Source organism: Lutra lutra, chromosome 4 (assembly GCF_902655055.1).
Source record: "Lutra lutra chromosome 4, mLutLut1.2, whole genome shotgun sequence".
Classification (NCBI taxonomy): domain Eukaryota; kingdom Metazoa; phylum Chordata; class Mammalia; order Carnivora; family Mustelidae; genus Lutra; species Lutra lutra.
In genome coordinates this window covers 53,928,717-53,993,802 of record NC_062281.1, presented here as the reverse complement: position 1 = coordinate 53,993,802, position 65,086 = coordinate 53,928,717, and the positions used below count along the sequence as shown (strand labels likewise).

At 39.1% G+C, this 65,086-nt stretch overlaps 1 non-coding gene across 1 annotated transcript; it reads right to left on the bottom strand.

The window, feature by feature from the left end:
* Positions 1-18,993: 18,993 nt before the first annotated feature.
* LOC125099492 (U6 spliceosomal RNA) lies at positions 18,994-19,096 on the bottom strand. Its single transcript, XR_007127217.1, has one exon. It is a non-coding gene; the product is annotated as a U6 spliceosomal RNA (small nuclear RNA).
* Between the last annotated feature and the right edge of the window lie 45,990 nt (positions 19,097-65,086).

Sequence of the window (65,086 nt, the reverse complement as noted above, 5' to 3'; positions counted from 1 at the left end):
AGATAACAACAGAAAAGCTAATGGATATCTAATAGAATATAAAATAACAATCAATAATTAAGTGGCTACTGGGTATTTACACAAAGAATACCAAAACACTAATTCAAAAAGATATATGTGTCCCTATGTTTACTGCAACATTAGTTACAATAGCCAAGATATGGAAGCAACCTAAGTGTCCACTGATAGATGAATGGATAAAGAAGATGTGGTATATACAGTGGAATACTACTCAGCCATAATAAAGGATGAGATCTTACCATTTGGGACAACATGGATGGACCAAGAGCATTATGCTAAGTGAAATAAGTCAGATAGAGAAAGACAAATACCAGATGATTTCATTCATATGTGGACTCTAAACAAAAAAAAAAACCACAGACAAATGAATAAGCAAACAAAAAAGTGGAATCAGACCTATACACACAGAGAGCAAGAGGGCTTGGGAATGGACAATATAGACTCAGAGGACTAAGAGCTACAGGCTTCCAGTTACGGAATGAGTAAGTCATGGAAATAGAAGGTACCACCACATAGGGAATACAGTCAATTATGGTGACAGATGGGAGCTATACTTGTCCTGAGCATAGCGTAACATATAGAGATGTTGAATCTCTCTGTCGTACACTTGAAACTAATGTAACATTGTGTGCCAACTATATATACTCAAAAAAATTTAAAAATGAACAAAACACATCACAAGAAATTAATGCAGTGGCTGGGGTGCCTGGGTGACTCAGTCAGTTAAGTGTCTGCCTTTGATTCAGGTCATGATCTCAGGGTCCTGGGATCAAGCCCCATTTCAGGTTCCCTGCTCAGTGGGGAGTCTGCTACTCCCTCTCCCTCTGCCTCTCTCTCCACTCATGCTCTCTCTCTCCCTCAAAAAAATAAATAAAATCTTTAAAAAAAAAGAAATTAATGCAGTGGCTACCAGAGAGGTCAAGGCTGCTGCAGTATAGCAGTTAACCATGGTTCAGGAAAACAACTGGAATTTTAAAAGTGTGTATTTGTTTGTTTGTATTTAGGGCTGGGAATTTGTGAGACTTCAACATAATGTTTAATATGATCAAAATAGTTTTTAGTATAATCATGGTTGAGATCATCATGTCTATTGTTTTGTTAGGGCTGCCGTGACAAAGGACTTAAACAATGGAAATGTATACGCTCACAGTTCAGGAGACCAGATGTCCAGGATCAAGGTGTTGTCAGTGTTGGTTCCTTTCCAGGGCTCCAAGGAAGAATGCCTTCCTTGCATCTCTGCTAGCTTTCCTGGCCATCTTTGGCATTCCGTGGCTTGTAGGTATATCACTGGATCTCTGTCTTCGTGTTCATATGGAGTTCTCTATGTATGCATGTCTGTCTCCGTCCAAATTGCCCCTGTATGTAAGTACAAAAGTCAGGTACATGGATGGAAACCCTAATGACCTTATTATAATTTATCTTTATAAAGACCCTATTTCCAGGTCCATCCTGATGTACTGGGGGTTAGGGTTTAATCGTATCTTTTAGGGGGATGTTGTTCAACCCTAAACATGGAGGATGCTTGTTATCAATCAAGAGCAATACTTCATCATTTACAGTATCTTTTACTGGAGACCAAAAAGCATGTTCAGCACTGTTTCATATTTAGGAATAGCTTGGTTTGTGAGAAGGTCAATGATTTTCCTAGGCTCAAATGACAATGCTAAGGCTACAGATAATATGTCCTGAGGTCTGACCGTGGTTGATTCTGCTAAGTTCCTAGTTTCATGTTTACTGGAAAATATAAAGTCCTCCCATAGAAAAATACTGGCTTTGTCACATGCTATTTAACACCTTTATCTTTGTGTCTATGTGTGGCACAAAGAAACCCAACTCATTTTAAAAATTTTTTTAATTTAAATTAATTCACATATATTGTATTATTAGCTTAGGAGGTGGAGGTCAGTTGTTCATCATTCTTATATAACCCCCAGTGCTCATTACATCACATACCCTCCTTAACGTCCGTCACCCAGGTACTCCACACCCCCACGCCCCTTCCCTCCAGCAACGCTCAGTTTGTTCCCCATGATTAAGTGTCTCTTATGGTTTGTCTCCCTCTCTGATTTCGTCTTTTTTTTTTTTTTCCCTTTCTTCCTTTGTAATTCTGTGTTTTGTTTCTTAAATTCCACATATGCATGAGATCATACTTGCTTTTCTCTAATTGATTTAGCTTAGCATAATACCCTCTACTTCCATCAATGTTGCTGCAAATGGCAAGACTTCATTTTTTGATGGCTGAGTAGTATTCCATTGTCTATATATACCACATCTTCTTTATCCATTCATTTGTCAATAGACATCTGGGTACTTTCCATAGTTTTAACACCTTTACCTTATTTAGAGACTACATTTCTTCAGTATTTTTAAATATTTTACACAGAGAGAGAGAGGAGTGAGCACAAGTAGGCAGAGCGGCAGGCAAAGGCAGAGAGAGAGGGAGTAGCAGGCTCCTGGCTGAGCAGGGAGCCAGATACAGGGCTCAATCTCAAGACCTGGGATCATGACCTGAGCGAAAGGCAGACACTTAACCAACTGAGCCACCCAGGCTTCCCCATTTGTTCAATTTTAATCTCAGTTTTCCAAGACTTCTTGAGTATTTTGCTCTTATTAATAATTTTTTGGTTCTTAAATATGATATTATTGGTAGGAAGGATTCATAGGTTTGGATTTTAGCAATGACAACTAGCATGTATTAAACCATTATTATGTGACAGGAACAGAATAAGATGTTTATACAGATTATCTCATTTAATTATTGACTTTTTCTTAGTTTACATATGAAGAAGCTGAGGCTGTGGAAGGTTCCATGAAAGTCAAGATCTGTAGCTACTAATAGTGAGAGAGAATGTGGACTCAGGCTGATTCTAAAGTCCAGCTGTCATCGTGCTACAGGACTGCTAATTAAACAGTTTAAGTAAATTGAGATTAGCCCCAAATTAGTCTTTCAGTTCCTTGCTCACAAAGGAGCAAGTTTTATTTATAGCCAGAAATTATCTGAAATGCTTGCTGGGCAGTAACAGCAGTATTGCAATCAACCGTTGTGCGTATCTTCTGGAAAAGAGCTAGAGGAAAGGGAAGAAGGATGGGGAATGGAAGGATGGAGCCTTCCTAGCCTGTCACTGGGAAGTTTTTCAGCATACAAGGGACAGCATGAGAGTGCTCCTTTCCTCTTCTTCCCAGAAACTCAGGCGGGATGGGAGGACTCTTCTTCTCAGAGAGGGATCAGAGTTCCAAGCCCAGTGGCTAAAGCTGACCGGCTGACAGCTGGCTAGAGGAAGTCAGAACAAATAAACCTCCGGGTAGAGTCTAACTATTATGTCAGAAGAACATTCTTGGTGTGCCTGGGTGGCTCAGTGGGTTAAGCCTCTGCCTTTGGCTCAGGTCCTGGTCTCAGGGTCCTGGGATCGAGCCCCGCATTGAGCTCTCTACTCAGCAGGAAGCCCGCTTCCCCCTTTCTCTCTGCCTGCCTCTCTGCCTACTTGTGATCTCTCTCTGTCAAATAAATAAATAAAATCTAAAAAAAGAAGAAGAAGAAGAAGAACAACAACAACAACAACAACAACATTCTTTAGGTGCAGTCACTTTACTGTAAAATGGATTTTTTTTTTTCCTTTGGACCCAGATTAGCACTTCTCTGGGCTATTTCCTAGATGTTCAGTGCTGAGAGATGAAGCTGTCTCTGCCCTACCCCTGCATCTCTCTAAGCTTCTGTTGATTTAAAGGGGGAAGATATGACTGCCTCAAATAAACTGTTACCTTCTATAGCTGGTAATGGACAGGAGAGGAAAAAAAAAAAAGAAAAGAAACTGAATCCTTTTCTTTCCAAAGGCTGGAGAGGATGGGGGAGGGAAGGCAGGCTATCATGAAGTATTAGGTGAGCTTCAGCTGTGGAGTCAGCCCCAGGAAATGTGACACATCAAGAATGCAAGGGAATGCGAGAACTTCATCTCGCCATCAGGAGCACTTGGCGTTTGGAAATTCTCTATTTCAAAAAGCATCAGCTTAGGAGAGGTCTGGCTGCTTTCTTCATTATCTTTGCAACACAGCACATAATTTCCCTCCTGTCCTTAAGGGAAGGTGACTTGCTCTTTCTCTCTCTTTCTCCCTGTCTGCCAATACTCTGTCCTTCAGTAGATGGGCTTAAGAGCTATACAAAAAAATCCCTAACAAACTTTCAGACTTGTTCTTTTTCTCCTGGAATGTGCTGAGGTGTCCACGGCTGCGTGCCATGTCAGATAGTAGAAGTGGTGTGATGATGACCAAGTTGGATAGTGAATGGAGGATTCTCCACACTAGGTACTGGCCAGCCAACAGGACAGCAGACTTGTCCTAGGGCAGCAGCAAGTTGCTCTGTAGGCCAATGGCAAGGCTGCGAAGTGGCCTGATGGGAACTGGAGCCAGTCCCAACCGCACCCCAGAGCTGCCAGGCCTGCCGGGCCAGGGAGGAAGAACCCGCCCTCATTGCTGACACTGCAGGGCGGTCCTCACAAAGCCCTGCCTGTTGGCTCTGGCTCCAGGCATAGACCTCCCACACCTACAGATACAACAGAGGGACATGAACGTGCGTTAAAGAAACTAAGCAAATAACTTAGGGGACTTTTTTTTTAACCCTTGTTGATCTAGACCCCGACCTTCTTTTATTCGACTTCAAGGTATGCAAATAGGACATATACCTTGCGATACTTTTCGGTCCTGGGCAATGTGTGCCAAAATAGCTCCCGGAGTCTGTGGCTTTTGTGGTCTGAATCTTATTCAACTGTCAGTCAGTGAGCAGGAAGTACGCAAAATAACTCTTATGTGGAGTCGGGGGGTGTGGCTTCCACTGCCAGGAAGGGCATTATGGATGAGTGCTTGCAGACTGAAGCCTGGGCTTCTCCCTTGCTTGCCTCCTGGCACCCTTGACCTTATGCAAGCCTGAAGCCAGAAGTATCCTCATAACAACCGCCAAACGGATACAGTGTGGCCCAACAGGGTTTCTTATGAATTGTCATTTTTACATCTTTAATTTGGCAGTGCCTCTTTAATTTGTTAGGCTAACTGAAAAGCCATGACATTCACGTCATGATATCTAAAGCAAGTACTTCGCGATTGGATGCCAAGTGCTGAGTACTTAAAGCGCCTCATTGGTGTTCAGTAAGCGCTGTTGAATTTTCCAGCAGGTCCTTTTCTTACCCTCACATTCTGACTTTACATTTATTCCCCCCCTCCAAAAAGAAAGAAAGAAAGAAAGAAAAAGAAAAAGAAAAAAACAAAAACAAAACCAGGACTGAATGTTTGAGTTACTATCATGTCATACTTCCGAACCTAAACTATTGGAATGGCTTTGCTGTGAGTGTTAAGAGGTAAGCAAAGGTAACGTCCACGTTCCTGTGTTCTCCCTCGGGGAATTGGTATTTAACATCTCATATTAACCAGCTGGTTCCAATCTACTTTGGAAGCCAATTCTGTAGAAATAACCTCCACGAGTATTCATATATTCAGAAAACAAGTTTCTTTACCTGGGAAAATGAGAGCAGCCAAAAAAGAGTGGTTTTGGACTGCTTCTTTCTCCTCTGTGACAATGTTTCGATTGAGGAACCACATGACTCTCCAGAAGTTGGTGCAGAAACAGCACAAGCAAGTGTTGGGACAGGGAAGCATGCAGCGAAGTATGGCTGGGAAAATGTTGGTCACCGACTGCTGTTCTTTGTCCCAGCTCCTGACTCCCTGATCCCTGGTGGAAAGGCACTCTCTCTCTCTAACTCCTTCTTTTTTGTTTGTTTGTTTGTTTGTTTGTTTGTTTGTTTTTTTGGTTTAAATCACAGGAAAGGGCTTTTCCCATCATGGTTTGCATGTGGCATCTCAAAAACACCCTGTCTGGGTTCTCAGTGTTCTGAAAGAGTAAGCATTCCGATCCCTTCATTCTCTAAACAGACGTTCCCAATAGTGTCTCCAGTCTCCAGACTCACTTCGTGGAGGTCCTAGATGTTGGACAATCTCTTGTATAGTGTTTAGGTTGAGGGACCACATTACTCTGAGAGGCGTGTCATGATCACAGCCTTTGGTACACATTGCCCAACACAGTTCGCCTTTGGCATGGCGGGGCCTGAGGCACTGTAGCTGTTGCACTGGCAGACAGTCCCACACATGCCATGTGGACCAAGGAGCTTTCCCAAGAAGTCCTTGTTTCTAGGTTAGAGATCATAACTGAGTACTGAAACCAAAGGCTGGAAAGACACAAGGGAAAGAAACTTCTAGGAAATTTTTTAGAGAATAGTTCTTGACAAACTCCTATCAGAGTAGCTATCAAATTCATAATGGTTTCATCACAAATCTCGTCTCTGGCTCCAAATGTTTCAGAAATGCAACTCCTTGAGCAGCATCGGGGGCTCGGGCACTTGGTAGTGATTTGTTTATTTTTTAATGTGCTCCCCACCATAAGAATTTGCCATTGCTAATAATTATAAACCATAAGATATCAGTCACAGAGCAATTATAAGAAATAACCCAGGGGCACCTGGGTGGCTCAGTGGGTTAAAGCCTCTACCTTCAGCTCAGGTCATGGTCCCAGGGTCCTGGGATCGAGCCCCGCATCGGGCTTCCTGCTCAGCGGGGAGCCTGCTTCCTCCTCTCTCTCTCTCTGCCTGACTCTCTGCCTACTTGTAATCTGTCAAACAAATAAATAAAATTAAAAAAAAAAAAAAAAGAAAAAGAAAAAAAAAAAAAAAAAAGAAATAACCCAGAAACGAGTTTTTATGTTGTCAGAAGAAGGAAATGTTAAAGCTTAATCTATCTGTGCGTAAGTCAGTCAGTGGCAGAACACACAAGTGCAAATGACTCAGGTAAAGCAGCAAACCACAAGCGCTCAATCACGTACAATGTGTATAACTCAACCCTAGTGTTTCACTTCTTAGTCTGAGATCAAGTTTCTTAAAGGAAATGTTCAGATACATGAAGGGTAAGAAAGAAAGTTATCCCAGGCAGGAGGGCGGTTTTTATAGGCAAGAGGGTTGCTACCAGTATTATTAAGCAGCTGCTACTTAACAAGTCTTGTTCCTAGCACTTTGCATATCTGATTTGGCACACTCATCTCAGTAACTCTATAAAGTTGGTATAATTATCTCTGGATTTCAGATGCCTACCATGGGGGAAGTTAGGTAAATTTTGCCAAGTTTCACGTGCAGTAAATGCCTTTGGAGAGGCCCAGACCATTCTGATTCCAGATCCCAGAGTGCATGCTTCTGTGGCCCCTCTTCTAGGTGAAGGTCAAAGGCACTCAATAAAGGGGAAATGAGATCCATGTAGGACTGCCGGGCAGCTTCTTGAATGAATGGAGGGAAAATCTCACTGCTGGGCTACAGAAAACACATGAATTCTACTCACCTTTAAGCCAAGCCCAATCCCCTGCAAAAACAAAAACAAAAACTCTACTGCTTACTATTTGTACACCCAGTCCGGAAGTTCATGCAAACTCCAGTTTCATCTTGTTTCACTGACCTTGCTTAACTTCCCGTCACTGTCTTTCACTTCCTTCCATTCCCGGGCTCCTGTCACACCTTTCCAGTTTCTCCAACCACGCCTTCCCTTACTAGGAGTTCTGTGATTCTGATTTTTGTGTTTCAGCTTCTGCCTTTCATTCTTAGATGTGTGGAATCCGTAGGACAGTCCTGCTTACCACACAGTTCTCTGTCATGGGAAGGACACTGCACTATGTTCAGAAAAGTATATTTAAGTCATTAGTAACTATCTATACATTTTCCTAAAAGTTATTAAGCCATTGCTTTTAAACTTAGTAAAATCAAGGGTGCCTTGGAGCTCAGATGGTTAAGCAATCTGCCCTGGGCTCAGGTCATGATCTCTGGGGCTCTGGCCCCACCTGGAGCCCCATATCAAGTTCCAAGTGGAGTCCCACTTGGGGTGCTGGCTCAACGGGGAGCCTGCTTCTCCCTCTGCCTCTCCCCTCTGCTCATACTCTCTCTCTCTCTCTCCCAGATGAATAAATAAAATCTTTTAAAATATTAAAAAATAAATGTGGTAAAATCATCGTATTTAATTTTATTGATTTTATTATTATTTTTTTTTTTTGTAAATCAGTAAATTTGGTTCCTTGTCAGTTTGATCACTTGGCAACTCAATTCTTTCCTCATTTCCCAGCTAGCAACTGAGAAGTGATGGCTAAACCAGACTCAGCCCCAGTGGCTTCCTTCTAAATGTTAGAATGATTTCCAGGAGGTGGAAGAGGAATTCCAGAGGATTCCTGCCTCTGGGGACAACGTCGCAGAGGCAAGGGACACAAAGAGGCATTCCATCAGGTACCTGGGAAGAGTGGGTCTAATTTTCTACAGGTCAGCAGGCTCTGAATAGTCTTGTTATTTTAGGAGAGCCCTCAGGATGTTTTCATTCAGAAAGAGGCAGAATTTAGAGGCATTTAAATCACTGATTTTCCTTTCCTTACAGGGGTCCTAGATGAATATGCTGGAAAGTAACAGTTTTAAAAGGAATGGTTTAACAACTTTTTTTTTTTTTTTTTTTTTTTTTTAGAGGGATAGAGAAAGAAAGAGAGAGCACAAGCATGGGGAAAGAAAGGCAGAGGGAGAGGAAGAGGGTATCTCAAGCCAACTCTGCCTTGATCTCATGACCCTGAGATCATGATCTGGACTGAAATCAAGAATCAAACACTCAACCAACTGAGCCATCCAGGAGCCCCAGGAATGGCTTAACAACTTTTTGAAAAATGTCCAAACATAGTTATGATGATTAAATCTATTTTTCTGAACACAGTTAATATTTTGCATTCCAAATGGAAAATTTTCAGTGTATACTGATTTTTGTTTCAAAATTTTATTTTAAAAAATTTTTTTAAAGATCTTATTTATTTGACAGAGAGATAGAGAACACAAGTAAGCAGAGTAGCAGGCAGAGAGAGAGGGAGAAGCAGCTCCCTGCTGAGCAGAGAGCCTGATGTGGGGCTCAATCCTAGGACAGAAATCATGACCTTAGCAGAAGGTAGACGCTTAACTGACTGAGCCACCCAGGCGCCCCTCAAAATTTTAAATATCTTGTTGGATTACTATATCGTACACCTGAAACAAATGTAACACTGTATGTTAATGATACTGGAATTAAAATGTTTAAAAATTAAAAATATTTTCAGTTTGTTAACATTTCAGCACCTAAATTTTAATATTCTTCAGATTTTTAACTTGTTTTCTTATCTTTCCTTTATAATTTTACACCATGATTAAATATCAAATTAATTTAAACACAAATTAATGACAAATCATCTAATCCATTAAAGTATTCCCTTCTAAATATCCTTGCTTCCTTCCTGTTGATTCAAGAAGTTTCACATTTTTAAATTGAAACTTTCTGCAACTTGCTACCCAAATTTCTGTTTTCTGAAATTCTTGTTAGAAACCAATATGTCAGCATTTTATCTCTGATAGGACTCGTGGCAAATTCTGAGTTATTTCACATGATCTTTAAATTAAATTTAAAATTTTAATTTAATGAAAATTCAACTTAATTCTATTTGGGAAATCAATTTTAGTTAAACTCAGAATTTTCTGTGTTTTTCTTTTTTTTTAAGATTTTATTTATTTATTTGACAGAGAGAGATCACAAGTGGGCAGAGAGTCAGGCAGAGAGACGGAGGGAAGCAGGCTCCCCGCTGAGCAGAGAGTCCGATGCGGGGCTTGATCTCAGGACCCTGAGATCATGACCTGAGCCGAAAGCAGAGGCTCAACCCACTGAGCCACTCAGGTGCCCCAGAATTTCCTGTGTTTTTTTTTTTTTTAAGATTTTATTTATTTATTTGACAGAGGGAGAGAGATCACAAGTAGGCAGAGAGGGAGGAAGAGAGGGAGGAAGAAGCAGGCTCCCTGCCAAGCAGAGAGCCCAACGCAGGGCTCGATCCCAGGACCCTGGGATCATGACCCGAGCTGAAGGCAGAGGCTTAACCCACTGAGCCACCCAGGCGCCCCTCTGTGTTTTAAAATTTGAACTAGTCAAACTAAAAATCACTTGCTAGAAATGTAAAGGTTGCCATGTCATTTGAGGAATTGGCAAAAAATAATACTAAATGTGCTTAAATTTTCAAAAAATAGTTATATACTGAATGCCAAAATTGTTGATGGAAAAAGTGGTTCATATTGATACTTCCAGTGAATTCAGGATTTGCCACCCTTTAGCATTCAATTAGGATTACTTTATCAGGTGGCCAGTCAACTTTAGTTTAACCAATACACAAAAGAATATATTTGATGATAGGCAATCAAAATAAAATATTTTTATTAAAACTGGTAAAAACTGCAGTTTCCAAATTTTGGTCATTCTATAAATTGATTCTTTCAAGAACAGGTTTCTAGTGGGTTTGCATGCCTTCATCTTCAAGATCCTGTAGTTAAAAATACAAACCAGAACCTCAATAATAATGGCAATATTCATTGTAAATAAACAGTGAGCCAGCGTTGTGCCAGAAACTCCACAGTACTTGTCTTCCTTTGACCCAAACCACTTTTTGAATTAGGTATTATCATTATTATTTTCATTTTACACAGAAGGGATCTGAGGATTGAAGAGATTAGTCACATAAATTGCCCAATGGAGGCAGGATTCGGACTACTTGTCTCAGAGGCCAGGTTGTGAAGCTGTGAAATGCAGGATGGAAACCATCCACCTCTGCCCTCGATCTGCAAGGTGGAGAGGAGGAAAGAGGCTGCTCCCACATCACTGCCTAAGTAGAAAGAGCTCAGCATCTGTGCAGATGTGACATTGGGGGCAGCTAGCAGTGGGGCTGGGAAGATTTCCAGCCACCTGTTGAGGGATGGGGAATGGCTATAGAAGTGACACAGGTAATGGGTGAGGCCCAGGCATCCAGCTGGCGTGGGTGCAGCTAGGCCCTGAACACAGTCACCTGACTGCTGACCTCTGCCTCTGTTTCCCTTGTGAGGCCAGTATGTCTACCGAACACACAGGAATGGGCTATCACTCCTGAGGGCAGCCTGGAACTGGTTGCTCTCTAGAATCATGCCTGTCAGCCCTGCATGGCTGTCAGGAAAGTAAGAAGTTTTCTTGTCCTATAACCTAAGAGCATAAGACCAAAGGGCATGTGCAGGTCTAGCTCAGGGGATGCAGCTCTAGGGGTCATCAGAACAAGAGGGATATACATGGAATGGTTTTGACTGTCATCTAGCGAGCATTTGTTTGGGTAGAGCAGGATGAGATGTGTATGGGTTAACCTGTTGTGTGAGCGTTAGCACGTTATTTATACAAGCCAACAATTACCAGTCCTTCTCCTCTTCTTGGCACCTTCTATAACTTTCCCTAACCAGCCTAGAGTGAATATCCTGAATTTTTCTACTCTAGTGACAGACCTGGGTGTAACCAGGGGGTTGTCACCTACTCTCTCATACTTGCCACACACATACTACTTCCTCTTTCCAACTGCAGCTTCCGGAAGAACAGGGCTGGAGAAGGAAGAGAAAGGGGACTAGGAAGATTTCCTTTTCTTTCTCTTTGGGATGACATGATACCATATCTATCAGATTATTTTTCTTTTCCAGTCTTTCATCTCATATCCTTCTCAGATTGAATGTCTCTAGTTAATGAGATGGCAAGTTTATATAGTTTATTTTTTAAAGTTTACAATTCAGGAGTTTTTAATACATTTACAAAGTTGTATAACCATCCCACTATCTAAAAACAGAATATTATCACAACCCTAAAAAGAAATTCCGTTTCTAGAAGTTCACGTTCTCCTCCCCTCCCGAGCCCCAAGCAATGACTAATCTATTTTCTGTTGCTATAGATTTGCCTATTCTGGACAATTCATAAAAATAGAATCATAACATGTGACCCTTTGTATCTGGCTTCTTTTACTTGGCATGATGTTTTCTATGTTCATCTATGTTGTAGCCTGTGTCAGTATTTCATTCCTTTGTATGGCTAAATGATATTCCACTGTATGAATACACAGTGTACAATGTTTAATCCATTTATCAGTTGATGGAAATTTCAGTTGTTTCCACTTTTTGGCTACCATGAAGGCTGCTGCTATAATCCTTCATTTATGGGATTGTGTGGACGTGATTTCATCTCTCTTGGGTAGCACCTAGGAGTGGGATCATTGGGTCATATGGCACTCCATGTTTAAGTTTCGGAGGAACTACAAAATTATTTTCCCAAGGAGCTACACCATCTTGCATTCCCACTAACAATGGTACATAGTGCAACCAAACAATAGATTAATGCCAAGTAAAGGCAAGTAAGTTATTGAAATTAGAAATGGACATCATTACTGTGTTATGTAAAAATGAAAAGAAACTCTGTTAGTGACTACAAGACCAGAAATGAGATGGTGTTGCTTAAAAGGTGTTGTAAGAAAGCATTTCGATTAATTGCATGTAAGTGTACAAAGTGTGATTTATACAGGCAACACTGAGTTAGGACATGCAAGAACAAAAAACTAAAAGAAAGGATATCCTGAAATATTCAAGGAAGCTTCCTATCAACCTGAGAGATGACAATAGGGGGTTGCAAGGAAGAGAGAATTTAAATGCTTGTAAACTACTTTTGTTTTGTCAAAGTTCCTTGGGTTAATAAAGGAAATCTATGTAAATGATGGAGATCTCTGATCCATTTAGGAAATGGAAAACAATGTCCAATGGTAAGAGTTGTGCAGATCCAAATTGACACAGAAGTGTTGGAAAATTCCATCACCATCTGAATTTTTACCCTCTCTAAGACTGTGGCAGAACATCTACTGCTAACATTTAGTCAGTGGAACACTGAATTGGAATGATGTAATCAAATACCATTACTCAAATTTTTACCCCCATACCCAGGAGGAACACTCTTTCAGAGGTATTTTATTCATAGATAGAATCACCTGGAAAAGAAATAGTTTCTGAGATAACTACGAAGAGGCTTATTTTGATTAGAATTACTTATTTGGGCAGTTCTGGGGCATTAATCTTGCTCTCAGGATATTCGGCATAAAGTCCCCAGAAGTGTGTAAGGATTAAGTCAGACATATGATCACCCAGAACAGAATTAGGCCCCCAGTTAAGACCACAGGGATGGTCTATAGGATGGCAGTTGGGTTTCTGGCTCTCAACCATGAAGATGAGGAACAACTTAGAAGTCTTTCTAGTTATTTTCTGAGCCGGTTTTAGATCTGTCACACCAGCTTTATATAAGACTTTTATAAAAGTCCATTATATTTTGACTCACTACCCACATTTGTTGAGATTGGATTTCACTACATGTTAGGGTCCTGGAATACCAATGGCTTAAACAAGATAGAACTTTCTTTCACGTAAAGTTCAGAGGTGTGCAATGCAGGGTTCATAAGGCAGCACTGATCCATGGTGAGCCCACTGATCAGGGACTCAGCCTTATCCTAGCTCACCAGGTTACCTTCATGTGTGTGTGCCCTTCTCGTTAGGTGCTGATGTCACATCTGTGTTCCAGGAAACAGTAAGGAGGAAGGGATGAAAGACAGCAGCAGGTGTGCTCATTCATAAGGAGTATGAGAGAAGCTGTCAGAGGAAACGTCCACTTACATATCATTGGCCAAAACACCATCGTAAGCATATGACCACCCCAAACCACAGCGGAGTCTGGGAAATGCAGTTTTTTTTTTTTTTTTAAGATTTTATTTATTTGACACAGAGAGAGAAATCACAAGTAGGCAGAGAGGCAGGCAGAGAGAGAGGGGGAGGAAGCAGGCTCCCTGCGGGGCAGAGAGCCCGACTCGGGGCTTGAACACAGGACCCTGCTGGGATCATGACCTGAGCTGAAGGCAGAGGTTTTAAAACACTGAGCCACCCAGGCACCCCTGGGAAATGCAGTTTTGATGTCCTAAACCATTTGCCCAGCAAAGAAATGGACATTTCCATTTTTGGTAATTTATCTCAATTACCATGAAGTAAAGGGAGAACACATATTGGAGGCAGACTACAGTAACTATCATGCCACATTTTGGAAGTAAAGTGTTAGTCTGGGTTGTGTAATGTAATTCTTCCTCATGTCCCTACATTTGAGCTCCAGTGTTGCCTCCTGCTTCCATTGTAACTGGCTTCATATTGGTTAAGGAGTAACTTGAAGATCCTGAAGGCTCTGGCTGTGGAGACGGGAACTAGAGAGGGGTGCACTAAATGGAATGATCTCCATGTAATGAGGTTCCCGCTCGGTATCCTACTACTAGTTTTGAATGGTTGTGCTCACTACCTGTGTACTCTTCCTGTGATTATGGGCTTTAGTTATTGAACCTTAAACAAATTACAAATCTAACTACTCACAAATCATCTTTCCACATAGATTCCTAACTTTGTTGTTTGTGTTAACGTGACAGTCATCTCTACATCACTGTTAATACTTGGGCTACTCTGCTCTGGACCTTTTGAAGCAGAGATGGTTCTTTTTTGGTAGATGTTAGAACTGAGTGAATAAGCCTTCCTCAGTGGAGAGAGGGAGAGAAACTTTGGATCATTAAAATTCACCAAAGGTTTAATGGATCATTAAAAGGAAATCTCCTCTGTGGCCAAAGAGTTGGAAATAGATAATGTCATTTAAAATATGGGACTATAGGGGTGCCTGGGTGGCTCGGTGGGTTAAAGCCTCTGCCTTTGGCTCGGGTCATGATCCCAGGGTCCTGGGATCGAGCCCCTAGTCGGGCTGGGAGTCTGCTTCCTCCTCTCTCTCTGCCTGCCTCTCTGCCTACTTGTGATCTCTGTCAAATAGATAAATAAAATCTTTAAAAAAATAAAATACGGGACTATAGCTAAAAATACTGTATGGTATATTTTAGAATTGTTAAAAAATAGATCTTAAAAGTTCTCATCACAAGAAAAAAAAAGTATGTATGGCAATGGATGTTAATGATGTATTATGGTGGTCATTTTGCAATACATGTACATACCAAATGACTATGTTGTACATCTAAGACTAATGGAGTGTTATATGCCAATTATATCTAAATCAAAAATAAATGAAATGTGGGAACATAACTACAGGAAATATGATAGTGAAACATCATAAATGTTGAAAGGAAATCTTGCTTCAGGTGCAGATTAAAGTAGGCCACCAAGCTAAAGAGAAGAAAAATAGTCCATTTAAACTATATAAATGTAAGAAAGATATTTTAGGAGCAGAATTATCCTTAAAAGTTATCCATCCAAATCTTTCTATTTTTCGATGAGGTCACTGAGATGCAGGGAAGTGAGCTGGAAACACTCATGAAATTAATTACAAGCCTCTTGAGAAAAAGATTTCAATTTTTTTTAAGTTTTTATTTATTTATTTGACAGAGAGAGAGATCACAAGTAGGCAGAGAGGCAGGCAGAGAGAGGGAAACAGGCTCCCCGCGGAGCAGAGAGCCGGATCCGGGACTCGATCTCAGGACCCTGAGATCATGACCTGAGCCGAAGGCAGCGGCTTAACCCACTGAGCCACCCAGGCACCCAAAGATTTCAATTTTTGCCACTATTGAATAAGAGTCACCTATAAAGGTAAGATTTTGGTCAGATTCTCACAAGGAGATACAAATAATTTAAAATAATGTAAATTATTGATAAATGGGCAAAGTTATGAATGTAAATCTTGGAGCAAATCCTTAAACTCCTAAAAAGGAGGGGAAAGAATTATTCATCAAAATGACATAGTTCAGAGGATGAAATTAACATTTAAATATAATATTATCTTATTTATGTATTCAAAAGAGCTAGTCAGTATTCAAGTATGGCTACCTGACTACTTAAATTTAAATACAAAACAAAACAAAAACAGATTTTACCTTCATCATTTATTTCCTACACTTTCAGTTTTCCATGTTTTGATGGGAAAGATATCAATTTTGGGGTTAAAATCTAATGAGGAAACACCAACCTGGCCACCAGGACATCTATATTTAACAATTATAGGTTGTATTTAGTTCCATTTTCTTTCCATTAGCTTCTTCTTTTCAATATATTTTCCCAAAAGAGCACTTTAAAAATATTTCCTCTGCTTCTAGCTTTGATTGGGCGAGAGAAGAAAGCAATCACTGTGATCTACTTAAACAGACCATAGAAAATTTAACCATGAAAGTAAAATAATCGCTGACTTTTTATCATTTCTGCATCTTCCACAAAACGTGGAGAAAGTCAATACTGATTCCTGTCATTGCTTTTTATCCCTGATCACTATGCTCAGAAAACTTAAGCCAGAGCACCGAAGAGGTAGTTCCCGGTTCTTTTGAAAGGCGCCTCTGTCATTTTGCTGCTGTGGATATTGATCTGACCTTTAAATTTCTAAGTTGAAATGGAAGCCTTTATCAAGAGTTATTACTATAAGGTGATATTAAGACATAATAGCCTTTAAAATGCATTACCACTTTCTTAACAAATGTTACCAGGATGGGAAAATAAAAGAAGAAACAAACACATTAAAAAAAAAAAAAAAAAAGAACAGAGGGCATTCTCTAGGATTTGTGGCTGGTTCATTCATTCTTTTCCCCTTTTTCTTCCTTCCTTCCTTCTTTCCTTCCTTCCTTGTAATAAATTACTGAAAATCTGTTACTTAATGATTTTATAATATCAGTACATGCTCTGGCAACATCTCAAATGCTTGAAAGGATTAACATGAAGAACGGGCTGGCAACTTGCTCAACTCATTTTAAAAGACAGCAAGTGCTATGGGGGAAAAAACCACAAAAATGAATGTTAACTGGTTTTTAAAGTTAAATTTCTGGTATCAGTTGAGCTAATTCTTCAATAGAGAAGGGCCATCCATCTTCATGTGGCTAAGTTCAGAGAGAAAAGTTGAGTTATATTGATTTTTGCAATAGTTGTGTGTAGAGGAGGCTTATTTTACTTTGTCTTGAGATCCTTTTCCACAGAATCATCATGAGAACTCAGAATTAAAATCCAGTCTATCCATTACACATAGATGAAAAAAAATTACAAAATCTCTGCTATCAATTAGATTTGGGGTACATAGGTTTCATTGTAAGCATCCTGGACCCAGAACCTTTCTAGACACTTTGGGTAAAACCTTCTCAGCTGGCTTACTCATTGACTTTATATACAAAAATGCAAGAAATGCGACATTCTTGGCGGATGGGTTCAATTATCTCCTTTAAACTTGTTCTTTCCCACTGACTCTGTTCTAACAGGTGTTTTTGTCTTTATTATTTATGAATGAGGTTATATGGCATCATGGATATTGAGTCTCTCTCTCCCCCTCTCTCTGGAGCCTGAATTATTGCCTAATAGGGAATTATGAAACCATATGGATTGTTTCAGGTCTTGGAGATGTTTCTCCCTGAGCTCTTTCTTCCTCCATCTGTGCCTTACACAAAAGAAGAAACAGCCCAGAGGATTTCAGACTTAAACTGTCTCTCTGAAACCTTCCTATGGCAGTCTCTTCAAGTTGGAAAAAATATGAATCTTTTAACTGGAATTTGCCCTCACTGGTAAACACAGGATTCTTCCTTTTTCCTTTGTGGGGGTTGCTGCTCAGATAAATCTTTCTTTGTTGCATTGGTTTTAATGACTAATTTTTTTAAAAGATTTTATTTATTTATTTGACAGAGAGAGACCACAAGTAGACAGAGAGGCAGGCAGAGAGAGAGAGAGAGAGGGAAGCAGGCTCCCTGCTGAGCAGAGAGCCCAACTCGGGACTCGATCCCAGGACCCCGAGATCATGACCTGAGCCGAAGGCAGCAGCCTAACCCACTGAGTCACCCAGGTGCCCTTAATGACTAATTTTTGTTTGAATCTTTTTCTCTCTAAAAAGTAATAAATGCACAGGATAAAAACTTCAAGCACTATAAAGTTTGTTCCCTTCTACTTCCTGAGATTCAGTCCTTTAGCTCATTCCCTGAGAGGGATGTGTCTAAAGCTTCCTATTACATGGAGAAAAAATTCCATTTCTCTGGAGTGCCTATGTGGCTCAGCTGGCTAAGCATCGGACTCTTGATATCAGCTCAAGTATTGACCTCAGTGTCCTGAGTTCAAGCCCTGCGTTGGGCTCCATGCTGGGCACGGAGCCTACTTAAAAAAACAACTCTCATGATCTCTGCCCCATCTCTTTTATTTGTTTTTTCTTCCTGCTCCAGGCATGTAACCTCTTCTCCAGCCATACCTACTATCTAATTTCTTTCTTTTTAAAAATTTACCAGGTATCTTTGACATACAAAAATTAAAAATAATTCAGGTGTACAACTTGATTTTTTTTTTAAGGAAGCTCTACATTCAACATGAGGCTTGAACTCACAACCCTAAGCAAGAGTCCCATGATCTACCAGCTGAGCCAGCCAGATGTCCCTCAGTGCCTTGATACCAAGTATGCATTGTGAAAAGATCACCACAATCAAGCTAAATAACTTATCCATCACCTCTACATAGTAACCATTTTGTGTGCAGGGGGAGGGGGTGTGATTTAATTCAAGATCTACTTTCTTAGCAAATTTCAAGTGTATAATATAGTATTGTTAACTATGGTCACTATGCTGTTGTATCTCCAGCACTCTTTCATCTTGCATAACTGAAACTTTGAACCCTCTGACCAATATCACCTCATTTCTTTCACTCCTGGCAACAGCCATTCTACTGTCTGCTTCCCTGAATTTGACTATGTTAGACTGCACATAGAAGTGAGATCATGCAGTGCTTGTGTTTTTGTGCTGGCTTATTTTATTTAGCACAATGCTCTCCAACTTCTGGATTGAGTCCTGGGTCATTGCTTCTGGGTACTCTGCCCCTTTGGTCTTTGCTCTGGTGGTAGCCTCTGGTGGGAAGCCCTTCATTCTCCTGCAAAGTTTGCTTAGCCTTCCAGGCCCTGTTCAGGTTTTCATGACCACTTCCTTGTATTTGCCTCATCCATCTGTCTCCACTACTAAACTGTAAGATCTAAGAAGGAGGAAGTTGAGAAACCCGGACTCTAGACTCAGCTCAGCCATCAATAGCTGTGTGTAGCAGGGAAAAACGATAAGCCTCTCAGTGCCTCCATTTTCTCAACTGCTACATTTTTGGGGGAGTCATCCTTGTGCAGGGGCCATGCTAATCTTCTCTGTATCATCCCAGCGTTAGTATGTGCTGCTGAATAGAGCAATGATCGAACTACATTTTTATTTTTATTTTTTTTTAAAGATTTTTATTTATTTATTTGACAGAGATCACAAGTAGGCAGAGAAGCAGGCAGAGAGAGAGAGGAGGAAGAAGGCTCCCCACCAAGCATAGAGTCTGATGTGGGGCTCGATCCCAGGACCCCGGGATCATGATCCGAGCTGAAGGCAGAGGCTTTAACCCACTGAGCCACGCAGGCGCCCCTAGACTACTTTTTTTAAAAAATTTTTTATTTCTTTTCAGTGTAACAGTATTCATTGTTCAGACAATTCATTCATTGTTTTTGCACCACACCCAGTGCTCCATGCAATACGTGCCCTCTCTAATACCCACCACCTGGTTCCCCCAACCTCCCACCCCCCCATCCCTTCAAAATCCTCAGATTGTTTTTCAGAGTCCATAGTCTCTCATGGTTCACCTCCCCTTCCAATTTCCCTCAACTTCCTTCTCCTCTCCATCTCCCCTTGTCCTCCATGTTATTTGTTATGCTCCACAAATAAGTGAAACCATATGATAATTGACTCTCTCTGCTTGACTTATTTCACTCAGCATAATCTCTTCCAGTCCCGTCCATGTTGCTACAAAAGTTGGGTATTCATCCTTTCTGATGGAGGCATAATACTCCATAGTGTATATGGACCACATCTTCCTTATCCATTCGTCCGTTGAAGGGCATCTTGGTTCTTTCCACAGTTTGACGACCGTGGCCATTGCTGCTATAAACATTGGGGTACAGATGGCCCTTCTTTTCACTACATCTGTATCTTTGGGGTAAATACCCAGTAGTGCAATTGCAGGGTCATAGGGAAGCTCTATTTTTAATTTCTTGAGGAATCTCCACACTGTTTTCCAAAGTGGCTGCACCAACTTGCATTCCCATGCAGACAACTTGTAAGTTGGTTGAATTCATGAACTTTTATTGGTAGTCTTTCAAGTTCAGTAAAATCCTTTAAAATTTCTTAAATAAAATCCTTAAAAATATTGTTTATAACATGAGCTATGTTTTATGCACTCTTAAGGAGAGATTATGAGGAGCTTGTGACCTTATTTGAACAGTTAAAATACTCCGTACATAATCACCAAGATGCCTTTCTAGGAAAGAATTTCATTTAAATCCAGTTAAAGTAGACTTTAATATTCATAAGAGGATAGAATTATTATCTGGATAAATCTATCATGCAGAGTATGGTGGCAAGAATTAAATAAAGCACAGGAGAATAATATTTTAATGGAAAATTTCCCTTCAAGAACTGGAAATAAAAATAGGAATAATTTAACCTTTCAGGTCATGGAAGTGAGTTTATAAAATTCTCAGGCCACAAATGTTAAGGTAATTCACAGAGCAAGAAGAAATTAGAAGAATCATTAAAGTTTTTATACAAATAATTTTGAAACCCTGAATAAAATATATTTTGAAAAATATAATATACCACAATTCATCAAAAAGATTAAAAAAAAAAACCTTAGCAGACAGATTTCCAATGAAGAAATGGAAAACATACAAGTTACTTTTGTTCCTTCAAATGTTTTCCCAGGAGAATTCCACAAAACCTTTAGAGAGCATGTAACTCAATGTTATTTAAATGGTTTTAGATCATAGGGGGAAAAAGTCCCTAAGTACATTTTATGAAACAAATATAACATTCAATATTATAAACTGTTAAGTCATCATTTGATAGATTCAAGGGGAAACAGCATATGATCATCATTAATAATTCCCCCCAAAAAACACTGAGCTGGCAGCATGTTTTATGGGAAAACTCAAGAAGCATTCCATTGACATCAGGAAAAATTAAATAATGTTCACTGTCACATCACAGTGAGCTAAAACATCAACCACTGAGCTTTTAAGAAACTAAAAAGAAATTAGAGGTTTTGACATTAAAAGGAGTTGAAAGGCAGAGAGAAAGAATGAGCGGGAGCAGCGGTAGGGGCAGAGGGAGAAGCAGACTCCTTGCTGAGCAGTGAGACAGACTCAGGGCTTCACCAGGACCCTGGGATCATGACCTGAGCTGAAGGCAGATGCTTAACTGGCTGAGCAACCCAGGTGCCCCTATCCAGTTCATTTTGAAAAATGAACATACCTCAAGCATATATTAAGACAAATGATTCCAAATGAATAGTGTTTAAATGTAAAAAATAAAACAATAAAAATACAATATAAAAACTTGAGTAAACTCCTATAAAGAAGGGAGATCTAATTACAGACTCAAATCCATAAACCATAAAACAAGAATATAAAATCCAGCCACATTAAAAAATAACTTCTGCATGAGGTAAAATATTATAAACAAATATAAAAGACAAGTGATAAACTGGGAAAAATTAGTTGTAACTCACATTACAAAGGAAAGGATCACCTTCCTTTTACATAAAAACATCCTTGAAATAAATAAGAAAAAATATGAAAAATAAAAAAATAGACCAGGGAGGGGATGAACAGACAGTTCAAAATAGACAATATAAACAACCTTTAGATTTGTGAAAAGATACTCGTCAGCACTAATAATAAGAAAAATGCTAATTTAAACATTGCCACATTTGTAGTTTCAAAACATGGCCCCAGAATTATCTAGCATTCCTCCCATGAACAGGTGCACATTCCGTTGAATCTGATGTCTGTAATTTTCTGACCAACAGACTCTAGCCCATATGAGAAATAGAGCAGACTGTGTAACAGAAGTGTTGCTGTGATAATATGGTGGTTTGTACTACCTCTTTCTCAGAGAACCCAACCACCATATTATGAGGAAGGACAAGCCTCCCAGCAGACAGGAAGCAACAGGTAGCACCAAACTGCCAGTCAGTGAGTATGCCAACGTGGAGAGAGACTCTTCAGCTTTAGGTGAGCTGTCCTAGCTAACACTGCATGGAGAAGACACGAGTTGTCTTTATTAAATTCTGCCGAGATTAAAGATTTGTGAGCAGATTAAATGATTGTTTCATTTTAAGCCATTAAGGACTAATTCAGGATGGTCTTTTGAAATTGGTAAGGAAGAAGTAAAACTTTCACTATTTGAAGATAACATGATACTATATATAGTAAACCCTAAAGGCTCCACCAAAAAACTACTAGAACTGAATTTAGAACTTACTAGAACTTACTGAATGAATTCAGTAAGGTCACAGGATACAAAATCAATATACAGAAATATATTGCACTTTATATATGAATAATGGAGTAGCACAAAGATAAATTAAGAAAACAATACCATTTATAATTTTGCCAAAAATAATAAAATGCTTAGGAATAAACTTAACCGAGGAGATGAAAGACTTGTACTATGAAACACCAAATCTCTAAAATTATATTGGTGAAATTGAAGATGACACAAACAAATGGAAAGATATCCCCTGTTCACGGATTGTAGGAACAAATATTGTTAAATGTCCATACTACCCAAGGCAATCTACAAATTCAACACAATCCCTATCAAAATACCAGCAGCATTTTTCACAGAACTAGAACAAATAATGCTATAATTTGTGTGGAAACACAAAAGACCCCAAATAGCCACAGCAATCTTGAAAAAGAAGAACGAAACTGGAAATATTGAAATCCCAGATTCCAAGATATACTATAAAGCTAGAGTAATCAAAAGAGTATGCTACTGGGGAGGAGTCAAGATGGCGGAGAAGTAGCAGGCTGAGACTATATCAGATAGCAGGAGATCAGCTAGATAGCTTATCAAACCATTGAAAACACCTATAAATCCAATGGGAGATCGAAGAGAAGAAGAACAGCTATTCTAGAAACAGAAAATCAACCACTTTATGAAAGGTAGGACCAGCGGAGAAGTGAATCCAAAGCGACGGGAATATAGACTGCGGGGGGAGGAGCCAGCTCCCGGCAAACGGCGGAGCAACGGGCACAAAATCAGGACTTTTAAAAGTCTGCTCCACTGAGGGACATCGCTCCAGAGGCTAAACCGGGGTGAAGCCCACACGGGGTCAGCATCGCCCCAGGTCTCGCAGGGTCACAGAAGAATCGGGGGTGTCTGAGTGTCACAGAGCTTGCAGGTATTAGAGCGGGGAAGCCGGCTACAGAGACAGAGCTGAGGAGTGTGCTCTCAGCTCAGGGTTACCTTGAACCGGTCACAGGCTCGGTGAGCTCGGACTGTGGCCAGAGGCCAGGGAGACGGGAGTGATTGGGCTCTTTTCTTTGAGGGCGCACTGAGGAGTGGGGCCCCGAGCTCTCAACTCCTTCGGGCTGGAGACTGGGAGGCCACCGTCTTCATTCCCGTCCTCCGGAACTCTACGGGAAGCGTTCAGAGGACAAAAGCTCCCAAAAGAGAACCTGAGAGGATTACTTAGCCCGGCCCCTGGTTAGGGCTATGCAATTCCGCTTGGGGCTAAAACACTTGAGAATCACTACAACAGGCCCCTCCCCCAGAAGATCAACAAGAAATCCAGCCAAGACAAAGTTCATCTACCAAGGAGAGCAGCAGAATTCCAGTGGAGGAGAAAGCAAAGCACAGAACTCATGGTTTTCTCCCCATGATTCTTTAGTCTTGTGGTTAATTTAATTTTTCTTTATTTTTATTTTTTTCTTCTAATTTTTTTAACTTTTACCCTATTCTTTTTTAACTTTTATAACTAGTTTATTATATATATATATATTTTTTCTTTTTTATATTTTTTCTTTGTTTTCTTTTTTAAATTTTTTTTCCTGAATTTCTTTCTATCCCCTTTCTCCCTCCCACGATTTGGGGTCTCTTCTGATTTGGTTAAAGTGCATTTTCCTGGGGTCTTTGCCACCCTTTCAGTATGCTTTTTGCTCCTTCATATACTCTTATCTGGGCAAAATGACAAGGCGGAAAAACTCACCACAGAAAAAGGAACAAGAGCCAGTACCAAAGGCTAGGGACCTAATCGATACAGACATTGGTAATATGTCAGATCTAGAATTCAGAATGACGATTCTCAAGGCTCTCGCAGGGCTCAAAAAAGGCATGGAAGATATTAGAGAAACCCTCTCTGGAGAGATAAAAGCCCTTTCTGGAGAAATAAAAGAACTAAAATCGAACCAAGTTGAAATAATAAAAGCTATTAATGAGGTGCAATAAAAAATGGAGGCTCTCACTACTAGGATAAATGAAGCAGAAGAAAGAATTAGTGATATAGAAGACCAAATGACAGAGAATAAAGAAGCTGAGCAAAAGAGGGACAAACAGCTACTGGACCATGAAGGGAGAATTCGAGAGATAAGTGACACCATAAGATGAAACAACATTAGAATAATTGGGATTCCAGAAGAAGAAGAAAGAGAGGGGAGCAGAAGGTATATTGGAGAGAATTATTGGAGAGAATTTCCCTAATATGGCAAAGGGAACAAGCATCAAAATCCAGCAGGTGCAGAGAACCCCCCTCAAAATCAACAAGAATAGGTCCACACCCTGTCACCTAATAGTAAAATTTACAAATCTTAGTGACAAAGAGAAAATCCTGAAAGCAGCCCGGGAAAAGAAGTCTGTAACATACAATGGTAAAAATATTAGATTGGCAGCAGACTTATCCACAGAGACCTGGCAGGCCAGAAAGAGCTGGCATGATATATTCAGAGCACTAAACGAGAAAAACATGCAGCCAAGAATACTATATCCAGCTAGGCTATTATTGAAAGTAGAAGGAGAGATAAAAAGCTTCCAGGACAAACAAAAACTGAAAGAATTTGCAAACACCAAACCAGCTCTACAGGAAATATTGAAAGGGATCCTCTAAGCAAAGAGAGAGCCTAAAAGTAGTAGATCAGAAAGGAACAGAGACAATATACAGTAACAGTCACCTTACAGGCAATACAATGGCACTAAATTCATATCTCTCAATAGTTACCCTGAATGTTAATGGGCTAAATGCCCCAATCAAAAGACACAGGGTATCAGAATGGATAAAAAAACAAAACCCATCTATATGCTGCCTACAAGAAACTCATTTTAGACCCGAAGACACCTCCAGATTTAAAGTGAGGGGGTAGAAAACAATTTACCATGCTAATGGACATCAGAAGAAAGGGGTGGCAATCCTTATATCAGATCAATTAGATTTTAAGCCAAAGACTATAATAGAGATGAGGAAGGACACTATATCATACTCAAAGGGTCTGTCCAACAAGAAGACCTAACAATTTTAAATATCTATGCCCCTAATGTGGGAGCAGCCAACTATATAAACCAATTAATAACAAAATCAAAGAAACACATCGACAATAATACAATAATAGTAGGGGATTTTAACACTCCCCTCACTGAAATGGACAGATCTCCAAGCAAAAGATCAACAGGGAAATAAAGGCCTTAAATGACACACTGGACCAGATGGACATCACAGATATATTCAGAACACTTCATCCCAAAGCAACAGAATACACATTCTTCTCTAGTGTACATAGAACATTCTCCAGACTAGATCACATTCTGGATCCTAAATCAGGTCTCAACTGGTATCAAAAGATTGGGATCATTCCCTGCATATTTTCAGACCACAATGCTTTGAAGGTAGAACTCAATCACAAGAGGAAATTTGGAAAGAACCCAAATACATGGAGACTAAACAGCAGCCTTCTAAAGAATGAATGGGTCAACCAGGAAATTAAAGAAGAATTGAAAAAATTCATGGAAACAAATGATAATGAAAACACAACGGTTCAAAATCTGTGGGACACAGCAAAGGCAGTCCTGAGAGGAAAATATATAGTGGTACAAGCCTTTCTCAAGAAACAAGAAAGGTCTCAAATACACAACCTAACCCTACATCTAAAGGAGTTGGAGAAAGAACAAGAAAGAAACCCTAAACCCAGCAGAAGAGAAATCATAAAGATCAGAGCAGAAATCAATGAAATAGAAACCAAAGAAACAATAGAACAAATCAACGAAACTAGGATTTGAAAGAATTAATTTGAAATTAATTTGATTAATTAATTAATTAGATTAATTAATTAATTCAAAAGAATTAATAAGATTGATAAACCCCTGGCCAGACTTATCAAAAAGAAAAGAGAAAGGACCCAAATAAATAAAATCATGAATGAAAGAGGAGAGATCACAACGAACACCAAAGAAATACAAACAATTATAAGAACATACTATGAGCAACTCTATGCAAACAAATTTGACAATCTGGAAGAAATGGAGGCTTTCCTACAAACAGATAAACTACCACAACTGAACCAGGAAGAAATAAAAAACCTGAACAGACCCATAACCAGTAAGGAGATTGAAACAGTCATCAAAATCTCCAAACAAACAAAAGCCCAGGGCCAGACAGCTTCCCAGGGGAATTCTACCAAACATTTAAAGAAGAACTAATTCCTATTCTCCTGAAACTGTTCCAAAAAATAGAAATGGAAGGAAAACTTCCAAACTCATTTTATGAGGCCAGCATCACCTTGATCCCAAAACCAGACAAGGATCCCATCAAAAAAGAGAATTACAGGGGCGCCTGGGTGGCTCAGTGGGTTAAGCCGCTGCCTTCGGCTCAGGTCATGATCTCGGAGTCCTGGGATCGAGCCCCGCATCGGGCTCTCTGCTCAGCGGGGAGCCTGCTTCCTCCTCTCTCTCTGCCTGCCTCTCTGCCTGCTTGTGATCTCTCTGTCAAATAAATAAATAAAATCTTAAAAAAAAAAAAGAATTACAAACCAATATCCTTCATGAACACAGATGCGAAAATTCTCACCAAAATACTAGCCAATAGGATTCAACAGTACATTAAAAGGATTATTCACCACGACCAAGTGGGATCTATTCCAGGGCTGCAAGTTTGGTTCAACATCCGCAAGTCAATCAATGTGATACGACACATTAATAAAAGAAAGAACAAGAACCATATGATACTCTCCATAGATGCTGAAAAAGCCTTTGACAAAGTACAGCATCCTTTCCTGATCAAAACTCTTCAAATTGTAGGGATAGAGGGCACATACCTCAATATTATCAAAGCCATCTATGAAAAACCCACCGCAAATATCATTCTCAATGGAGAAAAACTGAAAGCTTTTCCGCTAAGGTCAGTAACACGGCAGGGATGTCCATTATCACCACTGCTATTCAACATAGTACTAGAAGTCCTAGCCTCAGCAATCAGACAACAAAAGGAAATTAAAGGCATCCAAATCTGCAAAGAAGAAGTCAAACTATCACTCTTCGCAGATGATATGATACTATATGTGGAAAACCCAAAAGACTCCACTCCAAAATTGCTAGAACTTGTACAGGAGTTTAATAAAGTGTCAGGATATAAAATCAATGCACAGAAATCAGTTGCATTTCTCTACACCAACAACAAGACAGAAGAAAGAGAAATTAAGGAGTCCATCCCTTTTACAATTGCACCCAAAACTATAAGATACCTAGGAATAAACCTAACCAAAGAGGCTAAGAATCTATACTCAGAAAACTATAAAGTACTCATGAAAGAAATTGAGGAAGACACAAAAAAAATGGAAAAATGTTCCATGCTCCTGGATTGGAAGAATAAATATTGTGAAAATGTCCATGCTACCTAAAGCAATCTACACATTTAATGCAATCCCTTTCAAAATCCCATCCATTTTTTTTTCAAAGAAATGGAACAAATAATCCTAAAATTTATATGGAACCAGAAAAGACCTCGAATAGCCAAAGGAATATTGAAAAAGAAAGCCAAAGTTGGTGGCATCACAATTCCGGACTTCAAGCTCTATTACAAACCTGTAATCATCAAGACAGCATGGTACTGGCACAAAAACAGACACATAGATTGATGGAACAGAATAGAGAGCCCAGAAATAGACCCTCAACTCTATGGTCAACTAATCTTCGACAAAGCAGGAAGGAATGTCCAATGGTAAAAAGACAGCCTCTTCAACAAACAGGAAAATAATTAAAGGATGATTGTCTGTGGAGACAGGAGAGAGGACAGAGGACAGAAAAGATTAGTGAAGGATCCTCTGTTTTAGATTTCAGTATTTAGGTAGCTTAGTTGATAAAAGGGTCACAATCAGGAAGGAACCTCTCCCGATTTCACTTTAGGAGGCTGAAAGTCTTTCTTGAGGCTTAACGTGAGAATTACTGCCTCCACCCTGATCAGCAGCTGGGTACTTCCAATCACCTGGTGCAATCAGTCCTCTCTGTGCAGCTGTGAAATACAGTCTGTTCGAGGAACGCTGTGTGTGCTGGTTTCCTGGGTCGTAAACTGCTGAGTAACTTCCTTCACTGTTAAATTTTTTAATTCTTCTCTCTTTCTTTCCCCGATATCCCTCTCTCCAGGTTCTTGTTCTGTTATCTCTTTATAACTCCCAATTATAAACTTGAAACTCACCAGTGATTTTTCTTGTGAAACAGTTTTATGTGTTTCTGAAGAAAAACACTGGAGCAATTTGGATTGAATTCTTGGAATTCTCGGAATCTGGTATTGATTCTTGGAATCTCTTGCCCTAGTGTGTACTGGAATATTTGGGGAAGTCCAGGGGTATCTCCAGAACAGCAACGTTCTTCAGAGTGGGTTTTGTCTTCTGAAAGGAGACACTAAGTGATGTCTCTACACAATGGACATTCTGGAATGATGATAGTGGACCAGAGACATCTGAGACTCATATGTTCTATCCACCTATGTGGGTCCACTGTTTGGACCTACGAGTGTCAGCCATCAAGCTGACATATCATGCTGTTCAAGGGGGGAAAGACATAAACTTATTTTGCAGAACATTGTGGCAGTTTTAGTGTGACCAGTCATCTTGGTGTTCCTGGGACCATCACAGTTTTAATGCTGAGAACCCTACATTCCAGGAGGCCTCTCAGTCCCCCAAACACTGGGGTAGTTGATCACGTTGTGGTTAAGGGGTCTAGGGTAAAGCCAACTGCCTTGAATAAGATCCCAGCTCCATCACTTACTAGCTGTGTGACTTTGTCAAAATCAATTACTCCCACTTTTTCTTAATTGCCTTATATGAAAATGGGGATAACATTAGTACCTAATTGCTGGGATTGTAATAGTAAATAACTTAAGACCTGTAAAGAACTCAAAATGGTGCCTAGCCTGCGGCAAGCATTCAGTAAATATCACCTAGTAGCATGCAATAGATATTTTTTATTTTTTAATTTTTTTAACTCTTTATAAAAGATTTTATTTATTTATTTATCAGAGAGAGAGAAGAGAGCACAAGCAGGGGGAGCAGCCGGCAGAGGAGGGGGAGAAGCAGACTCCCCACTGAGCAAGGAGCCCAATGCAAGACTCAATCCCAGGACCCTGAGATCATGACCTGAGCCCAAGGCAGATCCTTAACCAACCGAGCCACTCAGGTGTCCCTAAATATTTTTTAATAATAAAACCAGTAATAATGTTACTATTTTTCAAGTAGAAAGATGCTTTATTATAAGACAAAGTGAAAAGAGTTGTGTAAATAATATTTTTTTTTTGGAGGCTGATAAGGCCAAATGGGACCAATGGGTGTTTTGAAGTATCTGCTCAGTCAAAGTCAAGTATTTTCATGATTACTCTTACAACTTTCGCAGAAAGAGCTGGCAGGAAAAGCAGTACCCTTTACTCATTCGAACTGTAGACAAAACTTTCATCAATAGTTGATATTAAAACTGCAAAAATAAAAACGACTTTCATATCTGATCTTAAGCTCTGAGGGCATTTTCCTGTTGATGAAATTGAAGTGGACATCAGGCATTTGCTGTTGTCAGGAGAAGTAATAAAATATGGAATGCGGTGACATTGGGCTGGGTATCTTTGAGTTTGAATTTTCTCCTATTTATCTTTTGGATATCAGGTACATCCACAGCCTTCCTGAAATTGAGGATTTTTTAAAAATATATTGTATTTATTTATTTGATAGAGATCACAAGTAGGCAGAGAGGCAGGCAGAGAGAGGGGGGAAGCAGGCTCCCGCTGAGCAGATAGCCCAATGTGGGGCTCGATCCCAGGACCCTGAGATCATGACTTGAACCGAAGGCAGAGGCTTTAACCCACTGAGCCACCCAGGCGCCCCTAAAATTGAGGATTGTTAAAAAAAAAAAAGGTACTATAGGCACATAATTCTTTTTGTTGGATTCGTTTCTTTAATATTCAATATCTGAACATCCTTCCTTTCTTTTGTGTGTTCTCTATTCAACATCTGGACATCCTTCTCCTCTTTTGCTAACCCCCAGCATGCGGGCTTTGGTCCCACTCTTGATGTGAAGAAGTCAAACACTGTTTCCTCCTGCCCCATTGTAGTGACGACGGCAGTTATCAAACCTTAGCCTACATGCATCAGGATCACAGAGAAGGTTTTTTTCCACATGGAAATAGATTGCCAGGCCCCACTTCTTGGGGGTTTAAGAACTTACATTTCTAGCAAGTTCCATGTGTTGTTGATATTTTTCAGGTAGGGATCAAAGAAGATCACACTTAAAGAACCAGTGAGCTAGAATGTGAGCACACGACTTAAGTCAAACAAAGAGATGCATCTGGTTGGGACTTGAGACAATAATATAAGCACAAGGTCAGCTACGAAATTTTCTGTGAGCAGAGCAGGCATATCAGGAATCCAACTCTGGCAACACCATGTGTTCAACAGCAGATATCAGAGTGGGTAAGAAGATAGTTCCCGTGAGTGACCGTGGCTGTCCAGCCTTCCTAGATTGTTGCCTGTTTCCTAATTCTCTCACCTTTCTGTCAGTTCTGTGAGCTATCCTGTCCTTTCAGTGAATCATCCCTCTGGTAAGTTCACTGGTGCCAGTTTCTGTTGGATGCATCTAGAAACACAGACAGAAATAGCACGACTATCAATGAGCAACAGGGATTTGAACTCTTGTCCGTCAGGGCAAGTGATAATTGACTCTAACTGAATCAGTGTAGTGACCCAAGAATGTTCTGAGCACAACACGAGCACAGAGGAGAGAACTGGACTTAGCACTAAGTGCTGGGTAATTGTGGGATGGAAAGTGAGAGAATAGCATGTTTAGAGAGGGTGTTTAAGACAGGAAAGAGCAGGACAACACTGAAGACTAAGTAGGAATGAGGTATTGGAGAATTCTGCATGCCCTACAAGGTGCATTTAGGCATTATTTGGCAATATTTAATTATGAACATTTTCCCAGACTTCTATGAATCACTCTGGAGATTCTAAAGTTGGGACACATAATCTAAATGTTTTATGATTCTTATGATCAAGCATGCTCAAGAAATGTTGCCACAGATTATGAGAATCATTCAAGAATTTTCATATGGAAGTAACGTGGCTTTCTAGACTATATTCTAACAGCATGAAGAGATAGCCTTGAGGAGTAGAAGATGGGAAACAGGCAGACCAATTAAGATGTGGCCCCAGTTATTGGGACAAGAAATGATTTGGGTCTCCACAAATGCAGTCCTAAGAAGGAAAGGGATTCAAAACCTCTCAGAAAAAAAACAGGCCTCGTTGATGGGATAATACTCAGTTGATGATGGGATTCAGGGTGAGAGTGGGGAAGGAGTCTACCCAGACCACTCCCAGGACTTGGATTTAGGTCATGGATTGACATGTAAGTGTTGCCTTTTTTTTTTTTTTTTTAACGTTCAGTTAGTCAATATGTAGTACATCATTAGTTTTTGAGGTAGTGTTCAAAGATTATAAATGTTGCTTTTTAAAATGTTGGAGGCAAAACTAAGGTGCAGGGCAGAGCAGGGGAGAAAGACAGGGTCCAAGAAAGGCACTGGTTTCTTTCTGGTAATAATAATGGTTTGTAGAAGGAGTGAGTGCTGGGATCCTAGAAACGTACAAATACTGTTGCATAGACTTGTGCCAGTGTGTGTGTGTGTGTGTGTGTGTACGCGCGCACGCGTGCACGTGCATGTGCATGCTGGGGCAGACATTTCCTAATATGAGTTCACAACACAATCCAAAGTTTCTATATGTGTCCTTTATAGTAACACTGGAGTCAGGAAAAAGGAGCCAGATGTGGTCGCAGTGGAAAGTTTAGATGTGGGAGAAGACACTGCTGTGTGTGCAGCCCAGAAGGGTGATGACGATGTTGCTAAAGTCCCCATGGAAAGACTGTGGCCCGAGTGCTTGACCCCACCACAAGCTCTGTTGGCACTGTGGGGCTCCTATGTGATACAGTGTGACTCATCTGACTTTCAGTTCCTTGATCTGTTAAGAGGAATAATAAAGGAGGTAGTGATTCTGTTGTAACATATAATAAATTAGAATAAAAGAATTTACATGCACAATAAAGTAGAATATTCTGGTCAGAGGGCCACGGGGTTGGCATATATAACATAAAAAAATAGTGCTCATCAGTATTGCCCCAGGTATTTAAGATCTATTTTCTAAACTTTGTTCTTCATTTCATGTTGTTTTATTCAAGCACTGATTTGGTACTGATGCATGTTAATTATTATTCCTTAAAAGTTCTAATTCAAGAGAATCAAACTTCCTTCTAAAATCCACACCAGAAAAGTGAATAATTGGATGCTAGTAACTTAGTCTTCCTATACCTTTTGCTATAAATAAGTAAATATTGAGGAAATAGCAAAAACAGTACAAGCATACTTGTATGGGGCTATGTCTCCTTTGACCTTCATAATCTTTCACAGAAGATTTTATCCTTCAACACACAATAACAGGCACCCATGCAGCTAAAATGTGATAAATGATAAAATATGAACACTGACTGTACATGGATTGTACTTATTTAATGCTGACAAGATCCCTTTCATGCTATTATGATGATGATTCCAGTTTCACAAATGAAGAAACCATGACTCGGTGAATTTAAGTCACTGGGACAAGGCTACACAGTTAACTACAATTTACAACCAGCTTTTAAATCCTCATCTGATTTCTACCAAGAGAAAGAAAAAAATAATAACCTGAGAAGATTTGCATGCATATCTTCCTGGTAACCAGCTCACCGCATAGCTAAGTATGTGCCGGTAAGGCATGCTCTTCATTCCAGATATTACCTAAAACATTAGAAAGAATTTTTTTTTTTCTTAGAGCTAGAAAGGACTTGAAAAAAATGTTTTCTAAATCAGCTGTTATATATTTGCTACAAAGAGGAGTGCTGATACACACCCATTTCATATTACCATTAAATCTTAAGTCCTCTACTTGGAATTGGAAAGAATTGCTCTGTTCTGACATTTCTGATCATGAGAAAGAGTGAGCGCATGTAGCATCCTCCACCTGCCTCCCTGGTCCAGATGCTTCTGTTCTCCCATACATTTCCACCATCTTCCCTCACTCGACACACACCCGGCCTCCTGTGCTTCCAATACCCTTGCCGTCACCTCAACACACTGAAAGAAGGTTCACTCCTTTCAATCCATTCTACCTATTTCTGCCAATGTCTCCCCTTCCCCTGCTCCCAAATGTTAACTTGGTCATGTTGTACTTCTTCTTGGAAGAAGCAATTTATTTCTGAGAATATAAACTCTTTAACATGACTTGATATTGATAGATTAACCTATCAACCGAGAAATATCTATGATTTTTCCGTATCTTAGTTTCTCTTAAAACATTCCTATAAGGAAGATAGATGTCAGATGTTCCCCCTAGTTGTAAATTGGAGAACAGAGGTGAATTGCTTTCTAAATGTGATGGAACCAAAGGCAAATTATATTTCTTAGTCTCTTGTTTTGCCTCAAAAAAGCCAGATGTTTTAATAAATAACTCTCACATGTGCCACATACCCCCACATGCATACTTGTAACATGTCTAATTGGTGGCTTTTTATGAAGTGTCCCTTTTCTCTCCCATTCATGAAATTCTCTCAGAGCATGCATTGAGTGAGAGGTAGTGTCCAGGAAAAGAGGGCAAACTTTACAGATACATAGGTAGATATCTGTCTAGGTTTTGACACCTATAGTTGTAAGACTCTGAGGCAAATTCTTTAGCCTCCTCAAGGCTTAATTTTCTTATCTTTAAAATGAGGACAATAAAACATAGGTCTTAGGGATTTAATGAGAATGCAACAAAATGTTTGTAAAGTTCTTAGCACATTTGACACATAATAAGTGGTCAATAAATGGTAGTCTTAAAATGGTGTTGTTCTAGTTTATTTAGAAATTTCTTGTCAGGGGCTTTGAACTCTACTGGAGGAATAATTTCCTCACAACACAACCTCCTCATAGACCATGACGTAGCCATGTGTGATGGTATCACTTTCTACACAATACATCATTAAAAGACTTAAGTGGTTGGGGGTACCATCTGAGTCATATCATATAGACTGGCCTCCTCCAGACTCAGGCGAGCCCAGAAAAGAGGTGCAGAGTGCAGCAAAGATGTGGTGAGCCCCTCTGCTGTAGAGCACCCCCCCAAACTGCTAAAAACAGAAATGTGACATCAACCTGGATGGTGAATCACTACAGTGAGAGGTTCCTTTCAATAAAGCTTTTGATAAGAACATTCTCTTATATTAAGACTTCATTCTGGGGCTCATAGATATTATACAAGCATCTAAGAAATCCTTGTACACTTCCTGAAATGTCACAGATTCTGGAATTAGTAAAAACAATACTCAAAACTGTGAACCAACATTTGGCATCATCTAGAGGCAGATTCAAGTCTCCACTGCTTCACTTACTAGCCATGTATCCTCGAGTGAATTACTTGACTTCTCTGAATCTCTTTTTCATAGCTGTATAGTGAGAATAATAATAGTACCGACTTCAAAGGCAGGGAGTTTGAGAATTCCATGAGGCAATAGATATAAAATGTTTAGTGCAGTACCTGGCATATTCAACAAACTCAAATAATATAAACTCTCATCTTTTTCCCATTTGAACTCACTTTTCTTATTTCCTATATGATCTCACTTGGAAACATTCTTATTTTTGTATCTACACTTATCCTCCATTTCGTCTCCATACCACACTCACTTTTTCTGATTGCTTGTGTTCAGAGAAGCTGTATCTACAGCAAAGAAAATTCAGCTGTGGGATGAAATGGAGTCAGAAGGATGACAGAGGACCTAGTGTTTGGATTTCTTGGATGAGCCTTAACTGGGAGGTTAGTTGGGAAATGTAACCAACACAGTTCGTTATGCTAGGAAGAGATCTGACCAAATGGAAGGGACCACAGGGACCAGGACAGGGGAGAAAAAGCCATTCTGGCTGGTTCTCAATTCAGAGTTCTCACAATGATCATCAGGAGCAAACACTGTGTTCTGAGAACCTTCTAGTATGTATGAGAGAAAGATTCTCTGAGTGGTGCTGCTTGAGCCTTCCTTCCATGCCTGGGAATGTCAGCATGCTATTTGGTATGACCTAAACCTGATTAGAATTTGGCATGTATAAACCACCATATTTATCTTAGACTTCGCAATGGTATGGATTTAATAATAACATTGGGATGTTTCTAGGTGAGACAAGAGGTAAGAGTAAATGACTTGTTTAAATTAAAGAACATACGTTATGAAGATTAGGAGTACCAAGCAGTTTATAATGTATCTGGTATAGACAGGAAAATCCTATGGAAATTTTAATCCTCAATTACAGTGAATTCAGTATACCACTAAAAAGGCCTCACTCCTCCCTTTTTCTAAATTAATTAATGCTGTCCTCGTTTTCAATAGAAATGAGTGGCTGTCTTTTGTTCAGCTTGCCTAACAAAGCAATTGCAGACCTAACCAGTGCCTAGAAGAATCCAGCCAGCTGCTAGAAAACTCTGTGATGTTGCAGGATATTGGACACAAAACCTGTGATTTCTGGGACCATCAGGAGAGTTGCCAAAAGATGTAACAGCAGATTGTGGCCAAAACGACTACTCAGCACCATGCCTTTCTAGCCTCTCCTAACATATTCATCTTTTCCCTTCCACTGACATCCTTCCAACTGCCTCAGGAAAACACACTCGCACACATACATTCACCTTAATATTTACACACTTACTATGTTTCTCTACCCCTTCTTCAGTCTCCTCTTTTGCTTTAAAAAAAAAAAAAAGTAAGCTTTAGGTACCAGATCCCTATAATATTAATTTTTCCTTCCGATATCTAAACTTATTAACAGATAACTATGTATGAATTAGTAGTTCAGGAAACTAGAAACTTCATATGTAAGAAGTTTCTCTCTTGGGTTAATAAAGATTATATAAGGCAGAGAAATCGCAATGAAGCTGAAGAAATACTTGTTTCTTTAGAATGGTTGTCTATTATAATTCTCCCGAAGCTATAAGCCCAGTGAAGGTGGGGATTGTGACTACTTTTTCACCATTGTATTGTCAACATTTAAAATAGTGCCCAGTGGGGCATCTGGATGGCTCAGTGGGTTAAGCCTCTGTCTTTGGCTCAGGTCATGATCTCAGGGTCTTGGGATTGAGCCCTGCATTGGGCTCTCTGCTCAGCAGGGAGCCTGCTTCCCTTCCTCTCTCTGCCTGTCTCTCTGTCTACTTGTAATCTCTGTCAAATAAATAAATAAAATATTTTTAAAAAAATAGTGCCCACTATATGGTAAGCACTCAATATATATATGCAAATGGCTCATTTCAGGGAGCACCTGCTGCATGACGAGCATGGACTTAGGTCCAGAATAAGATGAAGCCTCAGTATTAAAGGTCTTCATGGCATATAATGAGCTGTGGGAATACAGATGAGGAACAATGACCTCTGCTCATGAGGTGGTAGTGGAAGACACAGGAAATAATATGAAGAGGATTTAAATTTTGAGCTGGACCTGGACAAGTAAGTAGGAGTCCCCCAGAGAAAGTGGGAGAGTGGAGAGAATTCTCTAGGCAAAGAGAATGCTTGATAATGCATTTGGGAACCATATGTGAAAAGTGTGGTTAGAGTACAGGCTCTATGTGAATAAAGCCTTGAATGGTGACCAGAATTTGAACTTCATCCAGTAGAGGGAGCCATTTAGGATTTTTGCCAGAGAATCTAATTCTGGACTCAACGTGAGTGAATGGATGAACAATGGAGAAGCTGGAACAATGGCGCCTTGTTTGGTAGATATTTCAAATGTGTTTGAGGGAGCAGAGGAGGGCCTGAATGAGAAGCCAGTTGATAGGACTGGTTGGACAGGATAGTTACAGGCCACAGTGTGGAGCTAGGATTAACAAAATTCAGCTACTAATTGAAGCACAAAAATAAAATAACTCTGTCACTTAAAAGTTTCTCTATGGAGGGGCAGCTGGGTGGCTCAGTCGTTAAGCATCTGCCTTCAGCTCAGGTCATGATCCCACGGTCCTGGGATCGAGCCCCACATCGGGATCCCTGCTCAGCAGGAAGCCTGCTTCTCCCTCTCCCACTCCCCCTGCTTAAGTCCCCTCTCTCACTGTGTCTCTCTCTGTCAAATAAATAAATAAAACTCTTTAAAAAAAAAAAAGTTTCTCTATGGAGTGATGTGCATAGTCAAGAGACATTTATCAAGACAGCAAATGGAAAAGTAGAAATAGTTGGGAAAATGAGTACAGTTTAGGTTTAATGATGGTGCCAGTTTTGAGAGTTTCATGATGATGAACAATAAGCAATTGGAATGTGGGTCAGATCTCAGAAGAAATGTCTGTGTAACAGACAAAGTCAAGAGTGATTGGCTTTAGGGAAGCCTGGGTAGCTCAGTCCACTAAGCATCTGCCTTTGGCTCAGGTCATGATCCTAGGATCCAGCCCTAGCATCCAGCCCTGTGTCATTGGATCCAGCCCTGTGTCATTGGACTTCCTGCTCAGTGGGGAGCCTCCTTTTCCCTCTCCTTCTGCCCCCTGCCCTCCCCACTTGTTATCTTTCTTGTGCATGTGCTCACTTGCACTCTCTCTCTAATAAATAAATAAAATCTTAAAAAAAAAAGTGATTTGCTCTAGAGGTGACAGTTGAACTCTTTGATGAGATCACCAAGATAGAATTAGCAGATAAATAGGCAAGGAGACTAAAGACTAAATCTTGGGAGAATGTCTCCATTTAAGAGTTAATAGAGAAAGGAAAATGAGTGAAAGAATAAAGAAATTGTCAGAAAAAAAAATAGTACACAGTAATGGAAACAGGAAATTTCAAAAAAGAGGGAAAATCAAGTGTCAAATGTTGAAGAAGCCTGAAGATTTAATAGCACGGGTCTGGTATTTAGAAAGTTTTAAATGGGTAACTTTGGAAACTATAGTTAATTGGTGACTGTGGAATTCAAATTAATGGAAGTTAAGAAACAACTATGAGGTGAGGAATGAAGGTGTTGAGTGATTTGACTATTCAATGAAAATTTTAGTAATGGAAGGAAAGAAAGATCTGTTGAAAGCCCAACAAGGTAGCCATGTCTGAGAAGGTTTTATTAAGACCACAGAGAAAATTAGCTAGGAAAACTAATTGTCAGAGAGGAAAAATTTAAAGATTCCAGAGAGGAAACATCATTCGTGGAACAATCCAGAGGAAAGAAATAAGGAAGTGGAGTCTATTGCTTGGGCCTTCAAATGATTAAATTCATTCTCTTACTGTTTTCAGATGATGGAAATTGTGAATTCTCTGAGGTCCAGAAATAGTAAAACTTTTCTAGAGAATACTAATTAGGTTACAATTATAAAAGAACCATGCCATTTTAAGGATTTGGAGGCGGGGGGCTGAGGCTGAAATTTCAGAGTACGTGGGAATGCACTCAGTCTATCTTGAACTGAGAAGTTGGCGGCCAGGACTTGAGTGAGCACCTCTGCTCTGTCTGGCTTTCCTTAGCCTTCACTGTGGCCACTCCACTTCTTAGACTAAGGAAAGTAGTTATTTATAATACAGTCCGTTCAACTGGGATCTGCAGTAGAATAAAGCTAATTCTTGGCTAGTGTAGTTGCAAAAAAAAAAAAATTATCCATGTATAATGGGCATAGGGCGGACTGAAAGATTAAAAAAATCCTGAACATGTTTCTTCTGGGTCTGTGAACTGAGCTTGGCATGGTAATACTGGAGAACAAATGAAAGCTGTGTTTGAAAAATTAATCACTGGACCAAGAAATGCATTTGTCTGGCTTGCAGGTAATGTTGAAGTACATGGCATTTTCCCTTCCAACACTTTTCCTAGGAGAAATGAACAAAGAGAGGGTGCTGATATTTGCATTCAGTTAATGTGTTTGGCTGTAGGGAACTCATGAACTCAAAGACACTAATAGCTTTAGCAACAACCAGATAAAGAATGGGTTTGGACAGTTATCTGATGGGCTTCCCATTGGATTAGACTTTGTTTTTTAGAGCAACTTCTGCGTTCTCATGGAATATATCTCGTGATGCTTCTCTAAGTGAAGCTCTTTGTAGAAATAATCACTTTCAGTAATTAAAATACCTGATGAATATCAAAACCATCAGGGCAGCAACTTGTACAAACAAAACAGGGAGGTCTAAGAAGGTACAAGTTTTTCTACTTATAAGCCAAAGGGAAAGTTTCAGATGTATCAGAATTAAACCTCTGGCTTAAACAAGCTCGATGTTGCCTAGGTTGCTAAGTAAAGAATGTCCTGAAGGAGAAAAGGAAGGAATGAGTGCCTTTCTAAGTAAAGTATTTTGAATCTGTTTAAAAAAAAAAAAAAAAAAAAAGTGGCCAGCATTTCTGAAGATAAGCAGAGGGGGGAAAAGCAGTAAGTAGAAAATCAATAATATAGGGTTCTTGGTGTTATGTTTTTTTGCAGTTTACATTATACAGGGCTGGCCTCTAACTTCAGACTCCATGAGGTATGGCTTGTGAGTTACAGCAGGGTGGGCCACACAAATTTGCACCTGAAATTAAACCCTCATCTTTAAAGATGAACAGAGCTGTTCAGGAAGAACTAAAGATCTAAGCTAAAAGGCAATACTGGGTATCAAGGCAATAAGAACGCCCACATATCTGAGGGTTGTGTCCTCTTTATCTTTATGTCCCCAGAATATTGTATAATTTTCAGTCCATATAGAAGTCACTGAAAAATGATTTGTTGGCTGAATGAAGACCAGGTAACAATGATGCTGTAAACAAGAACACTATAATTTAATGATGGGGAAGTCCAGGAAAAGAAGTGCTCAGAAATTTAGGCAGATGGTATTAGGGAAAAGTCTGTTAGGAGACAATGGAAAACAAACCTAGGTAAGGGTTCAGAGTTAGGACCCAAGTCCTATGAAAACAGGACTAGTCCTAGAGGTGCTGATATTGAAAAAGTTGCCCAAGTTGCCAAAACAAGATCCAGGCCTAGGCAATAACCCAAAACACCTACATAACTAAATTGTGAATTCATTCAACAATTGATTATTGAGTTACTTTTTCTGTGACATGTATACTACTAGGTCCCAGGAATAAAGCAAAAAGAGGCAAAGATTCCTATTTTCATGTAGCTAAAAAGAGGAGATGAATAAAAATAGGCAAGAAAAGTATATAGTATGGTAGCTGATGTTAAACACTTTAAAGAAAAATAAAGCAAAAAGTGTGAATAGTAAGCATTGGAAGGATTGTGATTTTAAATAGGGTGGTTGGGGAAGACATTAGCTAAAGTGGCATTTGGATAAAGACAAAGAAAATAAATGTTAATGGAGTGATTCACCTCAAATCTGAAAGAGGAGTAGCCCAGGGGAAGGAGACAGAAGGAATATCAGGTGTAAAGGCTCTGAGACTCAGAGGCTGGAGTAGATCCGGAATTTTCTAGAAAGCAGGGAGGCTTGTGTAGCTTGAGGGAAACAATTAAGTGGGAAAGTAGTTGGTGATGAGTTCAGAGAGGCAAAGGGAGGGCCAGATGAGGGCACACCATGTAGGACTTTGTGGAATTGGACTAGATGTGCTGAAATCTTGCATCCCCAAGATCAGAACTGTTCCTCAAGACCAAGGACAAGTTGAATCTACTGAGATCCATCAAATGAAAAGCACTTCTGTGAGGGGTGAACAGGGATGAAACAGGTGGGTCCCAACAACTAATTTTCAGGGGGAAAAATGCACTAGAAACAATATATGTCATCAACAATCTCCTCTTCTGGGACCTCTCCTGTTGTCCTCTGGTCAGTCCCCAAAGGAAACATTTTTTTTCTTCTTTCTGTAGAAAATTAAAGAATTATCCTCACTGACTTAATATCAAGCAAGGGTCATTTAAGTTACAATTTGGGCAGACTATTGATCTGGCTATCCTTAGGTAGTTCCCTATTGGCAGCTACCTTTGTGAGCAGTTACTGATGTCTAAGCAAAGCTCCCCTTTCTAGAGTCTTTCCCCCTTTGGGTATGTAAGTATAAGCAGTTTATTATACACATATTTATAGTTAATTGTATTTGTTGACATTAAATTCCTAGTATAATTTAATTAAATAAAGGTAATAAAAGCAAAATAAAGTTTAAATTTAAGAAACTTAAGTGACCTCCTAATTTCCAACTCTGTGTGGTCCACCACTCACTATTATCCATTGACTAAATCAGTTGCCAGGCAAGACCTGACCTCTACCTGCTGGAAAAGGGACGAAGGGAGCTTACAAAACTGGATGCCCACTGGAGATATTTTTAGACCAATTTCTACTTGCATAAACTTACTGGGCTGGTTCATTTTTAACTATTTCAAAATCCTGAGCACCCTTGCTTCCATCTGGAACACATTTCTGTTTCTTTACATAAATGATAAACAGCGAGGGAGTGGTATAGATAGTACAAATTGTTTTGTTCCTGACCCTCCCCCCCACCCCTGGAAAACAATACCTTTTGAGCTGGGGAGGACTTAGAACTCTTTAGGAATTAAGTTGTATCCTATTTCATATTCATCATAAGCCAAATTCGGGCTTCCATAAGGCTAAAGCTAGTTGTTCAGCCGCTGCTTAGCGCAGCTAGTTTATCAAACCGGGTATTGTGCAGTCTAAATAGACACAAAAAGCTTTTTTATTTGGGCAGTTCTCATGGGAGCTCATTGAATTTATTGTGATATTTCTCTTTATACAGAAAGGGACCAGCTTAGTATCTGATAATAGATCAGCACATTTATAAATGCTGAATGCTGAGCTGTGGGCAACATGTGATTGGATACAGAATTTGTAATTATTTGGCTTTATTAGCCTGCTTCAAGGACGGAGATAGAGTAATGAGGCTCTATCTCTTCCCCAGGGGCCTGGAATAGCTGTGACAGGCAAGGGTAGGCCAGTCCCTGGGGGTGCAAGCCAGAGAAGCAGTTGCTAAGGGGCTGTGCCGGCAGTGTTAGCACTAAATGTGTGGATTCAGAATGGAAGACGGAGCATGGAGGACACAGGTCCCCTAGTGGATTTATCTGCACTTGAGCTGACAGATGTCCCCATCATTCTTGGGGCAACATATCAATATGGCGGGAGAGGTGGTGGTGAAGATATAGCTACAGTTGGAGAGGAAGGAGGAGATGTGGGAATTGTTCAGGAGTCAAGAGTCAAGGTGACTGACTCTTTACCTGAATGATGAGACTGAAAATCAGGGAGTTAAGAGATCAAGAGACAAAGTGCTAATCACTCAGAGGCAAGAGGAGGTTCACTTTCCTGGAAGTGTCATACCAATCAACAGTATAAAGTCATACTTTTTGGCTATTAGTTGTAAAACCAAACCAAAACAAAGCACACACTTATACAAATTTGTTTAGTGAGGTATAATTTACATACAGAAAAGTGCACATGTCTTAAGCATACAGTGTGAGGAATATTTCCAAACTAAACCATTCATGTAACCAGTACCCAGACCAAGAAATATCAGGATATTCCCTTGGGCCCACTTCCGGTCATTCTAACTCCCATTGGAAACTACTATACTTCCTAATAGTGTCTATCTGTTCTACTGGTTTCGCATCTAATGTAAATGGTAGTGTGCTGTATGTGACCTTTTGTGTGTGGTTGCTTTCACTCAACATTATCTTTCTGAGATTCACCCATATTGTTGCATGTCCTTTGTTCTTGTTGCTGTAGGGTATGCCAACTATATCATAATTTTTTTAATCTATTCTACTCTTTAGGAACATTTGGGCAGTTTCTAAACTTTAATTATTAATAGAGCTTTCATGAGCATTCTAGTACATTCTTTTGGAAATATGTGTGTGTTTTTGTTGGGTGTATACCTAGAAGTGGAATTATGAGGTCATAAGAAAGTATATGTTCAACTGAGATAAATGCTGCCAGTCCTTTAAAGTGTGGTTGTACCAATTTTTGTCTGTTTCTTTAACTGTAGGTGGCACAAAAATTTCCACTTAGCCTCTACCTGAAGTATTTTTCTTCCTTCTTGTCTGAAAGTGCCTATGTTTTGAGTAACAGCAAGGCTTTCTGCCAAGTCCCAAGAAGTGAAGACCATAGAATAAAAGAAAGGGGGAAATTAGGGAATAGACCTGAACATTAGAAAATTACCTGAAATTGTCATACAAACCTGGGCCCTAAAGGCTCTTTAGCTTTTATCTCTATCCAAGTAGGAGCCCCTATTTAACTCTTATGACCACCTAAGAATTTGACCCATGGGGCACCTGGGTGGATCAGTCAGTTAAGCCTCTGCCTTCGGCTCAGGTCATGATCCCAGGGTCCTGGGATGGAGCCCCACATTGGGCTCCCTGCTCAACAGGTAGTCTGCTTCTCCGTCTGCCCCTCACCTGGCTCTCAATTTCTTTCTCACACTCTCTCTTAAATAAATAAATAAAATCTTAAAAAAAAAAAAAAAGAATTTGACCGTAGTTCTCACTCTCCCCAAAGTTCCCAACTCTTTAAGGTTCCTGCAGCTAGTCATAGAAGATGGATCTCAGAACCCTTTGTTTTTTGTTTTTTTTCTGTTTTGTTTTTTAAAGATTTTATTTCTTTATTTGACAGATAGAGATCACAAGTAGGCAGAGAGGCAGGCAGAGAGAGAGAGGAGGAAGCAGACTCCCTGGGGAACAGAGAGCCCGATTCGGGGCTTGATCCCAGGACCCTGGGATCATGACCTTAGCCGAAGGCAGAGGCTTTAACCCATTGAGCCACCCAGGCTCCCCTCTCAGAGCCCTTTGTGCATTAGGATTTGCACATGCAGCCTCTGAAGTTGGCCTTCTTGTCATATTTTTTCAAGTTAGGTGACTGGTTTGAATTCTACAGTTGGGTTAGGGACACATTGGTTAATGAGCCTTTTAGGGCTGTCTGTTATCTCACTTGCAAGTACATCACATCACACTTATAAGAAAAGCAATTGCAATAACTCACTGTTTTTTAAGTGCTGGGAATCTAGATGGATAATAAATTGAGAACCCCTTGTGTTTGTGTTTGTACAACAAGATTCAGTATTCTTGGTTTCAAATCACTAGAAACCACAAGATGAATTCATGGTCTGCTGGAGGCTAATATGGGCCAATTGTATGAAAGGTAGAGTGATCAGGTGTGAAAACACATTCCAGGAGCCCTCAGAAAAGAAGGCAATGTTGATAGTGTCTCTGCAATTGGCTGTTGAGCAGGGAGCCAAAATCAGCCCTTAGGCTAGTCTCTTATTGTACAGATTTATCTATTAGCCTCCTACACTTTATCTCATTTCTCACAGAGAAGGGAGCTCCACTGTATAATCTTCAACTGTTTTTCTGGAAAAAGCAGTCCCTTATGACATTGAGTAATGCATGCCTTTTCCAAGGCTGGAGCTCCCTGCTGAATATGGGGACTACACATGTCAGGTTTGTTTGATAAACCCCAGAGTATTGAAGGGGCAACTATCATATTAAATGTTTATTTTACTAAAACCTCCACTGCTATAGCCTCTGTTATATTACTCTCATGTTCAAAGTTACACAATACAATTAACTACTGACCTGCAACTATTAAAAAAAGAAAGAAAGAAAAAAACTTACTAAATAGAACTAAATAGATCTGCAACTATTAAAAAAGAAAGAAAGAAAGAAAGAAAGAAAGAAAAGAAAGAAAGAAACTTACTAAATAGAACTAAATAGAAACTTACTAAATAGAACTAAATACAAATGTGCCTCCATTGGATAGACCCCTAACCACTTCTGAGTTGTTGGAGAAGGCTGCTGACTGGGAATCTATATGTGCTTGGGAACAAATGCTTGAAATAATATAATCTTATGTTCAAGTTTTATATACCGCATTCCCTACGATTTGTTCTAATTATACCCATCTATCTTGCATTAAAAGACACCCTCTGGGGATAGGATTCTAAGAAGATGGTGGAGTAGGAAGCATCAGGATTCCATGTCCCCACCCAGACAATAACACTGGCAGAGTATGTCTAATGCAACTATTTTGGAATTCTGGAGTCTACTGAAGGCTTAGCTTGGTAGCAGTTACCCAGCCCCAAGCCCTCAGCCCCCAACCCAGGGGCAGGCAGGTATACATGTGCTCCTGGAGCAGCCTACATAGAGTTTTCAGGAGCCTGGCTAGGAATTAAGACCTTGTCCTCCAAATACAGGAAATCTGATTATTGGCTGCTCCTTCTGACCTTAGTGGTAGAGTCCCAGAAGCAGTCGGCCATTGCTGTCGCACCTCTTCACGTGGATGCAAACCCCAGCCCCTCAGGCCAAAATGACTTCCAGGGGATTTAAAAGACCAGAACCTTCCTCCCCTATCCTTTCATTTTTCCCTTTTTCTCCTTTGGGAGCCAGATAGGAAAAATACTCAAGAGAAACTGCATATATGGGAGAAATTAGAAAGTTACCACTTACGCCCAGAGAAAGGCACAGGTTCAGGAAAAAAAATGAAGAGACCTTAAATTTACACCTTAGACTGATCTGTGATACAGAAACACCCTACAATAATCTAAACAAAACAATTACTCCCCTGGAAAAGGAGAGGAATCAGATTTCCAAAGGTACCAGTCTACTAGGTTCAAATGTTCAGTTTTCAACAAAAAAATTATAAGGCACACAAAGGAACAAGAAAGTATGTCCCCTTCAAATGAAAAAAAAATACATCAACAGAAACTTTTTCTGAGAAAAACTTAATGGTGGATTTAATAGATACTAGATAAATTTGCTTACTGAAAGCTATTTAAAAGATGCTCAACTAAGGAAGACATGCAGAAAGTAAAGAAAAACAATGTATAAACAAAATAAAAGACAGAAATAAAAATAAGTAAGATAAAATAAAAAGATAGAAAATCTAAGAAGAATCCAAAAAAGAAATTCTGGAATTTCACTGAGCTGAAATGAAATGAAATAACTGAATGAAAATTTCACTAGAAGAATTCATAGGTATATTTGAGCAAGCTGAAGGAAGAATCAGTGAACTTGAAGATAGGACAACAGAAGTTATCAAATCTGAGGAATAGAAAGACAAATCATTGAAGAAAAGTGAAAGAGCTTGAGGGACCTGTGGGACACCTTCAGGTGAACTAATATGTACATCTTTGGAGTCCTGGGAAGAGAAGAGAAAGACAAAAAGTCAGGGAGAATATTTGAAGAAATAATGGCTGAAAACTTCCCAAGTTTGATGAAATACATGAATATCAATGTCTAAGACTCTCAAGAAACTCCAGGTGAGATGAACTAAAAGAGACCCACACATTATAATCAAACTGTCAAAAGTCAAACACAAAGAAAGCATCCTTAAACTGCAAGAAATGACTCTTCATATACAAGGGATTCTTTTTTAAAAAATTAACATATAATGCATTATTTGTTTCAGGGGTATTTGTTTCACGGGTCTGTGATTCATCAGTCTTACACAATTCACAGCACTCACCATAGCACACACCATCCCCACTGTCCATCACCCAGCCACCCCATCCCACTCACCCCTCTTAATGAGAGACAGAGAGAGAGAGAGTGTGAGCACTAGCAGGGGGTGTGACAGGCAGAGGGAGAAGCAGACTCCCCACTGAGCAAGGACCCTGATATAGGACTCGATCCCAGGACCTTAGGACAATGACCCAAGCCAAAGGCAGTTGCTTAACTGGCCAAGCCACCCAGGTGTCCCACAGGGGACTCTTAAAAAGATGATCATTGTATTTCTCATCATTTGGCAGCCAGAAGGCAATGGGCTGATATATTTAAAGTGCTAAAAGGTTAAAAAAAACAGCAAAATAACTTTCCACCAAGAATCATATACCTATCAAAACTGTCCTTTAAGAGTGAAGGAGAAATTAAAACATTCCCAGATAAACAGAAGCTGAGGAGGTTTGTTACCGCTAGACCTGACCTAAAAAATCCTCAATGGAGTTCTGCAGGGTGAAAACAAAAACCAAAACACACAGCACGTTAGACTATAACTTGAAGCTGCATGAAGAAATAAAGATTGCCATAAAAGTTAAAAATGGACAGTTATAGAAGCTAGCATTATTGTAACTTAGGTTTATAACTTTACATTTTGTTTTTTACATAATTTAAAAGATTAATACAGTAAAAAAAATTATTTGTTTTTGGACACACAGTATATAAAAGTGTAATTTTGTGATATCAACAACTGAAGGCTTGGGGACAGAGCTGTAAAGAAGAGTTCTGGGGCACCTGGGTGGCTCAGCAGGTTAAACGTCTAACTCTTGGTTGCAGCTCAGATCATGGTCTCAGGGTCATGAGATTGAGTCCTGCATCAGGCTCAATGTTTAGCAGGTAATCTGCCCGAGATTCTTTCTCTCTTTCTCTGCCCCTCCTCTGCTCATGCACACATGTACCCTCTCTCACTCTAAAATACATAAATCTCTTAAAAAAATGAAGCAGAGTTTTTGAATGTTACTGAACTTAAGCTAAGATAAATTCAGATTGGACTTGTAACATTAGAATGTTAAATGTAATCCCCATGGTAACCACAAAGAAAATAGCTTTAAAATATACATGGAAGAAAATGAGACAGAAATTAAAATTTTTCTCTATAAAACAATCAACTAATCATAGAAGAAGATAGTGGTGCAGGAAATGTAGAGAAAATGCTATAAGGCATATAGAAAACAAATAGTAAAATGACAGAAATAAGTCTCTTCCTAGTAATTAGTTTAAATGTAAATGAATTAAACTCTTCAATTAAAAGAAATTTTCAGAATGGATTAAAATAAATAAATAGCCATGATTCAATTATATGTTGTCTATGTGAAATTCACTTTAAAACCAAAGAAACAAATAGGTTAAAATTGGAATAATATGAAAAGATATTTTGCACAAATGATAATTGAAAGAAAGTTACATGCAACAGAACATTTTCAGCATTAAAAAGGAAGGAAATTCGGACACATGCTACAATGTGGATGGATCTTAAGGACATTTTGCTAAATGAAATAAGCTAATCAGAGAAAGACAAATATTGTGTAAATCCACTTAGGGCGGTACTTCAAGGAGTCAAAATTAGAGACAGAAAGTAGAATTATGGAAGGAGGGAGGAATGGTGAGTTATTATTTAATGAGTATAGAGTTTTACTTCTGCAAGATTACAGGAGTTCCAGAGATGAATGGTAGTGTTGTTGCACAACAATATGAATGTGGTTAATGCCACTAAATTGTCCATTTAAAAATGGTTAAGATGGGGGTTCTTGGGTGGCTCAGTCAGTTAAACATCTGCCTTCAGCTCAGGTCATGATCCCAGGGTCCTGGGGTGGAGCTCTGCGTCGGGCTCCCCGCTCAGTGGGAAGTTTCCTTTTCCCTCTGCCCCTCTCCCCTGCTCTGATCTCTCTCGCTCTCTCAAATAAGTAAATTTAATCTTTAAAAAAATGGTTAAGATGGTTAATATTATATGTATTTTACCACAATGAAAAAATGAAAAAAAAAAAGTTACTCTGATTTTTTCCTTAACTTTTAAGTAATGGATATAATTAGCCCTTTTGCAGATAACTTGTTGTACTGAAAAGTTTAGTGGTAGATGTAGTAGCAGGCTGAACGGTTTGTGTACTGACCCCAAGACTAATTTGTATAGAAACTTTTATGAACATATCTTGTCATCAGCTTTTTGAGTGAATATTTTGCTCTTTTCCATAAATTGTGAGGTCCCAAGGGGAAAATAGTTTGTATTTCTGGTTAACTATAACTCTGGTTACGTGACATTTTCTTGCTTCTTGAAAAAAATTGCTAGAATTAATAGTTAAAATATGCTTTTAAAAACCAACCATGGAACTTTTGCTGTGTACTTTATATGTAAAGAATGGAATTAAGGAAATAACCAGAGACAGAATCCTTGACCTTGGGGAACTCATATTGAGCTGGTGCATGGTTTTAATCAGAGGTCTTCAGTTTCAGTGACAGAAACCCAATTCAAGCAGACTTAAGGAAAATAAGGAATTGATTGTTCAGGTCCCTGTGGACATCCCCTCTGCTCTTAACCCTCCCATTCTCACTCGCTTGACGGCTGATTTCTACCACCTGTGACTCTGACTGCAGGCTTTTTTGGCCTTTTGTAGAATAGGCTAGAAGTGCCCTAGAATTAACAATTAGGAGCATTCATCAACGTGCGGCGGAAGTTGGTGAATAAACACGCCAGCCCCCCTGCTTGTCAGGCAGTAAACAGAAGCATGTGTTCTCTCTCAGTCCCAGAGTGCTCTGATAGGATGAGTTCCAGCTGCCCAAAATGGCGGCTTGCTTGATAATACACACTTTATTGACTTTTTCTCTTCCCTATCTCACTTCCCCACTCCCCTACTAATATTTTCTGGGATCCATCCCTAAGTAAATCATTTACACTATAATCCCTACCTCAGACTAGTTCTGGGTGAACTCACACTAAAATAATTGGCTTTTCTAAGTGAGAAAACTAATTGTAAACTTCAGACAGGCCTGGATCCAGGGGTTTGAATGATGTCAGTGAGAGTTTTTTCTCTCGTTTGGCTCATAAGTCCTTTTCCTTATTCTTACCCACTGCCTTCCATGAAGGGGACTGAATTGTTTCTGAAAGCCTAGATGTAGGCCATATTCTCTCAGACACACTAACCCCAGAAGAGGTATTCTTCTTTTTTTCTGATGGACCTGAATTCATTGCCCTGAAATTAGTCCATACATAACCCTAATTTAATCGTAATGGGGAAAGGAATGAGATACACTGACTAGATTACACCCCGGCGAGTATCTACCTCTGGAGCTGGAATGGAGTCAGGGCAAGTACATCGTATTCCCTGCAAATGGAGAGATGGGTTTTCCAAGGGAAAACCAGGTCGTTATTTACAGAAAAAGAAAAAAGATAATGGATGATAGAAAGATAAAAATTACAAAGAGGCAAGATATTTATATTTAATGATAAAGTACAAAGCAAATATGGATCTCAAATATGTGACCTTAACAGGGAGGATTATTAGTCAAGATTTGGGAATGGCACTGGGCAGGGGAAGGGAGCGAGTGCTAATGCTTCTCAACCAGTTGCTGTGGACTGAAGTGTATCCTGCTCCTCTGTCAGTTCATATTTTGAAACCTATTCCCATTGTGATGGTATTTGCAGATGGGGCCTTTGGGAGATAATTAGGTTTAGATAAGTTCAAGAGGTTGAGGCCCTTGTGATGTGAATGGTGCCTTTATAAGAAAAGATACCAGAATCTTCTCTCACTCTTTCCCTCTCTCTCTCTCTCTCTCTCTCAATCTTGTCCCTGCTCTCTCTTTCTCAATGTTTAGACTACTTTTAAGGGTAGTACCCATGTGATGGAAATTGTGGAATCCACAAAATACTTTGATGTACTTCTTATCTCTCCCTGTTCTATGTATGGAGTTGAAAAAACTGAAGGCTGTTTTCCCTAACAACCTGATGACTCCCTTTGGTGCCTGTCCCTCTTGATTGCACAGGGCAATTATCTTTGCTGAAAGTGTTATGGTAGGAATGTTGGTGTACCCTCAAAGTCCATATGCTGAAATCCTAACCCCCAAGGTGATGGTATTAGGAGATGAGGCCTTTGTGAGGTGAATAAGTTATGAGGGCAGAGATCTCATGGATGACCTTGTGTCTTCATAAAAGAAGCTTGAGAAAGCCCCCAGACCCTTTTTGCCATGGAGGCCACAGTGAGAAGACATTGGTCCATGTGTAAGGGGGCTCTCCGAAGACACAACATCTGTCTGTGCTGTGATCTTGGACTTCCAGCCTCCAGAACTGCGAGAAATAAATGTTTCCTGTTTATAAGCTACCCATTTTATAGTATTTTGTCATAGCAGCCTGAACAGACTAAGACAGAAAGTATATCAAATTTCCTAGCATCAGAAACTGATTAGTCGCTTATCTGTTAAATGGGGAAATTAATACCACCTGATAAATTTATTGTAATACATATTAAATTACCTTATATATTTGTAGCTCATTTTCACAGGAGAGTTGTCATGCCCTGTATCGAAAAACACAAGTAGAAAATCTGTTTCAAGGCAAAAGTAGACATAAAATATGCTTGCAACAAGAGTAAAATCAATTGCCATGATATGAATTTGCACTTGACTTTGAATTTCTTGGTTGTCAGGGCAAATGGGGAAGTCAGTAGAGATTTAATATAGTATTTTTTATCAAGTGATCTTCAAGGGAGATTTTATGTCTGGGTATTTGGTTTGTGCTTCTAAGCCCTGAGTCGGTTTTGTGTGCTGAGTATTGTGCTGAGCAACTGGACAATGCTCTTACTGTTTTTCATCAGTTTTTTACAAATCTGGTTTTATATATTTAAACTATCTTCCTGCATTATTTTTGAGCCATAGTCCCATTCTTTTACAGTCCATACACATCCATATTAATGTGGTTGATTACTTGGTGTCTTTCCACAAGTGCAGAAATATGTGTTATTTGGCTATTCTGTTAGCGGAAAAGGTAATTTGGACCAAGTATTAGAGATAGCCAGTAATCTATTTAGATCCAAAGAGACACATTAGGATAATCAGAAAAGTAGATATTCATGGTCTAAGTACCATTCAGTATAATTGTATTCATATAGAGCTTTTTTGTTTTTAAGTATGGAATAGCTAAAATGCCATAATAGAAGATTATAAAATCTCAAGTTATAGTCTGAAATACTGATATTTTGTACCAGTATATCTATCTACTTTGTGTGTATAAGGAGGACAAATTATGTATTGGAAAAGAAAAGGATCTGGAATTGGACAGACCTGCATTCAAATCGTGGCTCTGTCATTTATGAACTGTATGAACTTAGGATGTATCACATTCTCAGATCTCTGAGCCTCAGTAGTCTACCTTGTCAAGATGGTTTGATAACAACTCTCACAAATTTGCAGGGATTAAATGAGATGATGAATTTATAGCACCTGATAGTACACAGCTCAATAAATATTTTTAAGTGAATAAATGAATGGGCCCTACTAGAATATAATTGTGATGGTAGCTATGATGCTTTTTTAAGAGACAAATATTGGCTAAGGAACAGAAACAGGTAGAGAATGGCAATTAAATAATACAATTTCAACAGATCCATAAGAATTTAATTTGTTATCTTCAAAAATATTTTTAAGAAGAGAATACAAGAAGCCTAATTTAACTCAAAATGCTTGGCATAGTCCCACTAGTAAAAATTAGCCTGACAATTCATTTGCTACTTTACAGCAATTAAAAGGAATTAGAACAATTAATTTTGCTCAAAAAGAAATAAACAATCATAAAGAAATTTTCCTTTGTGGGAAAAAAGTGTAACCTTTTGCTTCCCTGTCCCTCTTGGGTATAGAAAATATGTTTTTGGTGGCTCTGGGCCATTTTACTTTATTCCTTATAGGGAAGAAATCTGAACTAGAAAATTTTTTCAAAAATTCTGGCTTTTCTTTTAGTAGCTAAAATACACCTAATATCTGATATATATATTAGGCAAATCCACTGCTTTAAGAAGTAACAAAGTCATTCAGAAAAGTCTGATAGTAAAAGACTAAAGGCAACCCAAACAAATACAAAAGACAAAAACTAAAAAAGAAAGGATTGTCATATTTATAAGTCAAATGAATTAAATAAGGCAATGGAGGGAATTTTATAGTGATAAACATTATGATACACAATAAAGATTTGTATGCACAAATTAACCTAGCATTGCACAAATCAGAAGTTTAATACTATTAGAACTGCATGGAGAAATGGACGGAGACACAGTAGCAGTAGGCTCCTGTAGCACATGGCCAATCAATGCCTCAAAAAACCCATAACGATATGAAAAACCTAAGTCCGTGAAACAATCGCAAAAGTTAACCATCAATTTTACTACAGAGAAAATCAGGATAAATTCCAAAGGTAGAAAGAGCACAGAGAACATTATTTGATCAGATTGTAATAAGACAAGAAATTAATCACAAAACAAAAAAAATACTAATACAATAATCTGCATAGTCTGAAAATTAATATAAAATTCAGACAAAAGAAGAAATCAAACCTCACACTAAAGAATCTCTATAAAATATTGTTAATAAAACTATATGCACATGAAGCTGTAGGATAATTCTAAAGTGTTTAGGGGAAAATTGCCTTAACAGTTACATGGGTAAGCAACAATAAGTTAAAATGAGCAAATGAATCATATAGCCAATTCGAGAAATTTTAAAAATAAAGGAAACTTGAAACAAGCAGAAAAAAAAATTATTAATAATAAATGAGAAATTTTAAAAATACTTGAAAATGGGAAAATTAACAAGTTAAAGCTCTGGTTATTTCCAAAAATAGGACAAACTAGTACTTAACATGTTCAATAGTTGGATTAAAAATGCATAAGATAAGAAGTAAAATGGCAATATAGGGGCACTTGGGTGGCTCTGTTGGTTGTGTCTGACCCTTAGTTTCAGCTCAAGTCCTGATCTCAGGGTCATGAAACAGAGCCCAGTATCGAGCTCTGCGTCAGTCTCCACACTCAGTGTGGAATCTGCTGAAGACTCTCTCTGCCCCCACACCCACTAAAATAAGTAAACCTTAAAAAAAAGAGAGGGGGCGCCTGGGTGGCTCAGTGGGTTAAGCCGCTGCCTTCGGCTCAGGTCATGATCTCAGGGTCCTGGGATCGAGTCCCGCATCGGGCTCTCTGCTCGACAGGGAGCCTGCTTCCCCCTCTCCCTCTCTCCGCCTGCCTGCCTCTCTGTCTACTTGTGATCTCTCTCTGTCAAAATAAATAATAAATAAAATCTTAAAAAAAAAAAAAAAAAAGAGAGGGGGCGCCTGGGTGGCTTAGTGGGTTAAAGCCTCTGCCTTCAGCTCAGGTCATGATCTCCCGGTCCTGGGATCAAGCCCCACATTGGGCTCTCTGCTTGGCCCGGGAGCCTGCTTCCCCCTCTCTCTCTGCCTGCCTCTCTGCCTACTTGTGATCTGTCTCTGTCAAAGAAATAAATAAAAAATCTTAAAAAAAAAAAAAAGAGAGAATAAAACTACAAACACAAAAAAATAAATAATTTTGTAAAAATACATTTTAAAAACTGAATTAAGTGGATAAACGAGGAAATTAGGAACTACTAGAACTGGACCCCATAAAAAAAGAATATCTAAAAGACCAGATATACAAAACAGAGAAAATTGTCAAAAAGTGATACCTTACCTCACACCCTTCTAATGCACAAAATGTTATTAGGTCCAGACATTTAGGAAACAGATATCCCCAAAGACAGAAAAAGTGTTTTGAAACATGGGAAAAAGATGGAACACCTCCAAAATCTTTTCATAAAGTCAACATAATGCTTACAACCTGACAAAGAAAGATCTGAATAATCTCATAATTATTAAATGGAAAAAGCTATTTACAAGTCTTCCATAAAATTTCCCATAAAGAAAAATTTCAGTTTCAAATAGTTCCACTGGCAAGTTCTACCAACTACTCAAGCACATGACAAACATCTAACAAAAACATTTGTAGAGCATGAGAAATAGGGAACATCTCCCAATTTGTGAGATTAGCATATCCTTTATGCAAAACCCCAAACAGTATAAGAGATATGTATTTTAGATCAATGTCACTCATGAGTTCACGTGTATAACCTCAAACAATTTAAATACAGCAACGTGTCTCTCTCTATGTGTATGGGAAATACTCCTACCCTCCACTCTGGTGCTTGTCAAAAGTTTGTGTTAGACTGCTTCACTTTGATGAAAGACCTGCGTTAGTACCCGTTTTCCCAAAATGAAATAAACCCAAAGAGGACTTTTTTTCTTTTTCTTAAAAAGGTGAAAAGTGAAAGTAGCATTCAGCCTTTGTTTTGCAGTGAGCCATTACAGAGAACTTGCACTGGGGCAGCAAGAGTGACCTGCCAATGTCCTTTCCTGGGAATAGACTCATCATCTCAGCATCAAGCTGCCATAGCTTTGAACTAAGTCCGCAGGCATCTGTGCTTTATTTTGATGTATTTTATACATCCTTTAGCAAAAAAAGCCTGAGAGAGGCTATTTTGGGGATCTGGGAATGCTCAAACATTTTTCCATATGAATTTCTGGTAATTGCTTCTTTGCTTTAGACCATTTTGACTTGCAAGGGTTTCATAGGAATCTTTGACTCTCAGATAGCAGGGGGAAACCATATATAAACCATATATACAAATGCAAACAGTTGACCATTGAACAGCTTGAGGGTTAGGGGCACCACACCCTTGTGCAATCAAAAATCTGCGTATAATTCTTGACTCCCTAAAAACTACTAATAACCTACTGTTGACCTGTAGCCTTATTGATACCATAAACAACTGACATATTTTGTATGTTGTATGTATTACATACTGTATTCTTACAATAAAAAAGGCTAGAGACAAGAAAGTGTTATTGGGGTGCCTGGGAGGCTCAGTCTATTAAGTATCTGACTCTTGATTCTGGCTCAGGTCATGATCTCATGGTGGTGGGATCAAGCCCCGGGGTTGGCCTCCACACTCAGTGGGAAATCAATTCATTCTCTCTCCTCTTCCTCTGCCCCTTCCCCTGCTCATGCACACTCTCTCAATAAACAAATATTTTTTAAAAAGAAAATGCTTTTTTTTTTTTTTTTAATTTGTCAGAGAGAGAGGGAGAGAGAGCGAGCACAGGCGGACAGAATGGCAGGCAGAGGCAGAGGGAGAAGCAGGCTCCCCGCCAAGCAAGGAGCCCGATGTGGGACTCGATCCCAGGACACTGGGATCATGACCTGAGCCGAAGGCAGCTGCTTAACCAACTGAGCCACCCAGGCGTCCCAAAAAAGAAAATGCTTTTTAAAGAAAATCACAAGGAAGAGAAAAAAACACTTATAGTACTGTATTTATTGGAAAAATTCATGTATAAAATGGACCCACACAGTTCAAATCAATGTTGTTCAAGAACCAACTATATTTAAAGCATTATTGATAAGTCAGTTTCATTCAAGGAATGCAGAGTTGTTTAACATTAGAAAATTAATTGATGTAATTCGCACTTTAGTAGATGATCATCTCATCCTATACAAAAAGATATGTCTAATAAAATTCAATGTCTAGTCATGATTACAAAAAAAAAAAAAAAAAAAGGATAAAAAGGGAAAAGCTCTTAGTAAGCCAGGAATGGGGAGGAAACTTTCTTAACCAAATAAAGGGTTTCCAGAAAACCTGTAGCTGACACTCTACATAATGGTGACATATTGAAATCACTCCCTTTAACATCAAGAATAAAGTAAGGGTAACTTTTACTACTATTCTTCCTCAACATTCTCTGCTGGTTGTCCCAGACAATGAAGAGTGATAAGAAAAAGATATTAACAAACACCCAGATTAGAAAGATTGGCCCCTTGTACTCAGTGTGGTGTCTGTTTGAGATTCTCTCTCACTCTCCTTCTGTCCCTTCCCGTCCCCGGTCTCTCTTTCTGTCTCTCTTTCAAATAAATAAACCTTTTAAAAAAAAAAAACACTTTGAATCTATTATAATTAAGGCAGTATGATACCAGTCAGATAAGGGAGAGGTGAGTAGAAAAACAGAGCTGAGGAGAGCTCACACATATTTAGAAAATGGATTTATGATGGAGTGGCTAATGTAGATCAAGGATGTACACAAGGATGTACTCGATTTTAATGTAGTTGAGTTTATCAGTATTTTTCTGATAATGTTTGTGCTTCTGGTTTCTAGTTAAGGAAATCCTTTAAGACTGTAATAATAAAGGTATTCTATATTATCTTCTAAAAGTTTTATAGTTTTCCCTTATATTTATGTCCTCAGCCTATTTGAAACACATTTTGTGCATGATGTAAGATAGGGTCCATTTTTAATTTGTTCATTTGTTTTTCTGCAAGAGAGAATTAATTGTTCCAGTCTGTCTTTGCCTCACTGATTTGCAATGCCCATTCTATCATAATTAAGGTTTCCACATATGTGTTCCTTGGGCTCTCCATTCTGGTTTACAGAAATACGATAGACGAAGGACCTATAGGGTTTTATACTAAGTGAAATAAGTCAGACAGAGAGAGACAAATATTATATGACTTCACTTATATGTGGAATCTAAAAAACAAAACAAACGTACAAACCGAACAGAAACAGACCCATAATTACAGAGAACAAACTGGGGGCTGCTAGAAAGGGGCCGTGGTGGGAGCATGGCAAAATAGGAAAAGGGGATGAAGAGATAAGAAGAAAAAAAAAATGTAGATTCCTTACACCATTAGTCATAGAAATGCAAATTAAAACTATTTCCTGCCCACTAAGTTGTCAAAATTAAAAAGGCAGATAGTATCAGGTGTTCACACAGATATGAAACAACAGATGTTCACCCATTGCTGGTGAGGCTGTAAACTGATAAAGTTATTTTTAGAGAAGTTTGGCACTGCCTAGTAATTTTGAAATTTCTGACCCAGCAATTCAATCTCTAGGCATATTCTTCAGAAGAACTCTCCCACATATACGCCAGGAGGCATATACGAGAATGTTCATGGCAACATTAATTGTTGACTAAAAACCTGGAAATAAATCAAACACCTGTCCCCGATAGCCTAAGTAAGCTATGTTAGATTCATACCATGGGAGACACATAGTAGGGAAACTGAGTTAACTCCAGTTAAGTGAATCAATGGGGAGAAATCTCAGAAATGCATGAGTGAAAGAAACAGTCACCAAAGAATACATAAAGTATGAAGAATAGATTATTTAGGGATATAGACAGTAGTGATGAAACTATAAAGAAAAGCAAGGGAGTGATTGCTTTTTAAAATGCAGACTGGTGTTCTCTGGGTGGATTGAGGTGAATGAGCGATGAGATCGAGGGGGTTTAACCTGTATGATGGGAACATGGCTTTTTTTCAAGTACTTATTCTTTGTACATATAAATTATATGATTTTTCATATAGATATGATACATTTGACAATAACAACACTTTCAAAAAGGCAATAACTTTAATAGAATATGATAAATGTTAACTCACAATTATTTTAAAAGGTATCATGGAAGGAAATTAGAATAATGGAACAGCTGCTAAGAAAGAAAATCAAGGTTTGCAGCAGGCATGGTCAGCCAGGGCTACCAGGGCAAAGGGAGTTGGATGGCTTTGTGGTCTGTGCAGGGACACTGGGAGAGTCAAGTGACCCGCCCTGCTCACAGAACAACAGACTATATGGTCAGAGGACACGGGACCCCAAGTAATCCTAAAGATGCTCTGACGATTTTGTTACCTAATTTTTGCGTGTGTGGCCTTCCCGAGGAAGACCATTTATCCTTCAGAGTGCACTTACTAAACTATCACTCTTCCTTTATTTCAACAGAATTTCAAAGCAAGTTAAAAGTCTCATGTTCACAGAATCATTTTCTTTTTTTTTTTTTAAAGATTTTATTTATTTATTCGACAGAGATCACAGAGTTAGGCAGAAAGTTAGGCAGAGAGAGAGAGGGGAAAGCAGGGTCCCTGCCAAGCAGAGAGCCCGGCACGGGGCTCAATCCCAGGACCCCGAGACCATGACCCAAGCCGAAGGCAGAGGCCCAACCCACTGAGCCACCCAGGCACCCCTCATTTTCATTGGTTACATTTTCACTGGACGGCTTTAGATAAAGCCACCTCAAATTTTCCGACAAACATCTCCAAAGTATATCATAAAATCAGTTCTTTCTTATAGTTCCCCAAGTGTGGAGACTCTTGATTTTGTTGTTGTTGTTGTTGCTGACGCAAAGTTACTCCCTCATCCCTATATTTAGTCATTTATCTCCAGGGCTCTCAGCTTGGTTTAGTCTTTGCAGGAAGTAAAGTCAGTTCCTCCCCATTTCCTTGAGATTGCAGTAAACTTAGTTTGATCTGTATCAGAGGAATATTTAACTGAAAAATTTCCTTCTCAAATTAAAACAAAAAAAGAAGTTTATAAAATCTCAGTTGTTTTTCTCTTTCCAAAGACAGGTTCAATTTGGTGCAGGATTTGTTTTTTTGTTTTTGTTTTGTTTTTGTTTTCTTGTAAACAATCTGTGTGCCTCAACACTATCAGTGAAGACATGTAGTTACTAGTCTTCACACATCAGCTTCTCGAGGATTCTCCCAACACTGTGCCCTGAAGAAAGAGGGTATGAATCATAGTTCTGTCTCCCTCTGTCCTGGCAAGCTGTCACTCTCATCCAAATCATTTGGTACACGGCAGTCCATCTGACTTCACTTATCTGTCATCCACTGTCTGTGGCAATAGCCTGATTATCTTGGACTCCATTTATGAACCAAGGGTTCTCATGATACTGGAACCATCCTGGTGATTCAACATCAGGCCTTTGTTGTGTCCTTAATTTCATTCAGAAGCAGGGTACAGATGCTGTGCATACTGACTGTCAGCTCCTTAGAGCCTTTTTTTTTTTTTTTTTCTTAATTCACTTAGTCTTAGCCTCTTACTTTTCTGGGAACTCTTTTGAGATACAATGAGCAGAGTAAACAACAAGGAATGGAACTAAGCCCACATTCTGATTCTGAGAAAACCCCTCCCCCGTGGCAAGAATTCAAGCATGGGGGTGGAGTGGGGAGGAGAAAGAAAGAAGCAAATTGTTCCACCAGCTCTCTACAATTTTGAAGAAAATTAGATATTAGCAGTAGAGATTCCTTTAGCCCATTGGGTCCACATAGACACACACTTCCTTTTCAGTGGAGGATTCAGGCTATCTCTTCATGGCAGATTAGCTGACGTACTTACTAAATCTCCAGCATCCATACTTAGTCACTTACAATTGTCTTTGTAGCATGGACATCATCACTGTCCCAGGAAAATCTGTCAAGAAAGCTTGAATTGGTCAAAAAGGAAAACTTCTCTTCATGATTTTCTTCATTTGATGCTAAAAACATGAATAGGTGATTTTAGTCTCTGGGGCTATTTACAAATAGCCCAGGTCCAAAGCGCTTAAGAAACAATGCATAGTTAGCGGGAGTCCCATAATGCTGGTGGTAGAAATACACTTAAAATAGTCTCTGTTATTGTGTTGCTAAGAATCCTACCAAAAATTATTATGAACTAATGCAATGGAAAAAATGTAAACCAGACATGAAAAATAAATTCATTCCGTTGGTAGGCCATATATTAAATCCAGAGAAGTCTAAATAAAATCAGGCAATGAATACGATGGAAAATGAAATTTATCCAATGCATAAGAACCAAACTACAAACTTCCAAGTAGAAATCTTAGAATATGAAAGTCAGTGCCTTACTTTCCTAAAGCTCAGTTTTTGGAGCTATTAAAATAATAAAATATAAAGACTGATTTTATTAACTTATACTCTATTAAATTAAAAAACACAGTTCTTTTCCATATTTCTTAAATGAGCAAAACCAATGTCATACTTATTACCCCATGCTGATATATGGAATACCTTAAAGATTCCAGTTTTAAAGTGTTTTAAATTCCTTTTTGGTTCAGTTTTCTTGGGAGTTTCTACCTGGGGGAGAATATAAGACAGGAGATCTTTAGGAAACATTTGCTGAGTGGCACCAGTTAAATGAAATCACAGGTTCCAATGCTAGATTAGACATGGAGGTTGGAGACCAGGGGGCAGGAAAAGAGAGTAGAAAGGAATGGATGTGGTTAGAAAGGGGAGGGGACACTGAAAACTTTGGGCCCAGGGATGTAAGCATTATGAGGCAGTGATCATTTTCGAAGGTTATTTAAATTCCTAAAAAGTTGATCAAGAACTGTATGAGGCTGCCTGTGCAGTTACACTGTGACATTGCCAGACTTCCCTTCTCCCCTGGTAAATTATGGGATGCACAGTCTTTTTTTGCATTTTACTATTTTTGGACAATAACAACACTGGGGGTGTGTTTTGATTCTGCAGCTGTGGGACCATTGTTCTTGTCCACTCGATGTGATGATGGATACCGAGTTCAATTGCCGTGATCGTGATGACATCTGGCAGGCAGCTTTAGAGAGACCTCTGGGGTATGCGTGACACAGGACATGTTTTTCTGAACCAAAGGGAAGCACGTCAAGATTATGTTACCTCACCTTTTGAAAAAATGGCCTGTAGGGATACAGAGAGTGACTATAACTAAAAAAAATGTGTATTGAAAGAGCTATGGGCTGTTTGATTACAAGACACAGAGTAGAGGAGGGTAGTTGTCATAGGGAAACAGAGAAACTGATTGTGGCATTGCTGCACAAAAAAAAAAAAATCCAAAAGAAATGGAAATACTTGCTAGTGTTGCTGTGAAATGAGACAGATGAAGGAAATCTTAAAAATACTTAATAAAGTGGGGCACCTGGGTGGCTCAGTGGGTTGAGGCCTCTGCCTTCAGCTCAGGTCATGATCTCAGGGTACTGGGATCGAGCCCCACATCAGGCTCTCTGCTCAGCAGGGAGCCTGCTTCCTTCCTCTCTCTCTCTGCCTGCCTCTCTGCCTACTTGTGATCTCTGTCTGTCAAATAAATAAATAAAAATCTTAAAAAAAAATACTTAATAAGGGACGCCTGGGTGGCTCAGTTGGTTAAGCAGCTGCCTTCGGCTCAGGTCATGATCCCAGCGTCCTGGGATCGAGTCCCACATCGGGCTCCTTGTTCTGTGGGGAGCCTGCTTCTCCCTCTGCCTCTGCCTGCCACTCTGTCTGCCTGTGCTCGCTCTCTCTCTCTCTCTCTGACAAATAAATAAATAAAATCTTTAAAAAAAAAATACTTAATAAAGTGAAAGAACTCGAGGCTTTTTTTCATTTGGGAAGGCACTATTGATCTATTTGTTTGAAATGTTAGGAAAAGAATAAGGACCCCAAACTTCTCCCATTTCCAGTTTCCTGGATTCATATTTGGTACTGACATGGAAATCAGCCAATCCGCAGTTTTAACCCCCTCTGAACTGAGACATTCTAGATGGAGCTGGCAGGAGCAGGGACTCACTTCACACATGGGACTGCTAAATGGATTTTTACAAATGTCAGATATCTCATCTGCCCCCCAAAGACCTACCTAATGTAAATCCCCAGTATTAGTATTAATAATGAATTAGGTAGGCACATTCCCTCTATACGGTCACTTGACCCTCTCTTATCAGTTTATCACAGAAAATACTTTCTAGGAGAAAACAGGACCTTATCGAGCCCTGTTGGAGAGGTTGGGCCCTGGGCCAAAGGGTGATCTCAGTGCATGCCTAGGAGGAGAACAGGGGTTCCAGAGGTTCCGGGTGCAGGGATCCTAAATGCTACCAACCGTGTTTTGCATAGTTCCAGTTCCTCCATTGCTAATTACTAATGTTCCTCCATTAGTAAACTATAAATTTTGAAATTCTATATTATTCCAGTCTTTTTTTTTTAGTTATAGATATGGATTTTTCTTTTTTAAAAAAATTTTATTTGATTATAGTTGACATACAATGTCACATTAATCTCAGGTGTGCAATATAGTGATTCAATACTTCTACACATTATGCTATGCTCACACGTGTAGCTACCATCTGTCCTCACACAACAGTCTTACATGATTATTGATTATATTGCTTACGCTATGGCTTTTATTCCCATGACTTACTCGTTCCGTAACAGGAAGCTTGTATCTCCCACTCCCCTTTACCCATTTTGCCCATCCTCCAACCACCTCTTTTCTGGCAACCATCAGCTTGTTCTCTGTATGAATAAGTCTGATTCTGCTTTTTGTTTGTTTATTCATTTGCTTTTTAGATTCCACAGAGTAGTGAAATCATATAGTATTTGTCTTTCTCACTCCGACCTGTTTCACTTAGCTAACACCCTCTAGGTCCATCCATGTTGTTGCAAATGGCACAATCTCGTCCTTTTTTATGGCTGTGCAATATTCCTCTGTGTGTGTGTGTGTGTGTGTGTGTGTGTGTACACCGTATGTATACCATATACATCCATCCACCTTATCCATTCATCTGTTGATGAACACTGAGGTTGCTTCCATATCTTGGCTATTGTAAATAATGCTGCCATAAACAAAGGGGTACATATATCTTTTCAAATTGGTGTTTTCATTTTCTTTGGTGAAATACCTACTAGTGGAATTATTGAGCCTTTATTGAGGCTTTTCTATTTTTTCCTTTTTCTTTTTCTATTTTTTATTTTTTGAGGAAATTCCTACTATTTTCTACAGTGGCTGTACCAATGTGTATTCCCACCAACCGTTTATGAGGATTCCTTTTTTTCCCACATCCTCAGCAACACTTGTTATTTTTTGACTTTTTAAATTTTAGCTACTCTTGCAAGTATAAGGTGATACCTCCTTCTGGCTTTTATTTTCATCTCCATGATGGTTACTGATGCTGAATATCTTTTCATGTGTCTATTTGTCATCTGTATGTCTTCTTTGAAAAAATGTCTATTCAGGTCCTCTGCCTATTTTTTTCTTTTTATTAACATATAATATATCATTTGTTTTAGGGATACAATTATTTGGGGGTTTTTTTGGTGTAGAATTATATAAGTTCTTTATATATTTTGAATATTAACCCCTTATCTAATGTGTCATTTGCAAATATCTTCCTTCATTCAGTAAGTTGTCTTTTAGTTTTGTTGATGGTTCCTTCTCTATGCAAAAGCTTTTTATTTTTATGTGTTCTCAATAATTTGCTTTTGCCTTAGGAGATATACCTAGAAAAATGTTGTTAAGGCAGTCTGCCTGTGTTCTGTTCTTTTATGGTTTCAGGTTTCACATTTAGGTCTTTAATCCTTTTTGAGTTTATTTTTGTATAAGTCGTAAGAAAGTGATCCAGTTCCATTCCTTTGGAGCTAGCTGTCCATTTTTCCCAGCATCATTTAATGAAGAGACTTTTTCCCATTGTATATTTATTCCTCCTTTGTCAGAGATTAATTGATCATATACTTGTGGGTTTATTTCTGGGTTTTCCATTCTGTTCTATTGATCTTTGTGTCTATTTTTATGCCAGAACCATACTCTTTTGATTACTGCAGCTTTGTAGTGTATCTTGAAATCTGGAATTGTGATTGTGATACCTTCAGTTTTTTCTTTCTTAAGATAGCTTTGGCTATTTGAGGTCTTTCGTGGTTCCATACGTATTTTTGGATTATTTGTTCTAATTTTGCAAAAAAAAAAAAAAAAAAGCCTTTGATATTTTGATCAGGATTGCATTGAATTTGTAGATTGTGTTCAGTACCATGGGCATCTTACCAATATTCTCTAATCCATGAGTATGGAATTTCCGTTTATTTCCTCTTTAATTTCTATCATTATTGTGGTATAGTTTTCAGAGTACAGGTCTTTCACCTCTTTGGTTAAATTTATTCCTAGGTATTTGGTGGGGGCGAGTGGGAGGAGACACCAATTGTAAACAGAACTGTTTTCTTAATTTCTCTTTATGCTACTTTGTTGCTAGTATATAGAAATACTACTATATATTACTCCGGTCTAAGAAGGGGAAATTTCTCATCAAGTTTTGCCCCTGGGAAATGAAATCTAGTCATTATTGGGGAGAGATAGTAAAGAAACCACACAGTGCTATTTTAGCTCCTGAAAAAAGCATTCCTGAGCTTGAGTTTCCATTCTGATAAGAAGTGGCCAAGAGCCAGTTTATTGGTTCTACACTAGAAACCCCCAGGTCATGGAAAAACTCCAGAAATGACAGTTTCTTCCTGCACATTATCAGGTATGGGCTCCACCCTGCTTTCTGTTCAAATGGTTTAGTTACTGAAAAAACACACAAATACACTCACACCCAAAACAAAACAAAACAAAAACTGAGAAGGAACATGTGAGCAGCATTTGCTTGCCTTCTCACTAGGCCTTAATTGTGTATCTAAAATGGAGCCAGGGCATGAAATTCCCCCAGGTGGAATCATCATAGTGGAGCTAGAGGGTGAGGTATTGAACAGGCGCATAAACAAGGCATTGAAATGGTATTGAGAATTTTGTGAGTATAAATAAATATATATATATGTATATATCCACAAACATACGTGTATATATGTATATACATAGGTA